General features: G+C 48.4%; 1 protein-coding gene across 1 annotated transcript; it reads left to right on the top strand.

Moving 5' to 3' along the window:
- Positions 1-26,720: 26,720 nt before the first annotated feature.
- LOC140410202 (uncharacterized) lies at positions 26,721-39,741 on the top strand. Its single transcript, XM_072498174.1, has 2 exons — positions 26,721-26,820; positions 36,638-39,741. Exon 2 carries the CDS (start codon positions 36,973-36,975, stop codon positions 38,209-38,211), a length of 1,239 nt encoding a protein of 412 aa, XP_072354275.1. The 5' UTR covers positions 26,721-26,820; positions 36,638-36,972; the 3' UTR covers positions 38,212-39,741.
- Positions 39,742-72,089: the final 32,348 nt, after the last annotated feature.

A 72,089-nucleotide genomic window follows, 5' to 3' on the forward strand; every position in this document is an offset into this window, starting at 1 on the left:
ATCACCGTATTCGTCGCTGTGAAGGTCGTCCTCCTATTATACAGTATGGTCACACTCCAACTCTTGTCCCCTGAGATGCTAGGTAGGTCTCTCCTATCCAGCTCTTTATTACCCTCAGTCAGTCTTTCTCCCTCATGTGTATCTCTTGGAGGAAGTCTGTGTTGGCCCTCAGGCTTTTCAGATGGGTGAAGACTCAGGATCTTTTCACTGGGCCATTGAGCTCCCTGACGTTCTCGGTGACTATCCAGCGGGAGGATTTCTGACCCCCACTCCTGCAGGGTTCGCAACACGGGCGTGCCCCTGCACGCCAGGGTTACTCTTTGTCTGGGGACCATTCAAGATGGCCGCCCTTGCCTTCTTTGTTCCAGCCACCATGTGTGACCCGTTGTAACCAGCATTCTACCCTCCCCCTCCCCTGCCCCAGACCCGTTCCCCGATCCCCCTCCCAGCCCCCCAGCCCTTGTTGTGTGTGTGTGTGTGTGTGGGGGGGGGGGGGAGAGCGGGGGGGTGGGGGAGGGGGGGGGAGAGAGCGGGGGGGAGCGGGGGGGGGGGGGTGGCATGGAATAAGGAAAACTCAGGCAAAAGTACAAGAATATTTTTATTGGCCTGGAATGCATAAGTGTGAAGTTCAATTTTGCTGTGCATGTCACGCATGTCAGCTGATGGGGAAACTTTAGGTGTTAATCAAACCAGCACATTTAAACCCCATCCCAGCATTTGAGGAAGCTTTTACTGTGGTCCTAATTGTTTGTGTGGGACCCCTGACGAAAACCGAAAGTGGGAATGAATATCTCTTGACCATAATGGATGTGCCAACTGGAATTCCAGAGGCAATTCCATTAAGAAGCATGACATCTAAGAGGGTTGCAGAGGAGCTAACCAAATTCTTTTCCAGTAGATACAGGGTGGGATTCTCCGTCCAGCCGCGCCAGATTTCTGGTTCAGCACGCCGTCGGGATTCTCCATTTCGTCGGCTGGTCAATGGGGTTTCCCATTGTGGGGCGGCCCCGCGCCATCGGGAAACCCCCGGGCTGCCGGCAAAGCGGAGTATCCTGACGGCGACGGAGATTTCAGCCCGTGGATTCCCGAAAGAAATTCAATCAAACCAGGGATACAATTTTACGCCAACATAATCCTAAATAAGGATTTTAGGAATGGCTGAAGAATAAACCAATTTAACTCAACGGCATTGTTGTGTTATGTTATTGCGAGTAACATAAGCTGCCACTTGATGTAGGCTTTGCTGAAAGATGCGCCAGACTCAGAGATAAGTTGAATGTATTTATTGAATGATTAACAATGCTCTTAAATGAGTTCGACACTCTATTAATCTACCTCCAGTAACTCAGTCTATTCTGCTAACTATACAAGCTTGCTCTCGACCATGTGCTAGGGTGTGATGTTGCTGATAATCAACCCTGTCCTGCTCTCTTAGTTTCTGCCGGTCGAAGAGGCCGAGCCTGTGTGCCTTGTCCTTTTTATATGGGTCGTGTAGTGCCCCCTGGTGGTAATGTCACCTCTGGGTGTCCTGATTACCCATTGGTTGTGTCCTGTTCTAATGCCCCATTGGTTGCATGTCTGCAAGTCATGACATCTCTGGTGCTCCCTCTAGTGGTTACTTAGTCGTGCTTGTCGTGCTCAATGACTGTTCCGTGTGGATAATTCGAGCCATTCTCATAGTTACTTGTGTCAGTGTCCTTTGTGGTATCTGATGCTTCATTGAGCGTTTCTTCTTGAGGATTGTGAGAATGACCGGATGCCGCATTGATCTTGGTGACATCACTCCTTTGTGGTTGATGTGATTCCTCTTTGATTCCTTGGTGTTCCTCTTCTGGAGTCATTTCTGGTGAATCATTCACTTGAATCATCATTGATTTCTTGATGCGCCTCGTCTGGAGTCAAAACCTTCAAGATTTCATTATTTTGTGGATAGGCTCGCGTGGCTGACGTTTTAATTGATGTGGTCTCACTGGACTCAAGGGCAGTTTCACTTTGATTGTCGAGTGCCTCTGTATATACGAGCTGAGATCTGTCAGTCTCGCTGTGATCTTGCACATCTTGTATGGGAATTGGGATTTCTTCGTCACTTGTCTCACATACAGTGGGTAGACCTTCAGTGTCTTCTTATTAGTTAAATGAGCTGGGTAGACGGTCATAGTCTGCTGCTGGTTGCGCAGATAAGGTTGATAGACCTTCATCATCTTGTTCATGCATGGACTTCGCTATGGAGTCTTGAGTTGCTTCCATTGTGGAGTCTGTCAACGAACTCTCTGTGGAGTCTTTTATCGCTCTGTGTGTGCAGTCGTGCAGTGGTCTCCCTGTGGAGTCTTTCATCACTCTCTGTGTGGAGTCAGGGACTCTTCGTGGAGCGTGGACCACTGATTTGGAGTCAGGCCGCAGTAGAATTCTGTACTCGTTCGGAAGTGTGCCCATCCCGCTGAAGACATCTGGGTACTGGGTCAGGATGTCGTCGATGCTAGCCTGAGGATCCGGATGAGACGGCATCATGGTGTAGACCCGTCGGATGAGGTTCAGTGGCTTGCAGGCGTGCGCACCTAGCAGGGACGCCCTGTTTGGCTGAACAATCTCGAAGTGTAGGCTTGTCTGTATGTGTCGGTTGGACACTGTCAGATGGCAGGACCCCAGTGCCTTAATTGCGTTGCCAGTGTATTCCTGGAGTTTGCAGGCAGCTGGAAGGAAGCTTGGAAGCCTTCTTGATTCTCATGAAGTCCGACTGCAAGATAGGTTGGCGGAGGCACCTATGTGCAGTTTGAACTAGATGGGTCATTGGTTGATATCCATCACTGCATTCCATTTGTCCTCGAAATGCATGGCAAGGATTGACGGGACTTGCAATGTGCTCGGTGTGGCGTATTCACACTTCGTGATGATGCCTACTCGGAATGCGTTATCCAGGTCGTCATCGTCTGGATCTGTAGCACTGCCTTGATCAGAGTCATGCGTTTGGTGTCGCACACTCCTGATGCCAACGGAGTCGTTCAGTACTCGCTGTGTGGCTTCGTTTTCTTCTTGTTCAATGAACAAATCATCTTCTTTGGTTTCGGATTTGTCATTGTGCTCTTCACTTTGGGTGGTGCAAACTGCTTGTTCCAAGCTGCTGCGAAGGTTATTTTCAACGTCTGGTAGAAGTTCAGGCATTGTTCTGTCTTTCAAGGTGAAAGAATTGTGTTTTGTGGCTTTAAAACTCTTCTTTTTAATTTTCGGACATTTCTCCTTTAAGTGGGCGTGGCCCGGGGCCTCTGATGTCATGATGCTCGTGACGTCACGTGTAGGACACAATTGCACATGCGTACGCCGAGGTTCCTTTACAGTGCGCTCTTTTCGCAACTGCGTATGCGCAGCTTCTCGCATATGCGCAAAACGCCGGTTTGCGTCTTTTGGGCAAATGCAGACTGGTCAGACTGCAGACGCGCAAGATGGCTGCCACTCAAAACTGCCATCTTCTTCTGTTTCAACCCTACCTGTGCCTCGTGTGAGTATTCGCGCCATTTTTACCGATTTTGTTCGTGTCCACCTCGCAGTGGCTGTCGAATTTGTCCAGGATGGTCTGGAATTTTGTTCTGTCCTGCCCTTCTGAGTATTGAAATGAGTTGAAAATCCCTATCGCATGGTGAGTAGAAGAGCTATCTTCCGAGCATCGGTCGCGCCATTCAGGTCAGATGCCTCCATTTATAGTTGGAATTTTTGTTTGAACAAATGCCAGCTAGCACTAAGGTGGTCCTGAGTTGATGAGGAGCCGGAATCTTGTTCATCCTGCCTGGGTTCGGTTGCTGGTTGTCTCTAACCTTGCTGAGTTGAACTAGGGAGATTGATCAGTCACTCCTGTACCATGTTGTGTTATGTTATTGCTAGTAACATAAGCTGCCACTTCATGTAGGCTCTGCTGAAAGATGCTCCAGACTCGGAGATAAGCTTAACGTATTTATTGAACGATTAACAATGCTCTTAAATGAGTTTGTGTTATAACCTGCCTACGTACGATTGGCTGGGGACTAATGACTATCCCACAATCCTATGGGAGTATGAACTTCCCCAATGAGGGGGGCGGAGAAACTCCTAGTATAAATAAGCTGGCCAGTTCAGGAACCAGCAGGAAGGAGAAGGTAGCAAGGGAAGTTACTGCTACTGTTATGTATATATTATTATAGTGAATAAACGTTATTACTTTGCATCCTTAAAACTCGTGCTGGATTCTTCGTGGCCCTTACAAAACTGGCGACGAAGGTAAAAGTGAATAGCTGTCTACACTGCTGAAGCCACCTCCCTGGATTTTTGTTGGATACAGGTTGGAAGTTGTTTTCTATTATACCATGCCTCTGTACGGACGTTTGGATGTTTTTGATGCTGCGCTGGAAAGCTGGAACCAGTACACACAACGGATGCGTTACTATTTCCGGGCAAACAATATCACTGAAAACGAGCGCCAGGTGGTCATATTGCTCACCGCCTGCGGCCCGCATACGTTTGGGGTGATTAGGAGCCTTACGTACCCAGCTGCGCCGGACACCAAAACGTTTGACGAACTTGTGAATATAGTGGGGCAACACTTTAACCCAACCCCGTCCACGATAGTCCAGCGTTACTGGTTTAATACCGCTGAGAGGACCCCTGGAGAATCCCTTGCCGATTTTTTATCCAGGCTACGCGGGATTGCGGAATACTGTGACTATGGTGAGACCTTGTCAGAAATGTTACGCGACCGTTTGGTTTGTGGTATTAACAATGCAGCAACCCAGAGAAAGTTGTTAGCGGAGCCAACATTGACTTTTCAACAGGCAATACAAATAGTCTTGTCCCGAGAGAGCGCAGAGCGAGGAGTACAGGAGTTACAGGGAATGGAAGTGCATGCCTTGGGGCGCAACCCTTTCCGCCCAAAAACGTCCCCCCGCACTCCTGCGGTACCTTGGGCGAGGCAACAACCGGACCGACGCCAGTGGCCATCGGACATTCCTCCCCGAAGGGAGCCTTCTCCAGAGCCAATGGATGAGGAGCCATGTCCATGTCAGACTTGTAGGCGCCGACCCCGTCGCGGACGGCGGTCCTGGGGACGCCAGAGGCGCCGTCGTTCCGACCGAAACTGGGACCAGCCCAGGGGCCGTAACTGGGACCAGCCCAGAGGCCGTACCTTCCATGTGGATGAACCTGCGGCGACCACTCCTGAGGACGTGGAGACGGAGGACAACTGCCTGCAGCTGCATTGTGTGGCAGCTCCCCGTGTGGCCCCCATTAAGGTGACAGTACGGGTCAATGGCCACCCGCTGGAGATGGAGTTGGATACTGGCGCAGCGGTCTCTGTGATCGCCCAGAGGACATTCGACCGCATCAAGCAGGGTATACAGACCCTTACATTAACTGACTCACAGGCCAGGTTGGCCACCTACACGGGGGAACCACTGGACATTGCAGGAACTACAATGACCCCTGTTGTCTATGGACGCCAGGAGGGGCGTTTCCCACTTATCGTAGTGCGTGGCCATGGGCCCAGCCTGTTGGGTCGGGACTGGTTGCGCCATTTGCGGTTGCAATGGCAGCACATCCTCCAAACAGTTTCTGGAGGGTTGACTGAGGTGCTAGGACGATACCCAGAGGTATTCCAGCCTGGTTTGGGGAAGTTGGGAAGTTATCCAAGTTGAACCAGGAGCCACGCCGCGCTATTTCCGGGCGCGCCCAGTGCCTTACGCTTTGCTCGAGAAGGTAGAAGGGGAGCTCACTCATTTGGAGAGTTTGGGTATTATCAGGCCCGTCCGTTTTGCTGACTGGGCAGCACCAATTGTACCAGTAATGAAGCCAGATGTCACAGTTCGCTTGTGTGGCAACTATAAACTTACAGTGAATACAGTTTCCCTACTCGACCGATACCCAATGCCTCGCATAGAGGATCTCTACGCGAAACTTGCAGGTGGACTCTCATTCACAAAATTAGATATGAGTCACGCCTACTTGCAGTTGGAGCTGGACCCTGCCTCCCGACCATATGTAACAATTAACACACACCGGGGCCTGTATGAATATACACGGTTGCCCTTTGGAGTATCCTCTGCCTGCGCAATTTTTCACCGTGTTATGGCGGGCATTTTGAGAGGTTTACCACGTGTGGCTGTCTACCTAGATGACGCGTTGATTACAGGGACGTCGGAGCAAGAGCATTTGGAAAATCTGGAGGCTGTCCTTAGACGCCTTTCGGAGGCTGGAGTCCGTTTACGTCACACAAAGTGCGTATTTCAGGCAAAAGAAGTAGTCTACCTAGGTTATCGGGTGGACCGTGAGGGTCTGCACCCCGTCGCAGAGAAGGTGCGTGCAATTCAACATGCCCCCACCCCGACTGACACTTCGCATCTTTGTTCTTTTCTCGGTCTCGTAAACTATTACGGGAAGTTCCTCCCCAATCTGGTAACTACGCTGGCCCCCTTGCACCTGCTGCTAAAGAAAAATCACACCTGGGTTTGGGGTCAGCCGCAAGAAACCGCTTTCCGGCGGGTAAAGCAACAATTGTCGTCGTCTGGGTTACTAACCCACTATGATCCGGGAAAGCCTTTGCTCGTCACATGTGATGCATCCCCGTATGGTATTGGGGCCGTCCTGTCCCACAAGATGGAGAACGGGGCCGAGCGACCGATAGCTTTCGCCTCCCGCACATTGACTGCAGCGGAGAAAAAGTACGCGCAGATCGAGAAGGAGGGCCTGGCAGTGGTTTTCGCAGTGAAACGCTTCCACCAGTATGTGTACGGCCGCCATTTCACTATCGTGACTGATCATAAGCCCCTGCTGGGACTCTTCAGAGAGGATAAGCCAATACCGCCCATTGCTTCTGCACGGATCCAGCGCTGGGCTTTGTTGCTTGCTGCATACGAGTATTCCCTGGAGCGCAAACCAGGTACGCAGAGAGCAAATGCCGACGCACTGAGCCGATTGCCTTTATCGACCGGCCCCATGTCGACCCCCACGACCGGTGAGGTGGTTGCAACCCTAAATTTTATGGACACCTTGCCTGTCACGGCATCACAGATCCGGGAGTGGACCCAGACGGAGCCAGTCTTGTCAAAGGTTCGGCACATAGTCCTGTATGGTGGGCAGCATAGACAGCTCCCAGGCGAGTTGCGGGCATTTTCCTCAAAGCTGTCAGAGTTCAGCGTGGAAGACGGCATCCTCTTGTGGGGGACGCGTGTGATTGTCCCGGAAAAAGGCCAGGACCTGATATTATCAGACTTGCACAATGGGCATCCGGGCGTGACCAAGATGAAAATGTTGGCCCGGAGTTATGTCTGGTGGCCAGGCCTCGACACCGACATTGAGAAGGTGGCCCAAAACTGCTCCATTTGCCAGGAGCATCAGAAGCTTCCGCCGGCCGCGCCCCTACATCACTGGGAATGGCCAGGGCGGCCTTGGGCACGCTTACATGCAGATTTCGCAGGCCCTTGTCAGGGATCCATGTTCCTTCTACTAATTGACGCCCAGTCCAAATGGCTGGAGGTGCATAAGATGCAGGGGACAACGTCCTGCGCAACAATTGAACAGATGCGTTTATCATTTAGTACGCATGGCCTCCCCGAGCGCTGGTCACGGATAATGGCACTCCATTCACGAGTGAGGAGTTTGCTAGGTTTACAAAGATGAACGGCATCCGCCATATCCGCACTGCCCCTTACCACCCGGCTTCAAATGGGTTGGCAGAGCGTGCAGTGCAAACATTCAAAAGAGGCCTAAAGAAGCAGTCTTCCGGATCAATGGACACGAGACTGGCTCGCTTTTTGTTTACGTACAGGACCACCCCCATACAGTGACTGGGGTAGCTCCCACAGAACTCCTAATGGGCCGGAGACTTCGCACCCGCCTTAGTATGGTCTTCCCGGACATTGGCGCAAAAGTACGCCGCACACAAGAACGGCAGGGACCGGGATTGTCTCTCATCGTCCGATTCGACAGTTTGCGCCCGGTGACCCAGTATTCGTGCGGAATTTTGCTGGTGGTGCCCAATGGGTTCCTGGTGTAATCTTTCACCAAACGGGCCCTATATCTTACCAAGTGCAAGCCCAGGGTCGTCTCCAGCGAAAACACGTAGACCACGTCCGGTCCAGAAGATCATCCCCTCAAAAGATTCCCCGTCCCCGGAGCTCATTTCAACAGCCGCGAAGACCAGAGACAAGGGAAGGTAGTCCTCAAAATCTTCCACTGGTGCCTCACTCGAAGCCTGCGCAGGTCGTTACGGGACCGAATGGAGATAGAGACGCTGACATGACGGAGGCAGCAGACTCTGACTCCGAGATGGAGACACAGGATGCATCAGAGGGGGAATCCTTGGGTCCACGGGCCGTGGATGTACAACCGCGCCGTTCATCACGGAAGCGCCGGTCTCCGTCTCGTTACACGCCGCCTGATCCAGCGCCGCGTGCAAATGGCGTCCGGCCTGCGGCCAAACGAGTTTGACGCCTTCCTTCGCCAGGGTCTTCGGTGGATTCCTTGGACTTTGGGGGGGAGGGATGTTATAACCTGCCTACTTACGATTGGCTGGGGACTAATGACTATCCCACAATCCTATGGGAGTATGAACTTCCCCAATGAGGGGGGCGGAGAAACTCCTAGTATAAATAAGCTGGCCAGTTCAGGAACCAGCAGGAAGGAGAAGGTAGCAAGGGAAGTTACTGCTACTGTTATGTATATATTATTATAGTGAATAAACGTTATTACTTTGTATCCTTAAAACTCGTGCTGGATTCTTCGTGGCCCTTACAAAAGATTGACACTCTACTAATCTGCCTTTAGTAACTCAGTCTACTCTCTAACTATACAAGCTTGCTCTCGACCATGTGCTAGGGTGTGATGTTACTGATAATCAACCCTGTCTTGCTCTCTTGGTTTCTGCCGGTCGAAGAGGCCGAGCCTGTGTGCCCGGTCCTTTTATATGGGTCGTGTAGTGCCCCCTCGTGGTAATGTCACCTCTGGGTACCCTGATTACCCATTGGTTGTGTCCTGTTCTAATGACCCATTGGCTGCATGCCTGCATGTTATAACATCTATGGTGCTCCTCTAGTGGTGACTTAGTTGTACATTAATCCCTTGTGTATATGCAGTGATGCATATCACTACAGGCATATCATCCAGAATCACAAGGGGCATTAGAAAGGAGGCATCAAACTCTTTGTTGAGGGCATTTATCAGGATTATCCAGAGGATTGGGATAAAGGAATTCCATTTGTACTATTTGCAATTACAAATGCACCTAACAAATCAACTAAATTCAGTCCATTCAAATTGATTTTTGGTCATGAGGTGAGAGGACCACTTAAATTAAATAGAATGTGGTGAGGCAGGGGCGGCACGGTGGCACAGTGATTAGCACTGCTGCCTCAGGGCGCTGAGGACCCAGGTTTCGAATCCCAGCCCTGGGTCACTGTCTGTGTGGAGTTTGCACATTCTCCTCATGTCTGTGTGGGTCTCACCCCCATAACTCAAAGCTGTGCAGGGTAGGTGGACTGGCCACGCTAAATTGCCCCTTAATTGGAAAAAGAATAATTGGGTACTCAAAATTTATTGGAAAAAAGAAACTGGTGAGACAGTGACTGGAGACCACATTGATGGACGCTGTGTCAAGCATTTGAGAGATTAGCTGGGACCGGTGAGTTGGTTAGGAAACATATAAAATTGTCACAATATCTGACGAAAGAAGAGGCGGATAAGAAATCAAAAATTTGTAGGTTTTTAGTGGGGAGAAAGTACTTGTATTGTTACCAATGGTAGGTGAACCATTAAAAGCAACATTTAGCGGCCCTTATGAAATAGGAAATTGAGTGAGGTGAATTATTTGATAAGAATGCCAGACAGAAGGAAAACTCAGTGTGCCATGTTAATATGCTCAAAATGTATTTTGATACAGGAGGAAATAAGGAGGAAGTATTAGTCATTGTAACTTAGGGTGAAGAGATCATAGAATCTACAGTGCAGAAGGAGGCCATTCGGCCCATCGAGCCGACACTAGCCCTTGGAAAAGCACCCTACCTCCACCCCATCCCTGTAACCCAGCAACCCCAGCCAACCTTTTTAGGACACTAAGGGCAATTTAGCATGGCCAATCCACCTAGCCTGCACATCTTTGGACTGTGGGAGGAAACCGGAGCACCCGGAGGAAACCCACGCAGACACGGGGAGAACGTGCAGACTCTGCACAGACAGTGATCCAAGCTGGAATCGAACCTGGGACTCTGGAGCTGTGGAGCAACTGTGCTAACCACTGTGCTACCATGCTGCCCGTTATGTCATCGAAGTTGATTCTGAATTTGACATTCCTCAAATTAGCAGGGGCTGGTATAGCACAGTGGGCTAAACAGCTGGCTTGTAATGACAGCAGCGTGGATTCAATTCCCGTACTGGCCTCCCCGAACAGGCGCCAGAATGTGGCGATAAGGGGCTTTTCATAGTAATTTCATTGAAACCTACTTGTGACAATAAGGGATTATTATTATTATTAAATTGAATAATGAGGAACTATTAAAAACATGGGATAAATTATTGAGTTATTTTACAGAAGAAAACCAAAATGTCCCCTAAAAACATATTACAGTCACATAGAGCTATATGTGTGAATAAATTGGGAAATATGAAAGTAATTTGCATGACGTAGATATAGGAAATGCTATTCCAATTAACAACATCCATAGAGGCTCAATCCACTAAGCCAGCATAGGTACAAAAGGAGATCAACAACATTATAAGGATAATATTCTTTATTAGTGTCACAAGTAGGCTTACATTAACACCACAATGAATTTACAATGAAAACCCTCTAGTCGCCACACTCCGGTGCCTGTTCGGGTACACAAAGGGAGAATTCAGAATGTCCAATTCACCTAACAAGCAAGTCTTTCAGAACTTGTGGGAGGAAACCGGAGCACCCAGAGGAAACCCACACAAACATAGTATATCATAGAATTTACAGTGCAGAAGGAGGCCATTCGGCCCATTGAGTCTGCACAGGCCCCTGGAAAGAGCACCTCCCTTCAGGTCATGCCTCCACCCTAACCCATTATCCAGTAATCCCACCTAACCTTTTGGACACAAAGGGGCCATTTAGCATGGCCAATCCACCTAACATGCACATTTTTGGACTGTGGGAGGAAAGCGGATCACCCGGCCGAAAGCCACGCAGAGGAAATGCAAACTCTCACACAGACAGCCACCCGAGGCCGGAATTGAACCCGGGACCCTGGAGCTGTGAGGCAGCAGTGCTAGCCATTGTGCCACCGTGCCGCCTCTTATATCATGGAAGTGAGTTGTAACGTTTGGAGCTCACTGATTGCCAGGGAACCAAAACCCAATGGAAAACAATGATCATGTGTGGACTATAAAATCAACGCAGCTATCAAAGCAGATTTTAACCCTATTCCTCATTGAAAAAGTGGGTCAAGGATATTTTATTCCCAAACTTGACTTAATTAAAGGTTATTGTCAAGTACCTTTATCAGACAGAGCGAAGGAAGATGCGAGCATTCGAAGGAATGTGCCAAATGGTCTGTATCAATTTAAGGTCAGGCCATTTGGAATGGAGAATGCGCCAGCAATATTCCAAAGATTAACAAACGACATAATCTCTGTACTAAATAATTCTGTACTGTACATTTTTTCTAGAAAACTGAATATTCGACCATTGATAAGGAGACATTGAGTTCGGTATTGGTATTACAACATTTTAACAATTATGTTAGTAACAATTTATCTGAGGCAATTGTATGTATGGACTATAGTCAATTAAAATCCCTGGACAAATTTGAAAATCAAAACGCAAGACTATTCAGAGGGAGTTTATTATTTTAACCATTTAATTTATGAATTCTACATCTGGCAGGAAGAAAAAAATGTCATTACTGATGCTTTATCGTAGAAACATAGAAAATAGGAGCAGATGCAGACCATTCAGCCCCTCGAATATGCTACCCCATTCATTATGATCATGACTGGTCATCCAACTCAATAGGCTAATCGCGCTTTCCCCCCATATCCTTTGATCCCGTTCGCCCCAAGTGCTATATTTAATTGTCTCTTGAAAGCATATACTGGTTTGGCCTCAACTACTTCCTGTGGTAAGGAATTTGGCAAGCTCACCACTCTCTGGTTGAAGAAACGTCTCTCATCTGCCCGAAATGGTCTACCAGGAATCCTCAGACTGTGACCTCTAGTTCTGGTCACCTTCAACATCAAGATCATCCTTCTTGCATCTACCTTGTCTAGTCCTATTAAAATGTTATAGACTTCTTTGAGGTCCCCTTCATTCTTCTGAACCCCAGAAAATACAATCCAAACTGACTCAATCTCTCCTCATACATCAGTCCTGCCATCCCTGGAATCAGTCTGGTAAACATTCACTGCATTCCGTCTAGAGCTCGAACATTCTTCCTCAGATAATGAGACCAAAACTGTACAAAATATTCCAGGTGTGGCCTAACCAAGGCCCTGTATATTTGCAGCGAGACAACATCCCTTCTCCTGTACTCGAAATCCTCTCGCGATGAAGGCCAAGTTACCGTTTGCCTTCTTTACCGCCTGCTGTACCTGCATGCCTACCTTCAGTGACTGGTGTACGAGGACACCCAATCTCATTGCACATTCCCCTCTCGTACTTTATGGCCATTCAGATAATAGTTTGCCTTCTCGTTTTTGCCACCAAAGTGGATAATCTCGTATTTATTCAAATTATACAGCATCTCCCATTCATCTGCCCATTCACTCAACTTGTCCAAATCACACTGAAGAATCTCTGCATCCTCCTCACAGCTCACCCTCCCACCCAATTTGGTGTTATCTGAAATTTTGGAAATATAACATTTTGTTCCCTCATCTAAATCATTAATATATATTGTGAATAGCTCGGGTCCTGGCACCGATCCCTTTCGTCACTAGTCACTGCCTGTCACTTTGAAAAAGACCCTTTAATTCCTACTCTTTATGTCCTGACTGCCAAACACTTTCCTATTCATCTCAGTACACTACCCTAATCCCATGCACTTTAGTTTCACACACTAATCCCTCATGTGGGACTTTGTCAAAAGCCTTCTGAAGGTCCAAATTAACCACATCTACCAGCACCCCCTTATCAACTCTACTTGTTACATCCTCGAAAAATTCCAGTCGATTTGTCAAGCGTGATTTCCCCTTCATAAATTCATGCTGAGTCTTTCCGATTTTGCCACTGTTTTCTAAGTGTCCAGCTGTAAAATGTTTGAAAATGGATTGTAGAATTTTCCCCACATCCGACGTCAGGTTTACGGATCTATAATTCCCTGTTTTCTCTCTACCTCCCATTTTAAATAGTGGAGTTACATTAGCTACCCTCCAATCTGCAGGAACTTGTCCCGAGACTATAGAATCCTGGAAGATGATCACCAATGTATCCACTATTCCTACAGCCACTTCCTTAAGTACTCTGGCATGTTGATTATCAGACCCTGGGGATTGATCAGTGTTCAATCCCATCACTTTCACCTGCACCATTTCTCTACTAATATTCATCTCCTTCAGTTTCCCCTCTCACTAAACCCTGCATTCCTCAACACAACTTTGATGTGTGAGAAGACTAAGATGGAGTATATTCATGTTTGCTAGTTTAATAATGCAAATAATATATTTTATAGAGCATAAGTGGTTGTAATCTTAATAAAAATTTGAAGTTGATAGGTATTTAGAAAATGAAGCCGTCTGTTTATTTGCTAGTTCGTTTTTAAAGGGGAGGTGTGACAAATGGAGGATTTTAGGAATATTGGATTCTAAACATTGGGACAATTTTAGTGTTAAAAGCCAATGGTTATGGTGGCATAATAGCACAGTGGTTAGCACTGTTGCTTCACAGCCAGGGTCCCAGGTTCAATTCCCCGCTTGGGTCACTGTCTATATGGAGTCTGCACCTTCTCCCTGTGTTGATGTGGGTTTCCTCCAGGTGCTCCGGTTTCCTCCCACAAGTCCTGAAAAATGTCCTGTTAGAGCTTCCTCACAACACACATTCCCACCGAGCTTGCTATCATTCACAAACCATTCCAGTATCTATTGAATTTTGGAAACAGTCACCAATGCATTCACTATTCCTGTAGCAACCTCTTTCAACCTTCTGGGATGTATAATATTTAGTTTTTTGCTTCCCATAGTATATTTATAACCAATGTTTGTGTGTTATAGTTTGAGTTGTAGAGGACCTCATTTTCTTGAATAAATTATTTATTTGTAAATCTACCATTTTTGTAGTCTCACTGTCCGCTCTGGTTGAGTCACAATTATTGCCAGAACATAATTCCGTGGTCGAGGACCTAAAAGGAATCCGAGCACTTTGAACACGCTCACTCAACAGAGGCTACTGGTCAGGAATAAACAGTGGTCCCTCTTTCTCTCTCTCTTGTGAAGTTGCACTAGTGGGGCACTTCCGGGTGACATTTCACCGTCAACAGGAGACAGACTCACACAGGTGTAGGTGGCAGCCAAGGTAACTGGTGTGGCATAAGGACAATCCCATTGGTTAGGAATAAACAGTGAGACTTGTTCCCTCTCTCTTGCGAAGCTGCCCCAGTGAGACACTTCTGGGTTGTGGTTTCAAAAGCTGCAGGAGAGAGACACCTGCAGTCATCTGTGACACCCAATACCAGCCTGTTGTGCAGTAAAGGAAATCTTTTACATTTTTACATACCTGTATAAGCTTTTATCGTCCATTTTTAATTTTTTTTCTGGATTGTCTACATAATCTATCTCCCTCTCGTGATCATTTTCTTGGCCTTCCTTTGCTTTTGCCATATTCTAAAAACCTACCAATCCTCAGGTTTCCATCTATTTCTGGCAACTTTATCAGCCTTTTCTTTGTATCTTATATCATCCTTAACTTCCTTTGTCAGCCACCGCCTTTGTGGAGGTCTTAGCACCCGGAAGGAATGTACAAGCGCTACACGCTATATTATAGCTCTTTGAAGATTAACCATTGTTTGTGCACCTTTTAATGCATGTTCCCAATTCCCCCTGTGTTAATTTGTCCCTCATATCTTCATTGAATCATAGAATCATAAAATCCCTACAGTGCAGAAGGAGGCCCATTGAGTTTGCAGTGACCCCCGAAAGAGCACCCTACCTAGGCCCAATCCTCTGCCCTATCCCCACAACCCCATCTAACCTTTGGACACTAAGGGGCAATTTAGCATGGCCAATCCACCTAACCAGCACATCTTTGGACTGTAGGAGGAAACTGGAGGAAACCCACGCAGACAAGGGAAGAATGTGCAAGTTTCACACAGTCACTTGAAGCCGGAATTGACCCACGTCCCTGGCACTGTGAGGCAGCAGTGCTAACCACTGTGGCACTGTGCAGTCCTAATTTCCTTTATTTATCACCTTATCTTCAGACGGAACTTACTCACTTTTAAACATAATGTACATTTCTATCATGTTGCGGTAACTCATCTTTAAAGGCTCTTTTATAACAAGATTATTAATTAGCCCTTTTTCATTACCTGATGCTAGATCATAATTCCAAACGGGCAATAAATGTAAAAACAAAACAAGCCTGGAGGCTCCGTGTCTCAATGCGAGGAGCATTTGTAATAAGGTTGATGAATTAACTGCGCTGACAATCATTAACGGATATGATGTCATTGGGATCACGGAGACCTGGCTCCGGGGTGGCCAAGGATGGGAACTCACATCCAGGGGTATTCAATATTCAGGAAAGATAGAAGGAAAAGAAAGGGAGGTGGGGTAGTGTTGCTGGTTCAAGAGGAGATTAACACAATAGAAAGGAAGGATATTAGCCTGGACAATGTGTAATCTGTATGGGTGGAGCTGTGGAACACCAAACGGCAAAACACATTAGTGGGAGTTGTGTACAGACCATCAAACAATAGTTGTGAGGTTGGGGATGGCATCAAACAGGAAATTATAGATGCCTGCAGTAAGGATACAGCAGTTATTATGGGTGACTTCAATCTGCATATTAATCGGGCTAATCAAACTAGCAATGTGATAGAGGAGGATTTCCTGGAATGTTTAAGGGATGGTTTACTCAACCAATATTTTGAGGAACCAACTAGAGAGCAGGCCATCCTAGACTGGGTATTGTGCTATGAGAGAGGATTAATTAACATTGTTGTGATGCAAGACCCTTTTGGGAAGAATAAGGAAAATAGAATACCAGAGCAACCTTGCAGAAAACATCAAAACTGACTGCAAATGCTTTCACAGGTATGTGAAGAGAAAAAAAACTGATGAAGGCAAATGGAGGTTCCCTTACAGTTAGAACCAGATGAATTCAACAAAGAGATGGCAGACCAGTTGAACACAATATTTTGGATCTGTCTTCACTGAGGAGGACAGACAGCCTGGCATGATGGAGGAACTGAAGGAAATCCTTATTAGTCTGGAAACAGTATTGAGGAAATTGATGGGATGAAACCCAATAAGTGATGCTCTGCATCCCACAGTACTTAAGGAAGTGGCCCGAGAAATAGTGGACACATTGGTGATCATAATTATCAGCATTCGAGAGACTCTGGAAGAGTTCCAATGGATTGGAGGGTAATTAATGTTACCCCACTTTTTAGAAAAGGAGGGCGAGAGAAAAAAAACCCAGAATTATAGACCAGTTAGCCTGACATTGGTGGTGGGGAAAATGCTGGAGTGAATTATTATGGATGAAATAACTGAGAATTTGGAAAGCGGGGACAGGATCGGTCCAAGTCAGCATGGATTCACGAAAGGGAAATCAGCTTGACAAATCTTCAGGAATTTTTTTGATGATGTGACCAGTAGTGTGGACAAAGGTGAACCAGTGGATGTTGTGTATCTGGACTTGCAAAAGGCTTTTGACAAGGTACCATACAAGAGATTAGTGAGCAAAATGAAAGTTACTGGTATTGGGGTAATGTATTGATGTGGATCGAGAACTGATTGTCAGACAGGTATCAGAGAGTGGGAATAAACAGGTCATTTTCAGAGTGGCTGGCAGTGACTAGTGGGGTACCGCAGGGTTCAGTGCTGGGACCCCAGCTCTTCACAATATACATTAATGATTTGGACGAAGGAATTGCATGCATCTCCAAATTTACAGATGACACTAAGCTAGGTGGCAAGTGTGTGTTATGAGGCGGATGCAAAGAGGCTACAGGGTGACTTGGACAGGCTGGTTGAGTGGGCAAACACCTGCCAAATGCAATATAATGTGGGTAATGTGAGGTTAGCTTTAGGGTTGGTGGCAAAAACAGGAAGGCAGATTATTAATTAATGGTGGCAGTTTAGGAAAAGGGAAAGTGCAACAAGACCTGGGTGTCATGGTGGAATAGTCGCTGATGAGGCAGCACGGTAGCACAAGTGATTAGCACTGTGGCTTCACAGCGCCAGGGTCCCAGGTTCGATTCCCCGCTGGGTCACTGTCTGTGCGGAGTTTGCACGTTCTCCCCGTGTCCGCGTGGGTTTCCTCCGGGTGCTCCGGTTTCCTCCCACAGTCCAAAGACGTGCAGGTTAGGTGGATTGGCCATGCTAAATTACCCGTAGTGTCCATAAGGGTTGGGAGGGGTTATTGGGTTGCGGGGATAAGGTGGAAGTGAGGGATTAATGTGGGTCGGTGCAGACTCGATGGGCCGAATGGCCTCCTTCTGCACTGTATGTTCTATGTAATCTATGATGAGGAAAGCTAATGGCATGCTGACCTTCATAGCGAGACAATTTGAGTGTAGGATTAGGGATGGCTTGCTGCAGTTATACAGGGCCCTGGTGAGGCTACACCTTGCATACTCGGAGCATTTTAGGTCTCCTAGTTTGAGGAAGGACATTCTTGCTATTGAGGGTGGTTCACCAGACTAATTCCCAGGATGGCAGGACTGACATATGAAGAAAGACTGGATCGACTGGGCTTGTACTCACTGGAGTTTAGAAGAATGAAAGGGGATCTCATAGAAACATATTAAATCCTGATGGGACTGGACAGGGTAGATGTGAGAAGAATGTCCCCCATGTTGGGGACGTCAGGAACTAGGGGGTCACAGCCTAAGAATAAGGGGTAAGCCATTCAGGACTGAGATGAGGAAGAACTTCTTCTCTCAGAGGTGTGAACTTGTAGAATTCTCGACCTCTGAAAGCTGTTAGAACCTGTTTGTTGGATATATTCAAGAGGGAGCTGGATGTGGCCCCTTGACCTAAAGGGATCAAGGGGTATGGAGAGAAAGCGGGAGTGGGATACTGAATTTTCATGATCAGCCATGATCATATTGAATGCTGGTGCAGTCTCGAAGGGCTGAATGGCCTACTCCTGCACACATTTTCTATGTTTCTATCTGGAGGAGCCTGACCTCTAGTTGGCCCCTCAACATGCTGTTCTGGAAATCCATCCCTAACACACTCCAGGTACTTGTCTTCCTCAGCATTGGTGCCCACTTGGTTTACCCAGTCTATGTGTAAGTAAAAGCCCCCCTGTGATCACAATATTGCCCATGCTACATGCTTCGGTCATCGCCTGATTAATACTATGCCGAGCATTATCATTACTATTTGTCTACCTATAAATAACTCCAACCAATGTACGCTGCCCTTTACTGTTTCTTAGCTCCATCCAAACAATTCTGCACACATTGTTCTTCTGATCTGAGATCCTCCCTGACTACTGAACCGATCCTATCTTATTATCAGTGCAATTCCTCTCCTTTCTTGTCTCTCCTTGCTAAACGTCGAATATCCTTGAATATTTAATTCCCAGTCTTGGTCACCATGGAGCCATGTTTCTGCGATGGCAATTGTACCACACCCATTTACCTCTGTTTGTACCTTTAGAACGTCTACCTTGTTGTGAATGCTGCACGCATTCAGGCAGAGTATCCTTAACTTTGTCTTTATGACACCATTCCACATCCCATGCACACTCGAGGCTTTGCTTTGTTTCTTCTGCCTTCTCGTCCCATTACTACTTGCTGTGACCTAAATTACTTCATTTCAATTTCGGTCATCCTTCAGCTTCCCATCCCCCCCCGACAAGCTAAATGTTGGTAGCGGGGGATTCAGCGATGATAATGCTGTTGACTGTCAAGAGACGATGGTTGTAGTCTCGCTTGTTCAAGATGGTCATTGCCAAGCACATGCGTAGCATTAATGGTACGTGTCACTTGTTAGCCGAAGCCAGGATATTGCCCAGGTTTTGTTGCATTTGGACATGGACTGTTTCAGTATCTTACGAGTGGTAATGATGCGGAACATTGTGCACTCCTCAGCGACCATCCCCACTTCTTTTTAAAAATTTAAAAAAAATATATTTTATTGAAATTTTTTTTCCCCTGAGCAACATTTTTCCCGCTTACAAAACAAACGAAACGATAACAATAACAAAACAGAAATTTTTAACTTTTTAACAATAATAATAATAATAATACAGAAGTAACAAAACCTCATACTCTATTGACCTATACTCAACTAAACCTCCTCCCCCCTCCCCCCCCCCTCCCCCCTGGGTTGCTGCTGCTGGTCATCTGTCTTCCCTCTAACGTTCCCCTGGGTAGTCGAGAAATGGCTGCCACCGCCTGGTGAACCCTTGAGCCGATCCTCTCAGGGCAAACTTTATCTGCTCCAGTTTAATAAACCCCGCCATATCATTGACCCAGGCCTCCAGTCCGGGGGGTTTCGCCTCCTTCCACATGAGTAGGATCCTGCGCCGGGCTACTAGGGACGCAAAGGCCACGACATCGGCCTCTTTCGCCTCCTGCACTCCCGGCTCTTCCGCAACTCCAAATAATGCTAACCCCCAGCCTGGTTTGACCCGGGCCTTCACCACCTGCGAAATCACTCCCTTCCAATACCCTTCCAGTGCTGGGCATGCCCAAAACATATGTGCGTGGTTTGCCGGGCTCCCGCCACACCTCCCACATTTGTCCTCCACTCCAAAGAACCTGCTCAATCTTGCCCCCGTTATGTGTGCTCTATGTAGCACCTTAAATTGAATCAGGCTAAGCCTGGCGCATGAGGAAGAGGAATTTACCCTGCTTAGGGCATCAGCCCACATACCCTCCTCTATCTCCTCCCCTAATTCTTCTTCCCACTTTCTTTTTAGTTCGCCCACCGACTCCTCCCCCTCTTCCCTCATCTCTCTATAAATCTCTGACACCTTGCCCTCTCCGACCCACACCCCTGAAAGCACCCTGTCCTGTATCCCCTGTGTCGGGAGCCGCGGAAATTCCCTCACCTGTTGTCTAGTAAATGTTCTCACCTGCATATATCTCAAGGAATTCTCCCGGGGTAACTTATACTTTTCCTCCAGTGCTCCCAAGCTCGCAAAAGTCCCATCTATGAATAAATCTCCCACCTTCCTAATTCCCAACTGGTACCAGCTCTGAAATCCTCCATCCATTCTTCCTGGGGCGAACCTATGGTTGTTCCTGATAGGGGACCCCACCAGGGCTCCCCGCACCCCTCTCTGTCGCCTCCACTGTCCCCATATGTTCAGTGTTGCCGCCACCACCGGGTTCGTGGTGTACTTTTTCGGAGAGAGCGGTAGCGGTGCCGTCACCAGCGACTCTAGACTCGTCCCTTTACAGGACCTTCTCTCCAGCCTTTTCCATGCCGCTCCCTCACCCTCCATCATCCATCTACGTATCATTGCCACATTGGCGGCCCAATAATAATCTCCCAAGTTCGGTAGTGCCAGTCCTCCTCTGTCCCTACTGCGCTGCAGGAACCCCCTCCTTACTCTCGGAACTTTCCCTGCCCACACAAAGCTCGTAATGCTCCTATCTATTTTATTAAAAAAGGTCCTGGTGATTAAAATAGGGAGACATTGAAATACAAATAAGAACCTCGAGAGGACCATCATCTTAATTGCTTGCACCCTGCCCGCCAGCGATAAAGGCTGCATGTCCCACCTCTTAAAGTCCTCCTCCATTTGTTCTACCAGCCGTGTCAGATTAAGTCTGTGCAAGGTTCCCCAGCTCCTAGCGATCTGAATCCCCAAGTATCGGAAGTTTCTTTCCACTTTCCTTAGCGGTAAGCCTTCTATCTCTCTACTCTGGTCCCCTGGATGTATCACATATAATTCACTCTTCCCCATGTTTAACCTATACCCCGAAAATTCCCCGAACCTCCTCAAAATTCGCATAACCTCTATCATCCCCTCCGCTGGGTCCGACACGTATAACAATAGGTCATCTGCGTACAACGAGACTCGGTGTTCTTCTCCCCCTCTAATCACCCCTCTCCATTTCCTGGAGTCTCTCAGCGCCATGGCCAGAGGTTCAATTGCCAGCGCAAACAACAATGGAGACAGCGGGCATCCCTGTCTTGTTCCCCTATATAATCGGAAATACTCCGATCTATGTTGACCTGTAACTACGCTTGCCGTTGGTGCCCCATAAAGTAGTCTAACCCAGCGAATAAACCTGTTCCCAAACCCAAACCTCCTTAACACTTCCCATAAATACTCCCACTCCACCCTATCAAATGCCTTCTCTGCGTCCATTGCCGCCACTATCTCTGCCTCCCCCTCCACTGAGGGCATCATTATCACCCCTAATAGCCGTCGCACGTTAACATTCAATTGTCTCCCTTTTACGAACCCTGTCTGGTCTTCGTGCACCACCCCTGGGACACAGTCCTCTATCCTCGATGCCAGCACCTTTGCTAGCAATTTGGCGTCCACGTTCAATAGTGAAATAGGTCTATAGGTTCCACACTGCATCGGATCTTTGTCCCTCTTCAAAATTAGCGATATCGTCGCCTCCGACATCGTCGGGGGTAGAGTCCCCCCTTCCCTGGCCTCATTGATCGTCCTCGCCAACAACGGGGCCAACAAGTCCACATATTTTCTGTAGAATTCCACCGGGAACCCGTCCGGCCCCGGGGCCTTCCCTGCTTGCATGCTTCCCAGTCCCTTAATAACCTCGTCCACCTCAATCGGCGCCCCCAGGCCTGCCACCGCCTGCTCCTCCACTTTCGGGAACCTCAATTGGTCCAGGAACTGCCGCATCCCCTCCTCTCCCTCTGGGGGCTGAGACCTATACAGTTCCTCATAAAAGGTCTTAAACACCTCATTTATCTTTCCTGCCCTTCGCACAGTGTCTCCCCTTTCATCCCTAATTCCTCCTATCTCCCTCGCTGCTGCCCTCTTTCGCAGTTGGTGCGCCAACAGGCGACTAGCCTTTTCCCCATATTCATACCTCCTCCCCTGTGCCTTCCTCCACAGTACCTCCGCTTTTCTGGTGGTCAGAAGGTCAAACTCGGTCTGGAGTCGTCTCCTCTCCCTGTACAGCTCCTCCTCCGGGGTTTCTGCAAATTCCCTGTCCACCCTTAAAATCTCCCCCAGTAATCTATCCCTTTCCTTGGCCTCTGTTTTCCTTTCGTGGGCCCAAATAGAAATCAGCTCTCCTCTGACCACCGCTTTTAGTGCTTCCCAGACCACTCCCACAGGGACCTCGCCGTCGTCATTGACCTCCAGGTATCTCTCGATACACCCCCTCACTCTTGCACACACTCCCTCATCCGCCATCAGTCCCACATCTAATCGCCAGAGTGTTCTCTGCTCCCTGTCCTCTCCTACTTCCAGGTCCATCCAATGTGGGGCATGGTCCGAAACCGCTATGGCTGAGTATTCAGCTTCTTCCACCCTAGAGATCAACGACCTTCCTAAAACAAAAAAATCTATCCGGGAGTACACTTTATGGACGTGGGAGAAGAAGGAATACTCTCTCGCCCTGGGTCTAAGAAATCGCCATGGATCCACTCCCCCCATTTGGTCCATAAACCCCTTAAATACCTTGGCCGCTGCCGGCCTTCTTCCAGTCCTTGAGCTGGATCTATCTAGCCCCGGGTCCAGCACCGTATTGAAGTCCCCTCCTAAAATCAAATTTCCTGCCTCCTGGTCCGGAATACGCCCCAGCATCCGTCTCATGAACCCCGCTTCGTCCCAATTTGGGGCATACACATTAACCAACATGACCTCCATTCCCTCCAGCCTACCACTCACCATTACATATCTACCTCCACTATCTGCTACGATGTTCTTTGCTTCAAATGCTACCCGTTTCCCCACCAAAATGGCCACCCCTCTGTTCTTTGCGTCCAGTCCTGAGTGGAACACCTGTCCCACCCATCCTTTCCTTAGCCTAACTTGGTCCGCCACCTTTAGGTGCGTCTCTTGGAGCATAACCACGTCTGCCCTTAGTTCTTTCAAATGCGCGAGCGCTCGGGCCCTTTTTATCGGTCCATTCAGGCCTCTCACGTTCCACGTGATCAGCCTCACTGGGGGGCTACCTGCCCCCCTCCCGTGTCGACTAGCCATTACCTTCTCTAGGCCAGTCCCATATCCCACCTCCGCGCTCCCGCTCGCTCCCCCAGCGTCGCATTCTGCCCCCGACCACCCACTCTTTAGCCATTTCCTTTTGGATTTCCGCAGCAGCAACCCAGTTGTCCCCCCCTCCGCCCCCCCCCCCCCCGCTAGATCCCTATCTAGCTTGATTGCTCCCCCCATATCACTTCCGTAAGTCAGCTGACTTCAACTGACCCCGGCTACTCCTGCTCGCTCCTCGACCCCCCCCGGTGTGAGGGAACTCCCATCTGCCTTGCGCCTGTTTTCCCGCCTTATTCTTTCTGGCGCGGGAACATCCCTTTACCTGACCCGCCTCTTATGGCGGAGCTCCCTTTCCCCTCCCCCTCTCCTTCCCCATTCTCCGACTATGTCCCGCCTCTCCCCCCTCACCGGCGCCCACATTTCCCCAGTGTCCCCCCCTTCCCTGTTTACTTCTCGATTAACTTTCACCATCACATTAACAAAACCAATAATAACAACAATAACAGTTCCCTGCAGCATCAGTCCCTCAGTTCCGGTCCAGTTTCTCTTCATTGATGAAGCTTCCTCCGCCGTCTCGAAATAATAGTGTCTCTCCTGATGCGTGACCTATAGTCTTGCCGGCTGCAGCATCCCAAACTTCACCTTCCTTTTGTGCAAAACCTCTTTGGCTCGGTTGAAGCTTACCCTCCTTCTCGCCACCTCCGCACTCCAATCCTGGTAGATCCTTACCACAGCATTCTCCCATCTGCTACTCCGCACCTTTTTAGCCCATCTCAGGACCTCTTCTCTGTCCTTAAGGCGGTAGAATCGCACGATTATCGCCCTCGGTGGCTCTCCCGCTTTTGGTCTTCTCACCGGGATCCGATTTGCCCACTCCACCTCCATGGGGCCCGCAGGGGCCTCAGCACCCATCAGTGAGCTCAGCATCTTACTTGCGTACGCTCCACAGTCCACTCCTTCCACACCCTCCGGGAGACCTAGTATCCTAAGGTTCTTCCTTCGCGCTCCATTTTCAAGGGCCTCAATCCTGTCAGCACACTTTTTATGAAGTGCCTCATGCGCCTGAGTCTTAACCGCCAGGCCCAGGACCTCGTCCTCAATACCTGACATCTTCTGCTCCACCATGCGAAGTTCAGTCTCCTGGGTCTTTAAAGTCTCCTTAAGCCCCTCAATTGCCTGTAACATCGGGGTCATTACCTCCTTCTTCAGCAGATCCACGCACCGTCTCAACACCTCGTGCTGCTCAGGCCCCCATGTCGCCTGCGATTTCTCCGCCGCCATTTTGTTCTCCACTCCCTCTGACCTTCTGGCTGCAGATTCTTCGGGCTGCAGCCGCCGGTTTTTCCCTCCGTCGTTCGGGGGGGACTCCCTTCCCACGCACCTCGCACCGGGTTTTTCGGCCGGCAAAGTCCCCGGTGGGGCTCTTAAAAGAGCCCGAAGTTCCGTCGGAGCTGGAGCCGCCGAAACATACGGCTAGCTCATCCCTGCCGCAACCGGAAGTCGACCATCCCCACTTCTGATATGCAGTTCGAAGTTCAGCTTGGGATGAAATCTGTCAGCAAGATTGTGAACAGTATGGCTCAGCCTCAGGGTGTTGCAAGCGAGAGCTATGAGTTGATGTTTCGGGAGTGGAGTCTGTAACAGGGTCTGAAGACAGTTGTTTTCCTCTTCACAATATTTAATTGGAAGAAAGTTCTGCTTATTCACGACTGTAAGTCAGGTTGATCTGTTTCAGTCTCAAACCACAGTCAGGGTAAGAGATAGAATCAATAACAAAAGATTTTATGATGCAGGGTTTTTTGGGCTGGAGTATTGATCCACCTCCACACTTTTATCTGTATGTGTCCAAGTATTAGTTCATCTGTGCCATATAGGATTGCATTACAGAAGAATCCATTCAGTCCAATCTCTACGTGTTGATGAAAATTCACATCATATACAGGATATTACATTGAATTACAAAGATAATAGAACTCAGTAACAGATCGTTTCGTTCATCTATTGTGCTTGTGTTTATATTTCACGAGACACATTCCATTCCATCTATCTCATCTCAGCCTTCCTGCTTATCTTTCTTATCCTCCTTCTCTCATCTATTCATTTTTACTTTTGAAAGACCCTAAGCTATTCTCCCAGCTATTCTGGGAACCATTCTAGCAGTTCTCAGAGTAAACAAATGTATCCTTATTTCCCTGTTGGATTTATTAGTTACAATTGTATGGCCCTAAGCCTTTGAATCTCCTATAAGTGGAAGCGTTCGCCCCATGTTCACTCTATCCTATTAATTATAGAATAAATCTCTTTGCTAAAATATTCTCCTCAATCCAATCTTTCACCCTAACAACAATTTCTGAATGATGTCAGCCTTGCAAATAATTTTCACCCTTTGACCCAATTTTCTTTGTCCTTTAGAAAATACATAGACCACGACGACAGAAATTGAAAAAGAAATTCTGAATTCTTCTTGACCTTCTTGTTGTTTGTACATTTCCTCCCAAAAGACATCATCACATATTATCATTTGCCACTTCACTGGTCAGGTAGACTGTCTTCTTGTATTTAAAAAAAATCATTTATGTTCTGCATTTTTAATTTTATGAAATTCACGACAACATAGTCATCATTAGACTTTTCTTGAATAAAAATTTGACAATGTGCCACAATGCGATTCAAATTCCCATCTGCGGAGCATTGCGCTGGCTCTCTGGATTTCCAGGGAAGTGACAACACCATACATCATGACGTTCCCATGGCATTGTCTGTTAGCTAGTTGTGGTATCAGCTGCAAATTTTGAAATTGAGTTACATATTGATAAGTTCAGATCATTAATGTAAGCGGTGAATAACAGTGGCGCGAATGTTGATCCTTGTGGATCATCAGACTGCGCCTTTTTCTATCTGATATTGGGGAGGGTAGTAAATTGGACAGATTGCACCCAGAGATTAAGGTTAATTCATAGAAGGAGGCCATTCTACCCATTGAGTTTGCACTGACCCTCTGAAAGAGCATTCTGTCTAGGACCACTCCACCGCCCTATTCTGGTAACCCTGTGCATCAGTAAAGGGTAATTCATCTGACCTGCACATCGTTGGACATTAAGGTGCAATTTAGCATGGGCACCCCATCTAACCTACACATGTTGGACTGTGGGAGGAATCTGGAACACCCGGAGGAAACCCAGACAGACATGGGGCGAACGTGCAAACTACACACAGTCACCCGAGGCCCTGTCCCAGCTGCAGTGAGGCAGCAGTTCTGACCTTTGTGCCATCCTGGGTTTTTTTTGATAATTTATGCGCTTGTGCTCATATTGAGGCCGATTGGGATGCCAATCGCCTTTTTCCTCACAAATGGTGGATTATTTACCCAGAAACCCACGAGGTGCTGAAAGCCCCCGATCATAACTGTAGGACTCCAGTGCGCAGGCGCTGACAGTGTCTGCTCTGAGCATGCTCAGTATTAGTGATGGCGATGGACTGTGGAAGAGCGGACCGCTCGGGAGGCCGGAGCGAATTTTGAGCACAGGGTAGGAATAGAAACCTCGGGTGGCCCGGGAACTTTACAAACTTCTGGGGAAGGCCTGAGGCCCCGAATGAGACCCCCCCCGGGCCCCGTGCCTACGCCGCGGGGGCAAATCTCGGGGAGTCACCTCAGTGGCCGCCATCTTGCGAGTGAGAATCAGGGAGGCGGGGCTTCCTTCTGATTGACAGATCTGTGTTTCCCAGCCAACCCGCCGCCATCTTGGGAGAGGAAAACTTGGTTTATTCAGAGAGGCGGGACCCACGGGCGGCCATCTTGGTGAGGGAAGAGTGAGTGGGCGGGGTTTCAAGTGTCCCACTCAATTTCTGGGAGTCTGGATGATGAGAACCAATTGCTCCTCTCAGCCTGCAGCTCCCTCTGAAAAAACTAGGATGCAAGATCAGCAGCTCCAGGGCATTTGTTCCAATTTATCCTCTTAATTTCCACAGTATATCTTTACTCCTCCGTATTTATTTAAATTCCTCATTCTTGTCAGATCTATTTGTTTATGTAAAAGTTCCACCCCCTGTTAAGGAGCCTACAAACAATTCCCCTAAAATGATTTCTGCCTCTTGTTTCTTTGCTCCACCCAAACTAATCCTTCTTGATTTTCTCATGCCGATAATTGAATTGTGTTGAGATGATCCACAGTGATAATCCTTTCTCTCTATTGTCTTTCCCCAATATTTTCTAACAGGGGCTATTCCCTCCTTTTTTTGTTCTTTTTGAAAAGTTAACCATCCTGTAATAATTAGTTACCAACATTGGTCACTTTGTAGCCATGTCTCCAAAATAGTTATTCAACCAAGGCTCTTCATTTATATCTGTGCTCTGTTTCATCTTGTTCGTTGTGAATACATCATTCATTTATATTTTTATTGAGGTATTTTAGGCATATAGAAAAAGTGACATTGTACAGTACCAAAAAAAGAAGTCAAGGCACAAATTAAACACCGTGCAAACCACGGCTCTGTTCACGCAAGGACCTGCTTCAATATCCCCCGACTCTACACTACCCTAACCGCCCCCCTGCTGACGCTTACTCCTCTGCGAAGAAGTCAATAAATGGGCTGCCACCTTCGGGCGAGCCTCTCAAGGCGGACTTGACTTTCACTAGGCCAAGAAAGCTCGCCATGTCCAATAGCCATACCTCAGCACTCAGGGGCTTTGAGTCCCTCCATGCTAACAGTATTCATCGCCGGGCATCCAGGGAAGCAAAGGCCAGAATGTCGGCCTCTCTCTCTTCCTGGACTCCCGGGTCCTCTGAAACCCCAAAGATTGCCACCTCAGGGGTCATTACCACCCCAGTTTTCAATACCCGGGTCATGACATCTGCGAGTCCCTGCCAATGCCCCCTGAGTTTAGGGCACGACCAGAACATGTGTACATGGTTAGCCGGCCCTCTGGCGCATCTAGCACACTTGTCCTGCAACCCAAAGAATTTGCTCATCCGGGCCACCGTCATGTGGGCCCGGTGCACGACCTTAAACTGGATCAGGCTGAGCCTGGTGCATGTTGCGGTCGTGTTTACTCTGCTCAGGGCTTCTGCCCAGACACCGTCCTCCATCACCACCCCCCCCCCCCCCACCCCCCCCACGAGCTCCTCTTCCCACTTAAGCTTCAGGTCCACGATCTGTGTATCCTCAACTCCCATTAGCTCCTCGTAGACATCTGAGACTCTACCCTCGCCCACCTCTCCCCTAGAAACTACCCTGTCCTGCCTCCCCTTCGGTGGGAGACGTGGGAAGGATGGCACCAGTCTGCGTACAAAATCCCGCACCTGTAAGTATCTAAAGTTGTTCCCCCTCGCCAGCCCAAACTTCTCCTCCAGCGCCCTCATGCTCGGAAAGCTCCCTTCCAGGAACAGATCCCCCATCCTCACAATCTCCGCCCTCCTCCACAGTCGATCCCCCCCCCCCCCCGTCCATGTTCCCCGGGCAAATCGGTGGTTGCCGCAGATTGCGGTCCACACCGATGCTCTTACCTCCCCTACATGCCTCCTCCACTGGCCCCAGATCCGAAGAGCCGCCACCACTATCGGGCTGGTGGAGTACCGTGCCAGCTGAAGTGGCAGAGGCACCATGACCAGGGCTGCTAAGCTAGTGCCCCTGCACGAAGCAACCTCAGTCCGCTCCTGAACCGACCCCGCACCCACCATCCATTTCCTTATCATCGCTATGTTGGCCGCCCAGTAATCGTTGCTGAAGTTCGGCAACGCCAGTCCCCCTTCTCTGTTCCTTTCAAGCATCACCCGCGGGGACTTCCCTGCCCATACAAATCCCAGAATAATTTTTTTCAGCCTCTTAAAGAAGGACCGTGGGATAAAGATGGGGAGACACTGAAAAACAAACAAGAACCGCGGGAGAATCGTCATCTTAACTGTCTGCACCCTCCCCGCCAATGATAGCGGGAGCGCATCCCACCTCCGGACCTCCTCCCTCACTCGTTCCACCAGTCGGGACAGGTTGAGCTTATGCAGCATGCCCCAGTCCCGTGTCACCTGAATCCCCAAATATCGGAATCTCTCCCCACTAGCCTGAACGGCAACCCCTTCAGCCTACTCTCCTGCCCCCTCGCTTGAATTACAAACAGCTTGCTCTTAGCCACGTTCAGTTTTATCCGGAGAACCGGCCAAATTCCCTCAGAGTTGCCAGAATAACGTCCATCCCCACCATTGGGTCCCCCCTGGACCAGCCCCTAGAAGCTCTCAGTGCAATTGCCAGCCGCTCCATGGCCAGCGCAAACAGCAGTGGGGAGAGAGGGCACCCCTGTCTTGTCCCACGGTGCAGTCTAAAGCAGTCCGATGTCGTCCTATTTGTCCTTACACTCTCCTCCGGGGCCTGATACAATAGCCTAACCTCGTCGATGAACCCCGCCCCAAACCCGAACCGTCCTACTACCTCCCACAGATAATCCCACTCAACCCGGTCAAAAGCCTTTTCAGCATCCATGGCGACGACTATCTCTACCTCCCTACTCTCCGGGGGCATCATAATCACGTTGAGCAGCCTTAGCAGACCAAGGCAGGCCAGCAGCACGGTTCAATTCCCGTAACAGCCTCCCCGAACAGGCGCCGGAATGTGGCAACTAGGGGCTTTTCACAGTAACTTCATTTGAAGCCTACTTGTGACAATAAGCGATTTTCATTTCATTTCATTTCTTAGGTTGGCCACCAGCTGCCTCCCCTTTGCAAACCCGGTTTGGTCCTCCACAATTACATCCGGTACACAGCCCTCAATTCTGGTCGCCAGAATCTTGGCCAGTAACTTGGCGTCTACGTTGATCAAAGAGATCGGCCTGTATGACCCACAAGCCTCCGGGTCCTTATCCCGTTTCAGAATGAGCGAGATGGTGGCCTGCGACATTGCCGGGGGTAAACTCCCTCTGTCTCTTGCCTCGTTAAAGACCCTGGCCAGCACCCGCCCCACTATCCCGGCAAATTTTTAATAAAACTCCACCGGATACCCGTCCGGTCCTGGGGCTTTACCCGACTGCATGACCTTCAGGCCCCCCAATACCTCTTTGATCCTGAATAGGGCCCCCAGTCCGTCCACCAACCCCTCCCCACTCTTGGGAAGGCCAGTCCTTCCAGGAATAGCCTCATCCCCCCCCCCGGTCCCCCGGGTGGTTCCAAAGTATACAGCTTCCTATAAAAGTCCCTAAAGACCTTGTTCAGCCCTGCTGGGTAACCCACTAGATGATCTTCCCCATCCACTACCCTCCCTATTTCCCTAGCCGCTTCTCTCTTCCTTAGTTGTTGCGCAAGCATTCTACTGGCCTTCTCCCCATGCTCATAAATCGCGCCTTTTACCATCTAAAGCTGCTCTGCAGCCTTGTCTGTAGTCATCACTCCAAAGTCGGCCTGCAGCCTCTGTCGTTTCCTGAGTAACTCTGGCCTCGGGGATTTCGCGTACTCCTGTCCATCTGTAGAATTTCCTTAATCAGCCGGTCCGTCTCTGCCCTATCTGTCCTGTCCCTGTACGCCCGGATTGAAATCAGCCCCCCTCTCACCACTGCCTTCAGTGCCTCCCAGAGCACCGCTGTCGAGACTTCCCCAGTATCGTTCACCTGCAGGTAATTCTGCATGCATTTCCTCAACCTCTCACACACCGCCTCGTCCGCGAGTAGCCCAACTTCCAGCCTCCATGGTGGGCGCTGAAAGCTGTCCTTACAATACTGCAGGTCTACCCAGTGTGGAGCATGGTCCGACATGGCAATTGCCGAATATTCTGCCCCCACCATTCCGGCCAGCAGGTCCCTACTCATAACAAAGTAGTCAATTCGGGAATACACCTTGTGGACGGGGAGAACTCCCTCGCCGTCGGTCGGCTAAATCTCCACGGATCTGCTCCCCCCATGTGCTCCATGAACCCTCTCAGTTCCTTTGCCATCGCTGGCAACCTGCCCGTTCTTGAGCATGACCGGTCCAGGCTCGGGTCCAGGACCGTATTAAAGTCTCCGACCATGATCAACTTACCCGAGTCCAAGTCGGGGATCTTCCCTAGCATCGTAATAAAATCCAAATCGTCCCAATTAGGGGCATACACACAGACCAGGACTACTCTCACCCCTTCGAGCTTACCCCTCACCATAATGAACCTGTCATCCCCATCCACGACTGTGCCCTCTGCCTCAAATTGTACCCTTTTATTAATCAGGATCGCAACCCCCCTTGTCTTAGAATCAAGCCGCGAATGAAAGACCTGACTGACCCAGCCCTTCCTTAACCTAATCTAGTCTGCCACTTTCAGGTACGTCTCCTGCAGCAAGACTATGTCCGCCTTCAGAACCCGCAGATGCGCAAACACACGCGCCCCCTAACATTCCAAGTGATCAGCCTGGTTGGGGGGTACTTCGCCCCCCCCTCTTTGCCGATCAGCCATCCGCTTTCCTTGGCCAGCCCCCCAGCCATGTGTCGCGCTTCATCTGGCCCGCCTCCTGACCGGCTCCACCCATGACCTCCTCACTGTTGCCATGCCCAGTTTCCATCCCCGTCAGTAGAACGACTCCCCCGCCCCCCCCCCCCCCCCCCATCCCCCCCATTAGCAACACCATCCTGTCACCTAACCCCTGCTCTAATCTAACTATATGCACCCTCCACCTCGGCTACCGTTGACTAGCCCCACTCAGCTAGCCTGGGGCTCCCAGCCTCGGCGCCAGCACGTCTCCCACCCATTGTTCCCAGTCACCCCTCCCCCGACCCATCCATACCACTTCCCCAGATCAGCCCTACTTAAGCAAACACGCTATACAAGTCATAAACAACCCCCACAATAGCACAATTCAAGTTAAACAGGAAAAAAAAGATAAGAAATAACAGGAACTCTCAGTCCTTCCCATACAGACACAGAAAAAGATTGCACAAAGTTCCCCTGAAGCATCCATTTTAACCCAACCCTTTTAACGGTTTTCTTTATTATTTTCACCCCAGCCAAACTCCAACTTATCAAAGAGCCCAAACAGGAAACATTCAGGTAAACCACGCATAAAGCACGCAAAAAACCCCCCACATCCCTACCTCCTTCCAACACCCTAAAAAGTTCGAAAAAAGAAACGACAAAACCGGACCCAAACATGCAGGCAATTCTCAAAACGGGAGAGACACCACATATACTTAAAAGTTCTAACCTGAATCCAAACGTCCTCAGCTCAGGGCCAGCCCTCGCTTCTTAGCGAAGTCCATCGCCTCTTCGGGTTCCTTGAAATAGTGGTGCCGACTCTCATACGTAACCCACAGTCGCGCCGGAAAAAGCAGTCTGAATTTCACCTTGTTTTTATACAGGATCTCCCTCACCTGCCTGTAGCCTCCTCCCCTCCTGGCCACCTCAGCGCTCAAATCTTGGTAAACCCGCCGGGTGGTATTGTCCCAAGTACAGCTTTGTGTGCTCTTTGGCCATTGCAGCACCTGTTCCTTGTCCATGTACCTGTGAAAGCGTACCACCATCGCTCGTGGGGGACCCCCTCATCGCGGCTGCCTCACCTGCACTCTGTGTGCCCTGTCCACCACCTGCGGGCGCGGGAACACCTCGTCCCCCAGCAACTTCTGAAACAGACCCTCCACATATGCGGCAGCGTCTAGCCCCTCTGCCCCCTCCGGGAGGCCCACGATTTTCACGTTCTGCCGGCGAGATCTGTTGTTCAGGTCCTCCAGCCTTTCCAGAAGCACTTTTTGCTGGTCCCTCAGCCTCCGAATCTCCACATCCGCCACCGTTTGAAAGTCAGCCTGCTCCCCCACTGACTTCTCCAACTGCTGGAGCTTCTCAGCTTGATCATCCAGCCTTTTTCCAATCCGGTCAGTCCACTTCTATAGCGGCTCCAAGTTGTCACGCTTCAGAGCCAAAAAGCCCCCCTGCACAGTCCCCTAGTCGCCACATTCCGGCGCCTGTTTGGGGAGGCTGGTACGGGAAATTGAACCGTGCTGCTGGCCTGCCTTGGTCTGCTTTAAAAGCCAGCGATTTAGCCTTGTGGCTAAACCAGCCCCAAATGGATAACTGAAGTGGCTGCTCCTCACCATCTTGTCACGTTTCAGCTGCAGGCTCATCATTTTTGGATATCAATGTGGAGGTGGACGGGGGTAAGTTGGAGGATCATCTCCTGAACCTGTTCCTGGGTATGGTTAAAACAGGAATTGGTACAAAGAACAAACAAAGAACAAAGAAATGTACAGCACAGGAACAGGCCCTTCGGCCCTCCAAGCCCGTACCGACCATGCTGCCCGACTAAACTACAATCTTCTACACTTCCTGGGTCCGTATCCCTCTATTCCCATCCATTCATGTATTTGTCAAGATGCCCCTTAAACGTCACTATCGTCCCTGCTTCCACCACCTCCTCCGGTGGCGAGTTCCAGGCACCCACTGCCCTCTGCGTAAAAAAACTTGCCTCGTACATCTACTCTAAACCTTGCCCCTCTCACCTTAAACCTATGCCCCCTAGTAATTGACCCCTCTACCCTGGGGAAAAGCCTCTGACTATCCACTCTGTCTATGCCCCTCATAATTTTGTAGACCTCTATCGGGTCTCCCCTCAACCTCCTTCGTTCCAGTGAGAACAAACCGAGTTTATTCAACCGCTCCTCATAGCTAATGCCCTCCATACCAGGCAACATTCTGGTAAATCTCTTCTGCATCCTCTCTAAAGCCTCCACATCCTTCTGGTAGTGTGGCGACCAGAATTGAACACTATACTCCAAGTGTGGCCTAACTAAGGTTCTATACAGCTGCAACATGACTTGCCAATTCTTATACTCAATGCCCCGGCCAATGAAGGCAAGCATGCCGTATGCCTTCTTGACTACCTTCTCCACCTGTGTTGCCCCTTTCAATGACCTGTGGACCTGTACTCCTAGATCTCTTTGACTTTCAATACTCTTGATGTTCTACCATTTACTGTATATTCCCTACCTGCATTAGACCTTCCAAAATGCATTACCTCACATTTGTCCGGATTAAACTCCATCTGCCATCTCTCCGCCCAAGTCTCCAAACAATCGAAATCCTGCTGTATCCTCTGACAGTCCTCATCGCTATCCGTAATTCCACCAACCTTTGTGTCGTCTGCAAACTTACTAATCAGACCAGTTACATTTTCCTCCAAATCATTTATATATACTACAAAGAGCAAAGGTCCCAGCACTGATCCCTGTGGAACACCACTGGTCACAGCCCTCCAATTAGAAAAGCATCCTTCCATTGCTACTCTCTGCCTTCTATGACCTAGCCAGTTCTGTATCCACCTTGCCAGCTCACCCCTGATCCCGTGTGACTTCACCTTTTGTACTAGTCTACCATGAGGGACCTTGTCAAAGGCCTTACTGAAGTCCATATAGACAACATCCACTGCCCTACCTGCATCAATCATCTTAGTGACCTCCTCGAAAAACTCTTATCAAGTGAATGAGACACGACCTCCCCTTCACAAAACCATGCTGCCTCTCACTAATATGTCCATTTGCTTCCAAATGAGAGTAGATCCTGTCTCGAAGAATTCTCTCCAGTAATTTCCCTACCACTGAAGTAAGGCTCACCGGCCAGTAGTTCCCTGGATTATCTTTGCTACCCTTCTTAAACAGAGGGACAACATTGGCTATTCTCCAGTCCTCCGGGACATCCCCTGAAGACAGCGAGGATCCAAAGATTTCTGTCAAGGCCTCAGCAATTTCCTCTCCAGTCTCCTTCAGTATTCTGGGATAGATCCCATCAGGCCCTGGGGACTTATCTACCTTAATATTTTTTAAGACACCCAACACCTCGCCTTTTTGGATCTCAATGTGACCCAGGCTATCTACACACCCTTCTCCAGACTCAACATCTACCAATTTCTTCTCTTTGGTGAATACTGATGCAAAGTATTCATTTAGTACCTCACCCATTTCCTCTGGCTCCACACATAGATTCCCTTGCCTATCCTTCAGTGGACCAACCCTTTCCCTGGCTACCCTCTTGCATTTTATGTACGTGTAAAAAGCCTTGGGATTTTCCTTAACCCTATTTGCCAATGACTTTTTGTGACCCCTTCTAGCCCTCCTGACTCCTTGCTTAAGTTCCTTCCTACTTTCCTTATATTCCACACAGGCTTCGTCTGTTCCCAGCCTTTTAGCCCTGACAAATGCCTCCTTTTTCTTTTTGACGAGGCCTACAATATCTCTCGTCATCCAAGGTTCCCGAAAATAGCGCAACTCCGCCTCCCCTTTTACATCCCCCTCTATCCCGCCTGAAACATCTAAATCCTGGAACGTTTAGCTGCCAATCCTGCCCTTCCCTCAACCAGGTCTCTAATGGCAACAACATCCTAGTTCCAAGTACTAATCCAAGCTCTAAGTTCATCTGCCTTACCCGTAATACTTCTTGCATTAAAACATATGCACTTCAGGCCACCAGACCCGCTGTGTTCAGCAACTTCTCCCTGTCTGCTCTGCCTCAGAGCCACACTGTCCCTATTCCCTCGTTCTCCCTCAATGCTCTCACCTTCTGACCTATTGCTCCCGTGCCCACCCCCCTGCCATACTAGTTTAAACCCTCCCGTGTGACACTAGCAAACCTCGTGGCCAGGATATTTATGCCTCTCCGGTTTAGATGCAACCCGTCCTTATATAGGTCACACCTGCCCCGGAAGAGCTCCCAGTGGTCCAGATAACGGAAACCCTCCCTCCTACACCAGCTGTTTAGCCACGTGTTTAGCTGCTCTATCTTCCTATTTCTAGCCTCACTGGCACGTGGCACAGGGAGTAATCCCGAGATTACAACCCTAGAGGTCCTGTCTTTTAACTTTCTGCCTAGCTCCCTGAACTCCTGCTGCAGGACCTCATACCCCTTCCTGCCTATGTCGTTAGTACCAATATGTACAACGACCTCTGCCTGTTTGCCCTCCCCCTTCAGGATGCCCTCTACCCGTTCGGAGACATCCTGGACCCTGGCACCAGGGAGGCAACATACCATCCTGGAGTCTCTTTCACGTCCACAGAAGATCCAGGATGGGTGGAAGCCATGGCAAGTGGCTGGGTGAACCACTCCCAATTGTTGCCTCTCTTTTATGGCTGTGTCCATGTTTTCTGGGGAGGGAGAATGCGGTGTTCACCAGTATGTTCCAAGGCCAGTGGGCACCTCAGGATAGAGTGTCACATGGAGACTGGGAACCACATTCAGATTTAAGTTTCCGTTGCTTCTGTTTGGAAATTGTCGCTGAGTTTTGCACCTTTTTTGTTTGATTGAACTACTTGTTGTGTGTGTGTGGGGGGGGGGTGGCAATATTCCACAGCAACTAGATTTGTCTGGTCTGAATTTCTGTCCTGTACTGACAGTGATAACTTCTGTCAACTTTTTCAGGTTTTTGGAAGAAGGGGAGTTCCAGATGGGGGAACTCAAACCAGAAGCACGTCAGGACCTGCCAGAGTCTTTCTGTTCATCATATTCTGAATATCGTCAGCTTTTGAATGTGGAAGGAGCATGTTTTGTCAGTTCTCGCTGAGAAAAGCTTTCCAACATCTGTGAGACTGGACAACCCCCAAGACACATACACCCGAAAGAGACTGTTCCTGTACAGTGACTGTGGAAAGAGCTTCAACCAGTTTCGCAGCCTGAAGAAACTATTTGTGTGCTGAGTGTGTGGACAAGGATTCAACCGATCGTGCAACTGGTAGAGACACAAGGACTCCTAAACCATGGAGAAGCTGTGGAAATGTTGGGACTGCGGGAAGGGATTTAGATCCCCATCTCAGCTGAAAATTCATCGACACACTCACACCGGGGAGAGACCATTCACCTGCTCTGTGTGCGGCAAAAGTTTTGCTCAGTCATTTAATCTAGTGTCACACCAGCTAGTTCACACCGAGGAGAGACCTTTCAAATGTTCTGACTGTGAGAAGAGCTTTAAGAACAATGTGGGGTTAGTTCAACACCAGCAAGTCCACACCGAGGAGAGACCTTTCAAATGTTCTGTCTGTGAGAAGAGCTTTAAGAGCAATGTGGGGTTAGTCCAACACCAGCATGTCCACACCGAGGAGAGACCTTTCAAATGCTCTCTCTGTAGGGAGAGTTTTAAGAGTTCTGGAGGTTTAAATCAACACCAACTCGTTCACTCTGAGGAAAGACCTTTTCAATGCACTCTGTGTGAGAAGTGTTTTAAAAGCAATGCGGGTTTAATTCAGCATCAACAAGTTCACTCGGAGGAGAGACCTTTTAAATGCTCTGCCTGTGGGAAGTGTTTGAAGACCTGTGAGGGTTTAATTCAACATCAACAAGTTCACAGTGAGGAGAGACCTTTTAAATGCTTTGTCTGTGGGAAGTGTTTGAAGAGCAACGAGGGTTTAATTCAACACCAGCAAGTTCACTCCGAGGAGAGACCTTTCAAATGCTCTGCCTGTGGAAAGTGTTTGAAGAGCAACGAGGGTTTAATTCAACATCATCAAGTTCACAATGAGGAGAGACCGTTCAGTTGCTCTCAGTGTGAGAAGAGCTTCAGGCAATTATCTCACCTCACTGAGCATTTGCGTGTTCACACTGGGGAGATGTCCCTTAGTTGCCCCGTGTGTGGGAAGGGATTCACTGCTGCTTCCCACCTTGCTGAACACCTTTGTGTTCACACGGGAGAGAGGCCCTTCACTTGCTCCATGTGTGGGAGAGGATTCACTTGTGCTGCCCACCTGGCAGAACACAAGCGTGTTCACACTGGGGAGAGGCCTTTCAATTGCCCCGTGTGTGGGAGGGGATTCACCTGTGCCTTCCACCTGACTGAACATCTGCGTGTTCACACTGGGGAGAGGCCCTTCATTTGCTCCATGTGTGCGAAGGTATTCACTTCTGCTTCCCACCTTACTGAGCACCTACGTGTTCACACTGGGGAGATCATTCACCTGCTCTCAGTGTGGCAAGAAGTTCAGACAGCATTCCACCCTCACTAAAGTCCCGCATGTTCACACTGGAGAAACCGTTCACCTGCTCCATGTGTGGGAAGGAAATGACTGCTTCGTCTTACATCAGTCAACACCAAAGTATTCATACTGGAGAGAGACAGTTCACCTGCTCTTGTGCGTGAGAAGGGATTTGCATGCTTATTCTATCCCAGAAGATACAAAATTGGTCACTCCGATGAGACCAGTAAATTTTCAAACTGTGGGAAGAGATTTACAAACCGAAATGAGCCGATGAAATACCAGTGTATTCACACTGGAGAGAGGCCATTCACCAGCTATGTGGGAGAGATTCAGCCATTGCATCTCGGTAGGCATCAACGTGCCCACACTGATAAGAGACAGTTTAAATGCTCTGGCTGTGGGCAGAGTCGGAAAAGCGAAGGAGTTCTGCTGGGACATAAACTGGGGACAGACTAGCAACCTCCTGGGGTTACCATTGACCAGAAACTGAACTGGACTAGCCATCTCTCAATGCTGTGGCTACAGGAGCAGGGCAGTGGCTAGAAATCCTGTGGCGAGTAACTTGCCTCCTCAGTCCCAAAGCCTGTCCACCTTCTCCAAGACACAAATCAGGGGTGCAATGAAATACTCTCCGCTTGCCTGCAGGAGTGCGGCTCCAACAATACTCCCAAGAAGCTCAACACCATCCAGCACAAAGTAGCCCACTTGATTGGCATCCCTTTTGTAAACATTCACTCCCGCGCCACTGATGCACAGTGGCAGCCATGTATACCATCCACAGAATGCACTGCCGGAACTCGCCGAGGCTTCTTTCACAGCATCGTCTAAACTCCTGACCGTCTAGAAGGACAAGGGTACCAGATACATCGGAACACCATCTTGACGTTCCCCTCCAAGCCACTCACCATCTTGACTTGGAAGTATATCACCGTTCCTTCGCTGTCACTTGTGTCAAAAACCTGGAACTCCCTCCCCATGGGTGCACCTGCAGCACATCGGTCTGCAGCAGTTCATGAAGGCACTAAATGTTTGCTGAGCCAGGGACGCTCAAGTCCCTTGAATGATTGATGAGAATAAATGGATAACATTGCGCTGTGAGGCATGATGGTAAAAGAGGCCAACAGAATTCTGTGTATGAAAAGTGCAGCTCAGCAGATTGACTTCCGTGGGAAACGGAGAGTAACATCTCGCAACAGGACATTTCACTGACAACATTTTGTTTTGAAACAGCGAGAACTAAGGCTTTCCCAATGTCCGATGAGGCCTAAGTGTTACCGAATTGTTTATACGAATGAACCATTAACTAAGAACTAAATCCTTACAAAAAGCTGCGATTTCGGCAGTGATAACCCTGGGATCAACATTCGCAAGACAGGACCCTGCGTTTGGAAACTCAGCGCACACCCTTCAGAGTGGACCTGGCCGATTTCTCTCTATCGGGTAGTATTATTAGTTCACGTTGTGAGTCTTGGAACTTATGTAACTGTTTTTAAATAGGTATATAACTGAAGTCTTAGTGAGTTAAATGAAGCTACATTAAATTAAGCTTGTTGTGAGTATCGATTTGTCTGTTTCGTCAGTTGCCATCAGCGGAGAGCAGCAAAAGAGTAAAAAAGACTGTTCAGTTGCTGAGCATGGTAAGGGATGCGTTTGTTTAATCGCGTTCGTTTCACATTAACTTGTTCACACACAAACCGGGGTTACATGTTCCGACTGATGTGTTGGTATATCGGTGCACTCACGGGGGCGGCTCTTCATCTGCGTGTGTGGGAAGGGATTTGCTCAGTTATTGAGACCCAGTAAACATTAACTTGTGACTTTTTAAATGTTTGAACGATGATAATAGCTTTATAAGTACAGGTAATCTGCAGAGACACCATTGCACTCACACGGGGAGTGACTGGTTACTTACTCCGTGTGCGGAAGGTGATTTAACCTCGTGCGCCCTGATGAAACATGAGTGAATTCACAAGTGACTGCACGGGTTTGACTGTGTTGTCTTTGCTGCTGTTAATCACATCCAGGACTGAACCATGCTCATTCTGACCGTTGATGAAGTCAATTTGTGTCTAAGAGGAGACTGAGTGATGTTCTGTTACTGACTGTTCCATTCTTGTTTTTCTCTCCTTTGTTAATGGAAGCTTTGTATTTAAATGGAGCCTTTCACAACCTTAAGATGTCCCAAAGTGCTTCACAGCCAATGAGGTTCTTTTCAAGTGTGGTCCCAGTTGTAACGTAGGAAATGCAGTTGTCACATTGTGCAGCAAATTCCCACCAATACAAATGTGACTGTGATCAGAGAATCTGTTCAGTGATGTTTGTTGAGGAATAAACATTCAGCAGGGAGAACATCCCTGCTATTTGCAATAACCTCATGGGAACCTTTACACCCAATTGAGGGGGCAGGTGGGGACATATTTGAAGAGCTCATTTGGAAGACGGGACCTGTGACAGTGCAGGGCTCCCTCAGTACTGGATTTTACACTCTCGTCTGGATGTGGATTTGAACCCACAACCTCCTTCCTCCAGAGATAGGAATGTGACCAGTGAGCCACAACTAACATATCATCATTATGATAGAATTTACAGTGCAGAAGGAGGCCACCCGGCCCATCGAGACTGCACCGGCTCTTGGAAAGAGCACCCTACCCAAGGTCAACACCTCCACCCTATCCCCATAACCCAGTAACCCCACCCAACACTAAGGGCAATTTTGGACACTAAGGGCAATTTATCATGGCCAGTCCACCTAACCTGCACATCTTTGGACTGTGGGAGGAAACCGGAGCACCCGGAGGAAACCCACGCACACACGGGGAGGATGTGCAGACTCCGCACAGACAGTGACCCAAGCCGGAAGCGAACCTGGGACCCTGGAGCTGTGAAGCAATTGTGCTATCCACAATGCTACCGTGCTGTTCTGAACTATTTCAGTTCTCATACCTGTGGTGAGTCCATGGATAAGTGTTAAGATTTTAGTGCGAGAGTCTCAGAGGTTTGAATTCGTCAGTAATTTGAGAGCATCTTATTAAAAAACTGCAGTTTTGATATCAGACATCAGGGAGAAAAGGCATGGGGCCCAGAACGGGGGTACACGGTTCGCTGGTCCCTGACCGGACAGATGGATGGAGGGACTGGTGCTGATTTCTCAGGGTGGAGGTGACTGTCTTCTTGGAATGGTTTACTGGTCCCAGATTGGACAAATGAACTTGATCTCCAAGGCTGGACATGGCAGCTTCATCTTTTCTCATAAGCCTTGGGCCCAACGTGTTCAGCTGAATCCAGCCTGGATCACTGTGGGTGTGAAATTATCTTCTCGCTCGAAAGCCCATTCCTATACCTTATTTCTGGGATTCTTGCTTCAATCACTTATCTAATTGTCCATTAGCAAGGTACAGATATTCAAGGTAGTCCTTTTTCCATTGGAAATCTACAAATTGATTTCCTGGTTTATCGCTGGCTGGGACCACCCTGTTTAACCTTCCCTCAGATGGATGGTTTACGTCTGGGGGCATGAGATCTCCCACCCCTTGAAGACTTGTCCTGTTTCAGAGTCTGTGTTATCGACATGTCCTTGGCTGAGATGTTTGTCAACCCAGAGAGAGCTATTTTAATTCCTATCATCAATAAATTTAGAAACATTTTGCAAGATTATTGGTCTTTATTTTTAAAGATCTCTCAACCTTAAGGAGGCAATCTCTTGATTGACTTCTGACAGACTGATTTCTGGCTAACCCAGCTTTGAGCTTGTTTTCCTTTTTTTCCAATTAAGGGGCAATTTAGCGTGGCCAATCCACCTACTCTGCACATCTTTGGGTTGTGGGGGCGAAACCCACGCAGACACTGGGAGATTGTGCAAACTCCACACGGACAGTGACCCAGAGCCGGGATCGAACCTGGGACCTCGGCACCTTGAGGCAGCAGTGCTAACCACTGCGCCACCTTGAGCTTGTTTTCCTAACACCTCGATGACTTTCTGTTGGTAATGTACTGAAGCTACCACAATTATTCGAATGAGCAAAACACACCTTTGAACTGCCCCCAGGAATAAATGTATAACCTTTTCCAGAAAAATATGGGAACTGTCGACTGAGATTCATCCTCCCCACCGAGGATCATCTCACACAATTCTAAATTATCACCAAGATGTAAATACATACAGTTCAAACAAAAATTCTGGATTTTAAAGATTCTTCAGCTCTCTGTTTACCTGCATCACCTTTTATATCTATTTTCTAAGTGCAGATTCTATATCTCTCTTTAATTATACTCCCTTCGATAGATATCAGTGTGTTTCATTCTATCCTGATCATCTTCAAGTCTGTTTCTAATTGGAGGATCTTCAAGTCTGTTTCTATGTGGAGGATTGATGATTTGATATGGTGTCTCAGTCTACTGACCACATTAATCACGTCATTTGTTCTGTTGTCAAGTAGCAAAACGTGGTGACCCATTCTCCAGTGCAGCTTCATCCTGCATTTCAGCATGCTAGTTACCTCCGTAAGAAATCACATCCTCATCCTCACGATGGTGTCCCAATACCAAGGCAGACGTACCATCTGATACAACTCGCTCTTGGAGTTTCTGGTAATCTTATCAAGAGATCGGGGGAAGGGTGGTGTGTCTGTCTGAAGAGGTTTGCTTCACTCCCCTTTGATGATTTCAATGCTGTGGGTAATGGCCAGACAATATCAAATGCAGCTTTATTGACCGATACCCAGGGTGAGTTATTCCAATTTCTGTCTGCTGGTGTAATTATATTATGCAAAGTGAGGCATCCCATTCATTACCATCAGGGTGAGTTATTCCAATTTCTGTCTGCTGGTATAATTATGTTATTCGAACTGAGGCATCCACCCATTTCCATTCCATCTCATCTGCACATTGGGCACGTCATCGTTGAGTTGTATTTTCAGCTGCGAGATAAAAGGACTTGCAATCAGTTTGGATATAACTCCCATATTTCCATTCCTCGAGCACTTTATCTGGAAAGATAACTAATGGGAAAAGTCAAATCTTTACAAATCATCACAGTGCTGTCTGTGGAAAGGGGTAATTTATCTGCTTGTTTGCAAAAGAGCCGTGTAAACATTCATAAATGTGCTCAAATTCACATAGATTTTCTTTTCCGATCAAAGACAAATCGAACACTGTTTTAAACGTTTTTCCTTCAGGCACCTTTCCAAATGACTCTAATAAAAAACACTAACTTTTCCAGTTAAACTTTCTCAGTAAAAAAGGGTTAAAAAGGGAGGAGCTTCCTCCAGGCTGTGATCTCTGGATCAGAACTCCAAGGCTGAAACTTGTCTTCAGAGAATCAAACGTTTCAGTGTAATTGTGCAAGTGCATTGTAACTCCTAATTCAAGGTTTACTTTCACCCAGTAATTATGCTTTTCTCAGGAGAAGCTGGCAGCGTTTTAGATTAAATACCAAGTGTATAATTCCATTGTCGCTGGTGTATGGAGACGATCGTGTCCGCTATCGATCAGCCAGCACAGACACCCCAATGTCTTTCTGGATACACTTGGTCTGCAAGTATATGAACTCTTTTAGAATGGCCGAAGGTCTTCCCTGTGATACTCAGGAGTGAGATTTCCTGTAATTGTTGCAATCTTCTCCGTCACCTTGGTGTTTATATATGTTGATGATCATTGTGTCACACATGTCCAATGGAATGGATCCTACTTCCAACATTGAACATACAGTGCAGAAGGAGGCCATTCAGCCCATTGAGTCTGCACCCACCCACATAAGCCCTCACTCCCACCCTATCCTCGTAACCCAATAACCTATCCTAACCTTTTTGGTCATTAAGGGCAATTTATCATGGCCAATCCACCTAGCCTGCGCGTCTTTGGACCGTGGGAGGAAACCGGAGCACCCGGAGGAAACCCACACAGACACGGGGAGAACGTGCAGACTCCGCACAGACAGTGACCCAGCGGGGAATCGAACCTGGGACCCTGGCGCTGTGAAGCTACAGTGCTAACCACGTGTGCTACCGTGCTGCCCTGAACAGAGGAGGAGGGTCCTGAAGGTGCGGCAGTGTCTCAATCTTTCCGTGCTTGAACAGTTCAGCTGGAATTTCATCGGATTGGGAATCTTTCTGCCTCCGAAGCAATCAGCGGCCTTTTCAAGCTCAAGTGAGTTGCTTGTGCAACTCAAACATGATAGAGAACATTAAACAGAAACTGGGAGATATCTGTCTCGTGGGTATACAGCTCACAGTACTGTTTAGCCCAGTGGGACATCTGTTTACTTCTATCGGTGAATATTTCAACTGGGTGAATCCTTCAACATCCGCTGATTTCATGGGGGCAATGTTGGTGATAATTGGACCAAACACCCTCTTGATTACACACATTTGAGCTATCGCAAGCAGTTTGGATATCTAGACGTAGGTCGATTCAGTGGTTAAATACACAATATATCCCTGTCTTTTGTACGACTGTCTTGGCTACTTTCAAGTTATGCCATGTTCTAGTTGTTGGGGTTATGTTGTACATCAGGTAGACTGTTTTTTGCTTCAGCGGCAGATGTCATCTCTGCTGAATGGGTCTTGAACCAGTTTTTGTTGTGCGTTCCAGCTTTAATAATATATAATATAATCTTTATTGTCACAAGTAGGCTTACATTAACACTGCAATGAAGTTACTGTGAAAAACCTCGAGTCGCCACACTCCGGTGACTAGGTTGCCAAATGTTGCTGCTGATGCGTCAGAAATGATTGAACTCAGCGACTTCCAAACTTCATCAATATCAAGATTGATTGTTGAAGTTTTTATTGATGAAGCTTTTATTGACGCACCTGTAAAATATTTTTTCCTATTTTGTTTCATGATCCTTGATAATTGAATTCCATAATAACAGCGTCACTGTGAAGAATGTGTAAGTCAGTAAGAATCGCCAGCAAGGATTAATCTGCACTTTCTCATTATGGAGCTGTTAATTATTGGAACCTTTCAGAAACTGAATTGTAGATTTTGCACCAAAGATCAGTTTAGGATTGAAGTAAAATTTCGTAATTTTATTGTTATAGAGTTGTTAACATTAACAAAAACAAACCTAATATTGTCAGACTATCAGTTCTGGATATGTTTAGCAGCAGAATACAACCACTGCAGTCACTCTTGAACTTGCTGGTGTTCAGCGGTGTGGATGACTGAATGAATCCCTTCCCACATACCGAGCAGGTGAATAGCCTCCCCCCCCCCCCCCCCCCCCCCCCCCCCAGTGTGAACTCGCTGGTGTGTACTCAGGCTGGAAGAACACCTGAAGCCCTTTCCACAGTTACGTGTGCTGAAACCTCCTCCCACAGAATGTGCAGCTGAAGGACGTCTCCTGGGTCTGAACCCGCTCGTGTAGCAGGAGTTGGCTGACCGACTGAATCCCTTCCCACACACTGAGCAGGTGAACAGTCCCCAGAGTGAACTTGCTGATGTGCATTGAGCTTCGAATCACAGCCTCAACCTCTTCCCACAGGGAGTGCAGGTGAAGGGTTTCTCAGCGTGAATTCGCTGGTGTATCATGAGGCAGGATGGCTTAATAAATCCTCTCCCACACAGAGCGGCTTCTCCCCAGTGTGGCTGCGTCGAAGGACATCAACTAAATATTTTACCACAATCTTCACAATTCAACGGCCTCTCCCTGTGTGAGATTTAAAAAGAGCAGAGCTGTGAGTTAGAATGGACATTTAAACAGAATGGGAGCTGCGCGTCTGAGCGGAGATTTAAAAAGAGCAGGAGCTGAGGGTCAAGAGTGGAGATTTAAAAAGAGCGGGAGCTGAGAGCGGAGATTTAAAAAGAACGGGAGCTGAGAGTCAGAGTGAAGATTTAAAAAGAGCACGAGCTGAGTCAGAGCAGAGATTTAAAAAGAGCGGGAGCTGAGAGTCAGAGCGGAGATTTAAAAAGAGCGGGAGCTGAGAGTCAGAGCGGACATTTCAAAGAGCGGGTGCTGCCAGTCAGAGCGGACATTTAAAAAGAGCGTGAGCTGCGAGTCAGAGCGGACATTTAAAAAGAGAGGCAGCTGCCAGTCAGAGCGGAGATTTAACAAGAGCGGGAGCTGAGAGTCAGAGCGGAGATTTAAAAAGAGCGGGAGCTGCGAGTCAGAGCGGAGATTTAAAAAGAGCGGGAGCTGAGAGTCAGAGCGGAGATTTAAAAAGAGCGGGAGCTGCGAGTCGGCGGAGATTTTTATTTTTTCATAAATTTAGAGTATCCAATTCATTCTTTCCAATTAAGGGGCAATTTAGCGTGTTCAATCCACCTATCTTGCACATCTTTGGGTTGTGGTGGCGAAACCCATGCAAACATGGGGATAATGAGCAAATGGACAGTGACCCAGAGCCGGGATCGAACCTTGGACCTCGGCGGGAAAAAAGAGCGGGAGCTGAGAGTCCGAGCTAAGATTTAAAAAGAGCGGGAACTGAGAGTCAGAACGGAGATTTAGATAGAGCGGGAGCTGAGAGTCAGAGCGGAGATTTAAAAAGAGCAGGAGCTGCGAGTCAGCTAAGATTTAAAAAGAGCGGGAGCTGAGAGTCATGAAATGAAATGAAAGAGCGGACATTTAAAAAGAGCGGGAGCTGAGAGTCAGAGCGGAGATTTAAAATGAGCGGGAGCTGAGAGTCAGAGCGGAGATTTAAAATGAGCGGGAGCTGAGAGCAGAGATTTAAATAGAGCGGCAGCTGCGCGTCAGAGCGGAGAATTAAATAGAGCGGGAGCTGAGAGTCAGCTAAGATTTTAAAAAGCGGGAGCTGAGAGTCATGAAATGAAATGAAAGAGCGGACATTTAAATAGAGCGGGAGCTGAGAGTCGGAGCGGAGATTTAAAATGAGCGGGAGCTGAGAGTCAGAGCGGAGATTTAAAAAGAGCGGCAGCTGCGAGTCAGCGGAGATTTAAAAAGAGCGGGAGCTGCGAGTCAGCGGAGATTTAAAAAGAGCGGGTGCTGCGAGTCAGCGGAGATTTTTATTTTTTCATAAAGTTAGAGTACCCAATTCATTCTTTCCAATTAAGGGGCAATTTAGCGTGTTCAATCCACCTATCTTGCCCATATTTGGGTTGTAGGGGCGAAACACACATAAACACGGGGAGAATGTGCAAACGGACAGTGACCCAGAGCTGGGATCGAACCTGGGACCTCGGCGCCATGAAGCATCAGTGCTACCATTGCACCACCGTGCTGCCCTATCAACGGAGATTTAAAAAGAGCAGGAGCTGTGAGTTGGAGCGGAGATTTAAAAAGAGCAGGAGCTGTGAGTCAGAGCGGAGATTTAAAAAGAGCGGGGGCTGTGAGTCAGAGCGGAGATTTAAAAAGAGCGGGAGCTGAGAGTCAGAGAGGAGATTTAAAAAGACCGGCAGCTGAGAGTCAGAGCGGAGATTTAAAAAGAGAGGGAGCTGAGAGTCAGAGCGGAGATTTAAAAAGAGCAGGAGCTGCGAGTCAGAGCGGAGATTTAAAAAGCGGGAGCTGAGAGTCAGAGCGGAAATTTAAAAAGAGCGGGTGCTGCGAGTCAGAGCGGAGATTTAAAAAGCGGGAGCTGTGAGTCGGAGCAGCGATTTTGAAAAGAGCGGGAGCTGCAAGTCAGCGGAGATATAAAAAGAGCGGGAGCTGCGAGTCAGAGTGGAGATTTAAAAAGAGCGGGAGCTGAGAGTCAGAGTGAAGATTTAAAAAGACCGGGAGCTGAGAGTCAGCGGAGATTTAAAAAGCGGGAGCTGAGAGTCAGAGTGAAGATTTAAAAAGAGCGGGAGCTGAGAGCCAGAGCGGAGATTTAAAAAGACAGGGAGCTGAGAGTCAGAGCGGAGATTTAAAAAGAGGGGGAGCTGCGAGTCTGAACGGACATTTAAAAAGAGCGGCAGCTGCCAGTCAGAGCGGAGATTTAAAAAGAGCGGGAACTGCGAGTCTGAGCGGAGATTTAAAAAGAGTGGGAGCTACGAGTCTGAGTGGAGATTTAAAAAGAGCGGGAGCTGTGAGTTGGAGCAGCGATGTTGAAAAGAGCGGGAGCTGCGAGTCAGCGGAGATATAAAAAGAGCGGGAGCTGAGAGTCAGAGTGGAGATTTAAAAAGAGCGGGAGCTGAGAGTCAGCGTAGATTTAAAAAGAGCGGGAGCTGCGAGTCGGAGTGGAGATTTAAAAAGAGCGGGAGCTGAGAGTCAGAGCGGACATTTAAAAAGAGCGGGAGCTGCCAGTCAGAGTGGAGATTTAAAAAGAGTGGGAGCTGAGAGAGTGAAGATTTAAAAATACCGGGAGCTGAGAGTCAGCGGAGATTTAAAAAGAGCGGGAGCTGTGAGTCGGAGCAGCGATTGAAAAAGAGCGGGAGCTGAGAGTGGAGATTTAAAAAGAGCGGGAGCTGAGAGTCAGAGCGGAGATTTAAAAAGAGCAGGAGCTGCGAGTCAGAGCGGAGATTTAAAAAGCAGGAGCTGAGAGTCAGATCGGAGATATAAAAAGAGCGGGAGCTGCGAGTCTGAGCGGAGATTTAGAAAGAGCGGGAGCTGTGAGTCGGAGCAGCGATTTTGAAAAGAGCGGGAGCTGCGAGTCAGCGGAGATGTAAAAAGAGCGGGAGCTGCGAGTCAGCGGAGATATAAAAAGACCGTGAGCTGAGAGTCAGCGGAGATATAAAAAGAGCGGGAGCTGAGAGTCAGAGCGGACATTTAAAAAGAGCGGGAGCTGAGAGTCAGTGGAGATTTTTATTTTTTCATAAATTTAGAGTACCCAATTCATTCTTTCCAATTAAGGGGCAATTTAGCGTGTTCAATCCACCTATCTTGCACATCTTTGGGTTGTGGTGGCAAAACACACGCAAACACGGGGAGAAACAAACGGACAGTGACCCAGAGCTGGGATCGAACCTGGGACCTCGGCGCCGTGAGGCATCAGTGCTACCATTGCACCACCGTGCTGACCATTGCACCACCGTGCTGCCCTATCAGCGGAGATTTAAAAAGAGCGGGAGCTGTGAGTGAGAGCGGACATTTCAAAAGAGCGCGAGCTGCCAGTCAGAGTGGAGATTTAAAAAGAGTGTGAGCTGAGAGTCAGAGTGAAGATTTAAAAAGACCGGGAGCTGAGAGTCAGCGGAGATTTAAAAAGAGCGGGAGCTGTGAGTTGGAGCAGCGATTGGAAAAAGAGCGGGAGCTGAGAGTCAGAGTGGAGATTTAAAAAGAGCGGGAACTGCGAGTCAGAGCGGACATTTAAAAAGAGCGGCAGCTGCTAGTCAGAGCGGAGATTTAAAAAGAGCTGGAGCTGCGAGTCAGAGCGGACATTTAAAAAGAGCGGGAGCTGAGAGTCAGAGCGGACATTTAAAAAGAGCGGGAGCTAAGAGTCAGAGCGGACATTTAAAAAGAGCGGGAGCTGCCAGCCAGAGCGGAGATTTAAAAAGAGCGGGAGCTGCGAGTCGGGGCGGACATTTAAAAAGAGCGGGAGCTGCGAGTCAGCGGAGATTTTTATTTTTTCATAAAATTAGAGTACCCAATTCATTCTTTCCAATTAAGGGGCAATTTAGCGTGTTCAATCCACCTATCTTGCACATCTTTGGGTTGTGGTGGCGAAACACACGCAAACACGGGGAGAAGCAAACGGACAGTGACCCAGAGCTGGGAACGAACCTGGGACCTCGGCGCCGTGAGGCATCAGTGCTACCATTGCACCACCGTGCTGACCATTGCACCACCATGCTGCCCTATCAGCGTAGATTTAAAAAGAGCGGGAGCTGTGAGTCGGAGCAGCGATTGAAAGAGATGGAGCTGAGAGTCAGAGCGGAGATTTAAAAAGACCGGGAGCTGAGAGTCAGAGCGGAGATTTAAAAAGAGCGGGAGCTGCGAGTCTGAACGGACATTTAAAAAGAGCGGCAGCTGAGAGTCCGAGCGGAGATTTAAAAAGAGCAGGAGTTGCGGCCGGAGTGGAGATTTTAAAAGCGGGAGCTGAGAGTCAGAGCGGAGATTTAAAAAGAGCGGGAGCTGCGAGTCAGAGCGGAGATTTAAAAAGAGCGGGAGCTGTGAGTTGGAGCAGCGATGTTGAAAAGAGCGGGAGCTGCGAGTCAGCGGAGATTTAAAAAGAGCGGGAGCTGAGAGTCAGCGGAGATTTAAAAAGAGCGGGAGCTGCGAGTCAGAGTGGAGATTTAAAAAGAGCGGGAGCTGAGAGTCAGAGTGGAGATTTAAAAAGAGCGGGAGCTGTGAGTCGGAGCGGCGATTGAAAAAGAGCGGGAGCTGAGAGTCGGAGCGGAGATTTAAAAAGACCGGGAGCTGAGAGTCAGAGTGGAGATTTAAAAGGAGCGGCAGCTGCGAGTCATTGCGGACATTTAAAAAGAGCGGCAGCTGCCAGTCAGAGCGGTGATTGAAAAAGAGCGGCAGCTGCGAGTCAGAGCGGACATTTAAAAAGATCGGGAGCTGAGAGTCAGAGCGGAGATTTAGAAAGAGCGGGAGCTGCGAGTCTGAACGGACATTTAAAAAGGGCGGGAGCTGAGAGTCAGAGCGGACATTTAAAAAGAGCGGCAGCTGCCAGTCAGCGGAGATTTAAACAGAGCGGGAGCTGCCAGTCAGAGCGGAGATTTAAAAAGAGCGGGAGCTGCGAGTCAGAGCGGAGATTTAAAAAGAGCGGGAGCTGCCAGTCAGAGCGGCGATTTAAAAAGAGCGGGAGCTGCGAGTCAGAGCGGAGATTTAAAAGAGCGGGAGCTGCGAGTCAGCGGAGATTTTTATTTTTTCATAAAATTAGAGTACCCAATTCATTCTTTCCAATTAAGGGGCAATTTAGCGTGTTCAATCCACCTATCTTGCACATCTTTGGGTTGTGGTGGTGAAACACACGCAAACACGGGGAGAAGCAAATGGACAGTGACCCAGAGCTGGGATGGAACCTGGGACTTCGGCGCCGTGAGGCATCAGTGCTACCATTGCACCACCGTGCTGACCATTGCACCACCGTGCTGCCCTATCAGTGGAGATTTAAAAAGAGCGGGAGCTGTGAGTCAGAGCGGAGATTTAAAAAGAGTGGGAGCGGAGAGTTGGAGCAGCGATTGAAAAAGAGATGGAGCTGAGAGTCAGAGCGGAGATTTAAAAAGACCGGGAGCTGAGAGTCAGAGCGGAGATTTAAAAAGAGCGGGAGCTGCGAGTCTGAACGGACATTTAAAAAGAACGGCAGCTGAGAGTCCGAGCGGAGATTTAAAAAGAGCAGGAGTTGCGAGTCAGAGCGGAGATTTTAAAAGCGGGAGCTGAGAGTCAGAGCGGAGATTTTAAAAGCGGGAGCTGAGAGTCAGAGCGGAGATTAAAAAGAGCGGGAGCTGTGAGTCAGAGCGGAGATTTAAAAAGCGGGAGCTGCGAGTCTGAGCGGAGATTTAAAAAGAGTGGGAGCTACGAGTCTGAGTGGAGATTTAAAAAGCGCGGGAGCTGAGAGTCAGAGTGGAGATTTAAAAAGAGCGGGAGCTGAGAGTCAGAGTGAAGATTTAAAAAGACCGGGAGCTGAGAGTCCGAGCGGAGATTTAAAAAGACCGGGAGCTGGGAGTCAGCGGAGATTTAAAAAGACCGGGAGCTGGGAGTCAGCGGAGATTTAAAAAGACCGGGAGCTGTGAGTTGGAGCAGCGATTTTAAAAAGAGCGGGAGCTGAGAGTCCGAGAGGAGGTTTAAAAAGAGCGGGAGCTGAAGAGTCAGAGTGGAGATTTAAAAAGAGCGGGAGCTGAGAGTGGAGATTTAAAAAGACCGGGAGCTGTAAGTCAGAGCCGGAGCTGAGAGGGACCCTCTGAGTAGCGGCTGAGTTTGAAAAAGCAATCCAGCAGTGATGTCATAGGAAACTGGTAAATTCATTGGGTGGTAAGTAACTGCTAATTTGCATGACCTATTCTCGGTTGCTTTCAGATTAAAGATAAAAAGATAAATATTTTCCAGATTTGAAAAAACTTAATTGAATAAAATAGAAATGCAGGGCCGGTTGGTGTGTTGTTCCTGCAGGATGTGGGAGCTTGTTGACCCCATTGTGGTTCCTAGTGACCACATCTGTAGTAAGTGTTGGTTGCTTGAACTCCGGATGAGCTGCAGTCTGAGCTTCAGATGCTGCGACACATCAGGGAGGGGGAGAGGTACCTGAACACTGTGTTTCAGGAGGCAGTCACATCCCTTAGACTAACTAACTTGAATTCAGCCAGTGGTCAGGGGCAGGAGGGTGTGGCTGTCAGTGAGGCAGGTGGAGCGTTCCAAGAGGTCGGGTTGCAGGAACCTCCGCCTTTATCCTTGTCCGACAGGTTTGAGAGTCCTGTTCCTGTGTGGATAGGAACGGGGACTGCAGGGAGCATGAGCAAACTGACCACAGCACTGTGGTACAGGGAGCCATTCAAGTGGGCGTAGAGAAAGGAAATGTCAATTGGGAATAATAGTGTGACCGGGATTGAGTATCCCATAGATTGCATTGCCTGCATGTTGCTCAGGGTCGGGATATGCAGAGGAACGTGGAGTGGGAGGGTAAAGATCCAGTTGTCGTGGTCCACGTAGGTACCAACCCCCACATAGGTAGAACAGCAATCGAGGTCTGCTGAAGGAATAGAAACAGCTTGGGACTAAATTAAAACGCAGAACCAAAAAGGTAATAGGCTCTGGATTAATACCTCAGCCACGAGGGTGGCACAGGGTCGATAAGATTAAAGAGATAGTTGCGTGTGGGACAAATGGGTTTGAATTCATGGGACATTGGCACCAGTACTGGGGAAGAGGGGACCTGTTCTGATGGGACAGTCTTCACCTGAATCAAGCTGGGACCAGAGTCCCGGTGAATTGCATAACTAGGGCTTTAGATAGGGCTTTAAACTACATAGTTTGGTGGGGGGGGGGGGGGGGGGGGCGGGGGGGGAAGAGTTGGTGGGGGGGGGGGGGGGGGGAGGGTTCAGTTGCATGGAAAAATAGAAAACCAATGTTAAAGGAGAAAGTGAAAGTGCAGGTTAAAGATAAAGGGCGGGATGCTCAGACCCCCCCGCCGCGTCAGAGAATCGCTGGGGGCAGCGTGAATTCCGCTCCGACGCCGGCTTTCAGGCAGGGGCGGGGATTGCACCAGTTGGGGGCTGTTGGCAGCGGCCCAACCCCCCGGCGATTCTCCGGGCCCCGATGGGCCGCGCCGCCACATGTTTTTGTCCAGTCCAGCCGGCGTGGATCAGACAAGGTCCATACCGGCGGGACCTGGCTTTGAGGGCGGTTAGCGGGGGTCCTTGGGGGATGGGGGGGGGGGGGGGGCGAGGGGGGGATCCGGCCCAGAGGGGGCCCCCATGGTGGCCTGGCCCGCGATCGGGGCCCGCCGATCTGCGGGCGGGCCTTTGCCATGGGGGCACTCTTTCCCTCCGTGCCGGCCTGTGTAAGGCTCCGTGATGGCCGGTGCGGAGAAGAAATCCACTGAGCATGCGTCAGAACACGCTGCCGCTCCTGTGCATGTGCCAACTCGCGCCGGCCAGCAGAGGCCCTTCGGCGCCGGTTGGCGCGGCGCCGGCCTAGGATTCCGCACATTCCAGGTGGCCCGACACCGGAGTGGTTCACGCCAGTCTTTGGCATGGTACGGCCCACCCCGCCGATTGTGGGAGAATCCCACCCAAGGACTTTAAACAAGTTAAAGGGGCTGAGGGCTCAGGAGAGGTTAGTAAAGTTTACAGAGCAAGTAATAGATCAGAGAGTATGGAAAGTGGCAGGAATCCAGCTTCAGGTCCAGGAAAAAATGGGACAATTATGAGAAGGGGCGTAGTCAATGCAGGACTGAGGGTGTTGTACCTAAATGCGGGCAATATACTAAACAAGGTAAATGAGCATGTTGTGCACATTGAAATTGGCGGGTACGATGTTTTGGGCATCACAGAGACATTGTTACAAGGGAATCACGGCTGAGATCCAAATATCCAAGGATATGTCTCTTATCGAAAGGACAAGCACATGGACAGAGGGGCGGAGTTGCATTGTTAATAAGAAATGAACTGAAATTGATCGCGAGAAGCGATATAGGGTCGGAAGGCGTAGAATCTGTGGGGTAGAGTTGAGGAATAGCAAAGGAAAAATGGCTGATGGGAGTTATGTACAGGCCCCTAGCAATAGTCAGGATGTGGGGCAGAAAATAAATCAAGAGATAGAAAAGAAAAGACATATGAGAAAGGCAATATTACAATAATCATGGGGGACTTCAATATGCAGGTGGACTGGGAAAATCAGTTCGCGGATCCGAAAAGAAGTAATTTGTGGAATGACTACGAGATGGTTTTTATGGAGCAGCTTGTGGTAGTCCTTTTAGGGAACAAGCAATGCTGGATTTGGTGATGTGTAATGAGGCAGATGTGATTAGGGAATTTAAGGTGAAAGAATCCTTAGGGAGCAGTGACCACAATATGATAGAATTTACAATGCAGTTTGAGAGGGAGAAGCTGGAATCCGATGTAACGGTATTACAATTAAATAAGGGTAACTACAAAGACATGAGGTAGGAACTGGCCAGAGTTGATTGGAAGGGGAGTCTAGCAGGGAAGACAGTGGAACAGCAATGGCTGGAGTTATTGAGGGTTATCATAGATTATCATAGAATTTACAGTGCAGAAGGAGGCCATTCGGCCCATCGAGTCTGCACCGGCTCTTGGAAAGAGCACCCTACCCAAGGTCAACACCTCCACCCTATCCCCATAACCCAGTAACCCCACCCAATACTAAGGGCAATTTTGGACACTAAGGGCAATTTATCATGGCCAATCCACCTAACCCACACATCTTTGGACTGTGGGAGGAAACCGGAGCACCCGGAGGCAACCCACGCAGACACGGGGAGGATGTGCAGACTCCGCACAGCCAGTGACCCAAGCTGGAATCGAACCTGGGACCCTGGAGCTGTGAGCAATTGTGCTATCCACAATGCTACCATGCTGCCCAGGGAGGCTGCCTAGGGAGGCACAAAAGAAATTCATCCCAAGGAGGAGGAAACATGATAAGCGGTGGACAAGGCGCCAATGGCTGACGAGGGAAATCAAGGACAGCATAAAAGTAAAGAAAAAGCATACATTGTGGCGAGGATTAGTGGGAAGTTAGAGCATTGGGATGCCTTTAAAAGCGAGCAGTGGACAACTTAAAAATAAATAAGGGGGTAGAAGATGGAATGAGTGTAAGCTAGCTAGTAATTTCAAAGAAGATTGCAAGATTTTTTTGAAATGTAAATGGTATGAGAGAGACAAAAATGGACACTGCACCACTGGAAAATGAGGCTGGAGAAGTAGTAAAAGGGAACAAAGAAATGGCGGAGGAACTGAATCGGTACTTTGCATCAGTCTTCACAGTGGAAGACACCAGTGGCGTATCAGAACTTCAAGAGGGTCAGGGGGTAGAGGTGAGTGAAGTGGGCATCCCTAAGGAGAAGGTGCTGGGGAAACTGAAAGGTTTGAAGGAGGATAAATCACATAGACTGGATGGACTACACCCCAGGGGTCTGAAGGAGATTGCGGAAACATTGGTGGCGATCTTTCATGAATCACTGGGGGCAGGGAGGGTCCTAGAAGATTGGAAAATGTAACACCTCTGTTTAAGAAGGGAGGAGGCAGAGACGGGGAAATTATAAGCCGGGAAGCCTGACTTTGGTAGTTGGTAAGATTTTAGAGTCTATCATGAAGGATGAGATTGTGGAGCACTTAGAAGTAGATGGTAAGATAGGACTGAGTCCGCATGGATCCATCAAAGGGAGATTATGCCTGACAAATCTGTTAGAATTTCTTAAGGAGGTAACTAGGAAGTAAGACAGAAGAACCAGTGGACGTGATATATTTGTATTTCCAGAAGGCATTTAACAAGGTGCAGTACAGGAGGCTGCTAAATAAGATAAGAGCCCATGGTGTTGGGGGGCAAGGTACTGACCTAGATAGAGGATTGGCTGACTGGCAGAAGGCAGAGAGTGCGGATAAAGGGGTCCTTTGCAGATCGTGTCCCGTGGCGTTTCGCAGTGGTCAGTGTTGGTACCACAGATATTCATGATGTACTTTATTGATCTGGAAGAAGGTCCCGAGGGCATTGTTGCTAAGTTTACAGATGGTACAACGATGTGTAGAGGGACAGGTTGTGTTGAGGAAGCAGAGAGGCTGCAGAAGGACCTGCACAGGCTAGGAGAGTGGGCAAAGAAAGTGGCAGATGGAATACAATGTCGAAAAGTGTGAGGTTATGCACTTTGGTAGAAAGAATAGAGTCATAGACAATTTTCTAAATTGGAAAAAGCTGAGGAAATCAGAAGCTGAAGGGGACTCAGGAGTCCTAGTTAAGGATTCTCCGAAGGTTAACATACAGTTAGGAAGGCAAATACAATGATATCATTCATGTTTTGAGGGCTCGAATGCAAGAGCAGGGATGTAGTGTTGAGGCTGTTTAAGGTTCTAGTCAGACCCCATTTGGAGTATGGTGAGCAGTTTTGGGCCCCGTATCTAAGGAAGGATGTGCTGGTCTTGGAGAGGGTCCAGAGGAGGTTCACAAGAATGATCCCGAGAATGAAGTACTTGTCATATGAGGCGTGGTTGAGGACTCTGGGTCTGTACTCAATGGAGTTTAGAAGGATGAGGGGGAATCGCATTGCGACTTACACAATACTGCGAGGCCTGGATAGAGTGGACCTGGAGAGGATTTTTCCACTTGTAGGAAAAACTAGAACCCGAGGGCACAGCCTCAGACTGAGGGGATGATCATTTAATACAGAGATGAGGAGGAATTTCTTCAGCCAGAGGGTGGTGAATCTGTTGAACTCTTTGCTGCAGAAGGCTGTGGAGGCCAATTCACTGAGTGTCTTTAAGACAGAGATAGATAGGTTCTTGATTAATAAAGGGATCAGGGGTAATGGGGAGAAAGCAGGAGAATGGGGATGAGAAAAATACCAACCATGATTGAATGGTGGAGCAGACTTGATGGGCCGAGTGACCAATTCTGCTGCTTTTTCTTATGGTCTTATGCTGTGACTGTATCGATTGTCTTTGAACATAGATGGATAAACAAATGCTTTACAACAATCCTCACATTTCCGCAACAAAGATTCATCCAGATTCGAAACGTTAGCTTCCTTCTCTCTCCACAGATGCTGTCAGACCTGTTGGGATTGCCCAGTATTTTCTGCTTTTGTCTCATTTCCATGGTGTGGCAGTGGCCGAGTCACAGTAAAACAGGAAGTGGAGTGGTGTCATGTGAGAGTACCTTTAAGAAATGGGTGTGTATAAATGGGTGTGTATATAAATATCTGTAGCGAGAATACCTGTAAGAAATGGGTGTTTACTACTGCAGTGATGTCAGAGTGGGTGGAGCTGGGCTGTCTGTCAGCTTTTTACTTTCATTTTGGGCTGCTGCAGGGTGTGTTTTAGTTTCGTTTTCAGAGCTGGATAGCTGCAGTCACAGCCAGAAGGTGTATTAGAACAAAGAACAAAGAAATGTACAGCACAGGAACAGGCCCTCCAAGCCCGTGCCGACCATACTGCCCGACTAAACTACAATCTTCTACACTTCCTGAGTCCGTATCCCTCTATTCCCATCCTATTCATGTATTTGTCAAGATGCCCCTTAAATGTCACTATCGTCCCTGCTTCCACCACCTCCTCCGGTAGCGAGTTCCAGGCACCCACTACCCTCTGCGTAAAAAACTTGCCTCGTACATCTACTCTAAACCTTGCCCCTCTCACCTTAAACCTATGCCCCCTAGTAATTGACCCCTCTACCCTGGGGAAAAGCCTCTGACTATAAACTCTGTCTATGCCCCTCATAATTTTGTAGACCTCTATCAGGTCTCCCCTCAACCTCCTTTGTCCCAGTGAGAACAAACCGAGTTTATTCAACCGCTCCTCATAGCTAATGCCCTCCATACCAGGCTACATTCTGGTAAATCTCTTCTGCACCCTCTCTAAAGCCTCCACATCCTTCTGGTAGTGTGGCGACCAGAATTGAACACTATACTCCAAGTGTGACCTAACTAAGTTTCTATACAGCTGCAACATGACTTGCCAATTCTTATACTCAATGCCCCGGCCAATGAAGGCAAGCATGCCGTATGCCTTCTTGACTACCTTCTCCACCTGTGTTGCCCCTTTCAATGACCTGTGGACCTGTACTCCTAGATCTCTTTGACTTTCAATACTCTTGAGGGTTCTACCATTCACTGTATATTCCCTACCTGCATTAGACCTTCCAAAATGCATTACCTCACATTTGTCCGGATTAAACTCCATCTGCCATCTCTCTGCCCAAGTCTCCAGACAATCTAAATCCTGCTGTATCCTCTGACAGTCCTCATCGCTATCCGCAATTCCACCAACCTTTGTGTCGTCTGCAAACTTACTAATCAGACCAGTTACATTTTCCTCCAAATCATTTATACATACTACAAAGAGCAAAGGTCCCAGCACTGATCCCTGTGGAACACCACTGGTCACAGCCCTCCAATTAGAAAAGCATCCTTCCATTGCTACTCTCTGCCTTCTTTGACCTAGCCAGTTCTGTATCCACCTTGCCAGCTCACCCCTGATCCCGTGTGACTTCACCTTTTGTACTAGTCTACCATGAGGGACCTTGTCAAAGGCCTTACTGAAGTCCATATAGACAACATCCACTGCCCTACCTGCATCAATCATCTTAGTGATCTCCTCGAAAAGCTCGAGCAAGTTAGTGAGACACGACCTCCCCTTCACAAAACCATGCTGCCTCTCACTAATACGTCCATTTGCTTCCAAATGGGAGTAGATCCTGTCTCGAAGAATTCTCTCCAGTAATTTCCCTACCACTGAAGTAAGGCTCACCGGCCTGTAGTTCCTTGGATTATCCTTGCTACCCTTCTTAAACAGAGGAACAACATTGGCTATTCTCCAGTCCTCCGGGACATCCCCTGAAGACAGTGAGGATCCAAAGATTTCTGTCAAGGCCTCAGCAATTTCCTCTCCAGCCTCCTTCAGTATTCTGGAATAGATCCCATCAGGCCCTGGGGACTTATCTACCTTAATATTTTTTAAGACACCCAACATCTCGTCTTTTTGGATCTCAATGTGACCCAGGCTATCTACACACCCTTCTCCAGACTCAACATCTACCAATTTCTTCTCTTTGGTGAATACTGATGCAAAGTATTCATTTAGTACCTCGCCCATTTCCTCTGGCTCCACACATAGATTCCCTTGCCTATCCTTCAGTGGGCCAACCCTTTCCCTGGCTACCCTCTTGCTTTTTATGTACGTGTAAAATGCCTTGGGATTTTCCTTAACCCTATTTGCCAATGACATTTCATGACCCCTTCTAGCCCTCCTGACTCCTTGCTTAAGTTCCTTCCTACTTTCCTTATATTCCACGCAGGCTTCGTCTGTTCCCAGCCTTTTAGCCCTGACAAATGCCTCCTTTTTCTTTTTGACGAGGCCTACAATATCTCTCGTTATCCAAGGTTCCCGAAAATTGCCGTATTTATCCTTCTTCCTCACAGGAACATGCCGGTCCTGAATTCCTTTCAACTGACATTTGAAAGCCTCCCACATGTCAGATGTTGATTTGCCCTCAAACATCCGCCCCCAATCTATGTTCTTCAGTTCCCGCCTAATATTGTTATGATTAGCCTTCCCCCAATTTAGCACATTCATCCTCGGACCACTCTTATCCTTGTCCACCAGTACTTTAAAACTTACTGAATTGTGGTCACTGTTACCGAAATGCTCCCCTACTGAAACATCTACCACCTGGCCGGGCTCATTCCCCAATACCAGGTCCAGTACCGCCCCTTCCCTAGTTTGACTGTCTACATATTAATCTCTCTCTGTAATCTAAAGATTGTAAATCGATCCTGGTGATTTAAAACTAATAACAGTAATGACTTTAACCTGATGTGCTTCTGTTAAAAGGTGTTTTAAGTCTTATGGATGTTAAAAGGAAATCTTAAAGGATTACTTAGTGTTGTCTTCTTTGGGGGTTGTATTTGAATTAATTTAAAAAAAAAGATATATTTTATTCAAGATTTTTTGGCCAAACATAACAGCACATAGTGTTTCCTTTATACATCAATAAAACAATATAAATAACAATGGCCAGTTTTAAACAAATAAATAAATAATATTTGAACAAAATCAAAAACAAAACTAAATGGCAACTGCCTTGTCCACGATAAAGACTCTCCAAAAATACAATCCAACAATCCAATATACAATTACATATACCAAATAGCTATGCATATACAATAACATCCCTGAGAGTCCTTCTGATTTCCCCCCCCCCTCCCCCCCCCCCCCCCCGGGGTTGCTGCTGCTGTCTTCTTCTTTTCCATTCCCTCTATCTTTCTGTGAGGTATTCGACGAACGGTTGCCACCGCCTGGTGAACCCTTGAGCCGACCCCCTTAGAACGAACTTAATCCGTTCCAACTTTATAAACCCTGCCATGTCATTTATCCAGGTCTCCACACCCGGGGGCTTGGCTTCCTTCCACATTAACAATATCCTGCGCCGGGCTACTAGGGACGCAAAGGCCAAAACATCAGCCTCTTTCGCCTCCTGCACTCCCGGCTCTTCTGCAACCCCAAATATAGCGAGCCCCCAGCTTGGTTCGACCTGGACCCCCACCACCTTCGAAAGCACCTTTGCCACCCCCACCCAAAACCCCTGTAGTGCCGGGCATGACCAGAACATGTGGGTATGATTCGCTGGTCTTCTCGAGCATCTCGCACACCTATCCTCTACTCCAAAAAATTTACTGAGCCGTGCTCCAGTCATATGCGCCCTGTGTAACACCTTAAATTGTATCAGGCTTAGCCTGGCACACGAGGACGATGAGTTTACCCTACTTAGGGCATCAGCCCACAGCCCCTCCTCGATCTCCTCCCCCAGCTCTTCTTCCCATTTTCCTTTCAGCTCATCTACCATGATCTCCCCCTCGTCCCTCATTTCCCTATATATGTCTGACACCTTACCGTCCTCCACCCATGTCTCTGAGATCACTCTATCCTGCACCTCCTGCATCGGGAGCTGCGGGAATTCCCTCACCTATTGCCTCGCAAAAGCCCTCAGTTGCATATACCGAAATGCATTCCCTTGGGGCAACCCATATTTTTCCGTCAGCGCTCCCAGACTCGCAAACGTCCCATCCACGAACAGATCTCTCAATTGTGTTACCCCTACTCTTTGCCATGCTCCAAATCCCCCATCTATTCTCCTCGGAACAAACCTATGGTTATTTCTTATCGGGGACCGCACCGAGGCTCCCGTCCTTCCCCTATGCCGTCTCCACTGCCCCCAAATTTTCAGTGTAGCCACCACCACCGGGCTTGTGGTGTATTTCTTCGGTGAGAACGGCAACGGCGCCGTCACCATAGCTTGTAGGCTAGTCCCCCTGCAGGACGCCCTCTCCAATCTCTTCCACGCCGCTCCCTCCTCTTCTCCCATCCACTTACACAGCATTGAGATATTGGCGGCCCAGTAGTACTCACTTAGGCTCGGTAGTGCCAGCCCCCCTATCCCTACTATGCTGCAAAAATCCCCTCCTCACTCTCGGGGTCTTCCCGGCCCACACAAAACTCATAATACTCTTCTCAATTCTTTTAAAATAAGCCTTCGTGACCACCACTGGGAGGCACTGAAACACAAAAAGGAATCTCGGGAGGACCACCATTTTAACCGCCTGCACCCTCCCTGCCAATGACAGGGACACTATGTCCCATCTCTTAAAGTCCTCCTCCATCTGCTCCACCAACCGCGTTAAATTTAGCCTCTGCAATGTACCCCAATTCTTGGCTATATGGATCCCCAAGTACCGAAAGTCCCTTGTTACCTTCCTTAACGGTAAGTCCTCTATTTCTCTGCTCTGCTCCCCTGGATGCACCACAAACAACTCACTTTTCCCCATGTTCAATTTATACCCTGAAAAAACTCCAAACTCCCCAAGTATCCGCATTATCTCTGGCATCCCCTCCGCCGGGTCCGCCACATACAACAACAAATCGTCCGCATACAGAGATACCCGGTGTTCTTCTCCTCCCCTGAGTACTCCCCTCCACTTCCTGGAACCCCTCAATGCTATTGCCAGGGGCTCAATCGCCAGTGCAAACAATAATGGGGACAGAGGGCATCCCTGCCTTGTCCCTCTATGGAGCCGAAAATATTCAGACCCCCGTCTATTCGTGACTACGCTCGCCATCGGGGCCCTATACAGCAACTGTACCCACCTGATATACCCATCTCCAAAGCCGAATCTCCTCAGCACCTCCCACAAATAATCCCACTCCACTATATCAAATGCTTTCTCGGCATCCATCGCCACCACTATCTCCGCGTCCCCCTCTGGTGGGGGCATCATCATTACCCCTAGCAGCCTCCGTATATTCGTATTCAGCTGTCTCCCCTTCACAAACCCAGTTTGGTCCTCATGGACCACCCCCGGGACACAATCCTCTATCCTCATTGCCATTACTTTGGCCAGAATCTTAGCGTCCACGTTCAGGAGGGAAATAGGCCTATAGGACCCGCATTGCAGCGGGTCTTTTTCCTTCTTTAGGAGGAGCGATATCGTTGCCTCTGACATAGTCGGGGGCAGCTGCCCCCTTTCCCTCGCCTCATTAAAGGTTCTCATCAGTAGCGGGGCCAGCAAGTCCACATATTTCCTATAAAATTCAACTGGGAATCCGTCTGGTCCCGGGGCCTTCCCCGCCTGCATGCTCCTAATTCCTTTCACTACTTCCTCCGTTTCAATCTGTGCTCCCAGTCCCACCCTCTCCTGCTCCTCCACCTTAGGAAATTCCAGCTGGTCCAGAAAACACATATTCTCTCCTTCCCATCCGGGGGCTGAGCTTCATATAATCTTTCATAGAATGCCTTGAACACTCCATTCACCCTCTCCGCTCCCCGCTCCATCTCTCCCTCCTCATCTCTCACTCCACCTATCTCCCTCGCTGCTCCCCTTTTCCTCAGTTGGTGGGCCAGAAACCTGCTCGCCTTCTCCCCGTACTGTACACCCTGTGCCTTCCTCCACTGTGCCTCTGCATTACCCGTAGTCAGCAAATCAAATTCTACATGTAGCCTTTGCCTTTCCCTGTATAGTCCCTCCTCCGGTGCCTCCGCATATTGCCTGTCCACCCTCAGAAGTTCTTTCAGCAACCGCTCCCGTTCCCTACTCTCCTGCTTTCTTTTATGTGCCCTGATTGATATCAGCTCCCCTCTAACCACTGCCTTCAGCGCCTCCCAGACCACTCCCATCTGGACCTCCCCATTATCATTGAGTTCCAAGTACCTTTCAATACACCCCCTCACCCTTAAGCACACCCCCTCGTCCGCCAATAGTCCCATGTCCATTCTCCAGGGTGGACGCTGTTCTTTTTCCTCCCCTATCTCCAAGTCCACCCAATGTGGAGCGTGATCCGAAATAGCTATAGCCGTATACTCCGTCACCTTCGGGATCAGCGCCCTTCCCAAAACAAAAAAGTCTATCCGTGAATAAACTTTGTGGACATCGGAGAAAAACAAAAACTCCTTACTCCTAGGTCTACTAAATCTCCAGGGGACTACTCCTCCCATCTGCTCCATAAAGTCCTTAAGCACCCTAGCTGCAGCCGGCCTTCTTCCGGTCCTGGACCTCGATCTGTCCAGCCCTGGTTCCAGCACCGTGTTAAAATCTCCACCCATTACCAGCTTCCTCGCCTCTAGGTCCGGGATACGTCCTAGCATATGCCTCATAAAGTTGGCATCATCCCAGTTCGGGGCATATACGTTCACTAAGACCACCGCCTCCCCCTGTAATTTGCCACACACCATCACGTATCTGCCCCCACTATCCGCCACTATGGTCTTTGCCTCAAACATTACCCACTAGTATAGCCACCCCCCTGTTTTTCGCATCTAGCCCCGAATGAAACACCTGCCCCACCCATCCTTTGCGTAGTCTGACCTGGTCTACCAGTTTCAAATGCGTCTCCTGTAGCATAACCACATCTGCCTTAAGTTTCTTTAGGTGTGCGAGTACCCGTGCCCTCTTTATCGGCCCGTTCAGCCCTCTCACATTCCACGTGATCAGCCGGGTTGGGGGGCTCTTTTACCCCCCCCCCCCCTTGTCGACTAGCCATCCCCTTTTTTTAACCAGCTCCTCACCCGTTTCCCACGTAGCTGTGTCCCCCCCAGGTGGCGCCCCCCCGCCCCGCCCATCCCACCCCATACCAGCTCCCCCTTCTCCCCAGCAGCAGCAACCCAGTTAGCCCCCCCCCCACCCCCCCCGCTAGATCCCCCACTAGCGTAATTGCACCCCCCATGTTGCTCCCAGAAGTCAGCAAACTCTGGCCGACCTTGGCTTCCCCCGTGACCTCGGCTCGCACTGTGCGACGCCCCCTCCTTCCTGCTTCCCTGTTCCCGCCATAATTATCATAGCGTGGGAACAAAGCCCGCGCTTCCCTTTTGGCCCCACCCCCAATGGCCGACGCCCCCAGCTCCTCCACCTCCCTCCCTCCCTCCCCCACAACAAGGGGAAGAGAGAAAAGTTACCGGGTCGCAGGATTAACAACTTAAAATCATCTCTCCTCTCCCCCCTTTTTCCCCCCTCTTCGCCCCCCATATTCGCCCCACCACTTTGTCTCAAACGTTCTTTTTTTATATAACCCACTTATTCCAATTTCTCTTCGACAATAAATGTCTATGCCTCATCCGCCGTTTCAAAGTAGTGGTGTTTCCCTTGATGTGTGACCCACAGTCTTGCCGGCTGCAGCATTCCAAATTTGACCTTCCTTTTATGAAGCACCTCCTTGGCCCGATTAAAGCTCGCCCTCCTTCTCGCCACCTCCGCACTCCAATCCTGATATACGCGGATCACCGCATTCTCCCACCTACTGCTCCGAGTTTTCTTTGCCCATCTGAGGACCATCTCTCTGTCCTTATATCGGAAAAATCTCACCACTATGGCTCGGGGAATTTCTCCAGCCCTCGGTCTTCGCGCCATAACTCGATAGGCTCCCTCCACCTCCAACGGACCCGTCGAGGCCTCCGATCCCATTAACGAGTGCAGCATCGTGCTCACATATGCCCCGACGTCCGCCCCCTCTGCACCCTCGGGAAGACCAAGAATCCTTAAATTCTTCCTCCTCGCATTATTCTCCAGCACCTCCAGCCTTTCCACACACCTTTTATGGTGTGCCTCGTGCATCTCCATCTTCACCACCAGGCCCTGTATATCGTCCTCGTTCTCGGCAGCCTTTGCCTTCACGACCCGAAGCTCCTGCTCCTGGGTCTTTTGCTCATCCTTTAGCCCTTCAATCGCCTGTAATATCGGGGCCAACAGTTCCTTCTTCATCTCCTTTTTAAGTTCTTCCACGCAGCGTTTCAAAAACTCGTGTTGTTCAGGGCCCCATATTAAACTGCCACCTTCCGACGCCATCTTGGTTTGTGCTTGCCTTCCTTACCGCTGCTCCAATGGATCCACCGCAATCCGGCCACTTTCCTCTCCTTTTTCCATCCGTGTCCAGGGGGGATTCCCTTCTGGTTTACCGCACAGTGCTTTTAGCCGTTAAAATTGCCGATGGGGCTCCTATTAAGAGCCCAAAAGTCCGTTCCACCGGGAGCTGCCGAAACGTGCGACTCAGCTGGTCATTGCCGCACCCGGAAATGTATGTATTTGAATTAATGGTTGCTAAGATGTTCATGTATGTTTTATAAAGGTTAACTTGAGTTCATAGAATAAACATTGTTTTGCTTTAAAAAACACTTTTCCATTTCTGCTCTGCCGCACCTGTAGAGTGAGCCGTGTGCTCCCCATACCACAATCTATTAAATGTTGTGGGTCAGGTGAACTACATGATACACTTTGGCCCATAACAGTAGATCACTTGGACTTGCTGTGCTATTCATGATGATGGCTGATCCTCTATCTCTATGCCATACTCCGGACCTCTCCCAATACCCCTCGACGCTTTGGAGCCTCGAAATGTATATATTACCATGCGAGAGGAGTTCGGCTGGAAGTCCATGCATTTTGGGAATCTTTCTGCTTGCCAAGCAATCAGTGGCCTTTTGAACACCAGGTTGTGAGGGTTCCTCGTGTAACAGAACCGTGACAGGAAGCTATGAGGGAGCACCAAACGGAAACTGGATGATGTCCGTCTCATGGGTGTACAGCTCACTGTAATGGTCACCCCACTGAGATCTGTTTACTTCTGCTGGTGATTACTTTAACTGCGTGATTACTTCAACATTTGCCAATTTCAGTGGGCAACATAGAACATAGATTAGAACATAGAACTGTACAGCACAGTACAGGCCCTTCGGCCCACGATGTTGTGATGAACTAGTCTGAAACTAAGATCAAATCAACCTACTCCCAATCATTCTAGTGCACTCCACATGCCTATCCAATAACCGCTTGAACGTTCCTAAAGTATCCGACTCCACTACCATAGCTGAGAGTGTGTTCCACGCCCCAACCACTCTCGGAGTAAAGAACCTACCTCTGACATCCCTCCTATATCTTCCACCATGAACCTTATAGTTATGCCCCCTTGTAACAGCTACATCCACCCGAGGAAAAAGTCGCTGAACGTCCACTCTATCTATCCCTCTCATCATCTTATACACCTCAATTAAGTCACCTCTCATCCTCCTTCGCTCCCTCAACCTTTCCTCATAAGACCTACTCTCCAAACCAGGCAGCGTCCTGGTAAATCTTCTTTGCACCCTTTCCAATGCTTCCACATCCTTCCTATAATGGGGTGACCAGAACTGCACACAATACTCCAAATGTGGTCTAACCAAGGTCTTGTACAGTTGCAGCATAACCTCACGGCTCTTAAACTCAATCCACCTGTTAATAAATGCTAACACACTGTAGGCTTTCTTCACGGCTCTATCCACTTGGGTGGCAACTTTCAGAGATCTATGGACATGAACTCCGAGATCTCTCTGCTCCTCCACATTTTTGACGGTTGTACCAAACATCCTCTTGATCCCATCACACAGCACATACGTTTCAGGTGTCACAGGCAGTTTGGATATCTGGACATAGACTGATCCATGTTTATTTACTCAGACTTTTGTCCCACTGTCTTGTCTACTTTCAAGTTCTGCCGTGTTCCCGCTGTTGGGCTGATGATGCGCATTAGGTTGACTTTGCTTGTTGTTTCAATGGCAGATGTCACCTCTGCTGAGTGGGTCTCAAATCAGTTTTTGTTGCGGGTTCCACATTTACCAAACGTTGCTGCTGATGTGTCAGAAACGATTGAACTCAGCGACTTCCAAACTTCAGCAATATCAACATTGATTGATGAAGCTTTTATTTATACGCCTGTAAAATATATATTTTTTTACCGTTTTGCTTTGTGTTCCGTTATAATTTAATTGCTTCTAACGGTGTCACTGTGAAGGATGCGTAAGTCAGTAGAATTTTCAGCGAGGATTAATCAGCACTTTCTCACTGGAGATATTAATCAGTGGAACCATTCAGAAACTGAATTATAGATTTTGCACCAAAGCAGGATCGAAGTTAGGATTGAAGTACAAGTTCAGAATTTTATTGCTAACACGGAACCTAATATTGTCAGACTACCAGCGCTGGATGCGGTTAACAGCAGAATACAACCCCTGCAGTCACTTGTGAACTTGCTAGTGTTTCAGCAAATGCTATGACTGAGTGAAGTCCTTTCCCACACACAGAGAGGGGAATAGCCTCTCCCTGGTGTGAGTACGTCGGTGTGCACCGAGGGTGGAATGATGCCTGATGTCTTTCCACAGGGAGTGCAGCTTAACAGCTTCTCCACAGTGTGAATTCGCTTGTGCGAGACAAGGCTGGCTGACTGAGTGAACCTCTTCCCACACACCAAGCAGGTGAATGCTCTCTCCCCGGTGTGAACCCGCTGGTGTGTTCAGGCTGGAAGGCATCCTGAAGCCCTTTCCACAGTAAGTGCAGCTGAACGGTTTCTCCCCAGTGTGAATTCGCTGGTGTGTATAACCAGGTTGTCTGACCACATGAACCTATTCCCACAGGAAGGCCTTCTCAAGTGTGAATTCACGGATCTATATGAGGCAGGTGACTGAATAAATACTCTCCCGCACACAGAATACATGAACAGCATCTCCCCAGTATGGCAGCATCGATCGACTTCCAGCAGGGATGGATAATTGAATCCTATCCCACACTCTTCTCATTTCCACGGTTTCTCTGTGTGCCGGTGTTCTTGTGTCTCTCAAGGTTGGGTGATCAATCGATGCCTCAACAACACATAAAACCTGTGTATGGTTTCTCTCCGCGATGAAGGGGTGATTTTGTTTTTTCAGGTTATGGAACTGGTTAAATCTCTTTCCACAGTCAGCCACTGGAACACTCTCACTCGGGTGTGTGTGTGAGATTGAAATGAAATGAAAATCGCTTATTGTCACAAGTAGATTTCAAATGAAGTTACTGTGAAAAGCCCCTAGTCGCCACATTCCGGCGCCTGTTCGGGGAGGCTGGTACGGGAATTGAACCATGCTGCTGGCCTACCTGGGTCTGCTTTAAAAGCCAGCGATTTAGCCCAGTGTGCTAAACCAGGGGGATTTTAATAATAATATGATAATCTTTATTGTCACAAGTAGGCTTACATTAACACTGCAATGAAGTTACTATGAAAAGCCTCCAATCGCCACACTCTGGCGCCTGTTCGGGTACACAGAGGGAGAATTCAGAATGTCCAAATTACCCAACAACATGTCTTTCGGGACTTGTGGGAGCAAACCGGAGCTCCCGGAGGAAACCCACGCAGACGCTGGGAGAACGTGCAGACTCCGCACAGAAAGTGACCCAAGCCGGGAATCGAACCTGAGACCCTGATGCTGTGAAGCAACTGTGCTACCCACTGTGCTTCCGTGCCGCCCATCAGTCACACTGATGTTTGAAATGTTTTGCCACAGACAGGACAAACAAATATTTCTTCTCCCTCGCTCAGACTCTGATGAGATTTGGACCTGAATAATCAGGTGAGTTCACCATGATGTCTGATTTCAGTTTCACATCTCGTACCCTATAGAAGGAGTTCACAAATTCTTCACTTTAAGTACAGGACAGAAATTCAGAATAAATAGATTTCATTGAACATTCCCCCCCCCCCTCTCTTGTTCCCTCAAAGTTTTATATCTTTGTCCGACACTTTCCTGGTTCCTTGAAATCGAGCTGAAATCCAAACTCCATCTCGCATTTCATACAAAGGTATGAATTCGGAGCTGGAACAGGCCAATCAAACTCTGGCATTCAATAAGATAATGGTTGATTTGACTATAACCGCAACCCCACATTTCCACCTATCTCTGATAACATTTCACCCCACCCCCTCCCCACAACCTCCATCTTGTCAAGAACCTATCTGTCTCTGCCTTATAAATCTATTTGAAGACTCTGTTTCCACTGGCTTAATTGGGCAACCTTTTATTCTTGAACCTAACACTATATTTTCCCACAATGGGAAACATCCTCTCCACATCCAACCTGTCAAGACCTCTTGAGGTCTTTTATGATTCAATGAGGTTTTGTCTTATTCTTCTGAACTCCAGCTGATACAAGCCCAGCCCGTCCAAACTTTTTCTCATAGGACAACCCATCCATTCCAAAAGTATGTCTACTAAACTTCTGAACTGCTTTCAATGTATTTACGTTCATCCATATATAAGGAGACCAATACTGTTCACAGTTATCCGAACGTGGTCTTACCAATGCCCTGTATAACTGAAACGTAACGTCCCACTTTTGTATTCAACTCCTCACAAGCAATGATAACATTTTAGTCGCTTTCCTAATAACTTGCTGTACCTGCAAACTAACCTTTAACGATTCATGCATTCGGACGCCCAGATCCCTCTGCATCTTAGAGCTCTGCAACCTCTCACCATTTTAAGAATAGGCTTTTTTTTTTAACCTTCCTGCCAAAATGGCCAATTTCACATTTTTCCACATTATACTCCAGTTGTCCGAACTTTGCCGCCTCACTTGACCGATCTATATCTTTTAGTCGCCTCCTTATGTCCTCCTAACAACCTTCCGACCTAACTCTGTGCGATCAGAAGATGTAGCAACCATACCTTTTATCCCTTCAACAAAATCATTCATCTAAATTGCAAACAGTTGAGATTCCAGCCCTGATACCTGTGATGTACCACTCACTATATCTTGCCAACCACACTGATCAATTTATACCTAATCTCTGTTCACTCTCCAAAATCCTATCCCCATAACAATCTTTTTTTAAAAACATTTATTCGTTCATGTGGGCATCACTGGCTGGGTCACCATTTATTGCCCATCCCGGAGGGCATTTTAAGAGGCAACAGCATTGCTGTGGATCTGGAGTCAGAAAGACCATAAGACATAGAAGTAGAATTAGGCCACTCGGCCCATCGAGTCTGCTCCGCCATTCAATCATGGCTGATATTTTTCTCATCCCCATTCTCCTGCCATCTCCCCATAACCTCTGATTCCCCCTATTAATCAAGAACCTATCTACCTCTGTCTTAAAGACACAGTGATTTGATATCAGGTAAAGATGGAAGATTTCAAAGAATAAAGAACAAAGAAAAGTACAGCACAGGAACAGGCCCTTCGGCCCTCTAAGCCTGCGCTGAGCATGCTGCCTGTCTAACCTAAAACCTTCTGCACTTTTGGGGTCCGTATCCCTCTATTTCCATCCTAATTATTTATTTATCAAGGCACCCTTTAAACCTTACAATCGTTCCTGCTTCCAACACCTCCTCCGGCAGCAAGTTCCACACACCCACTACCCTCTGTGTAAAAAAGCTTTCCTTGCACATCTGCACTAAACCTTGCCCCTCGCACCTTAAACCTATGCCCCCCAGTAATTGACTCTTCCACCCTGGGAAAAATCATCTAAATATCCACTCTGTCCATGCCCCTCATAATTTTGTAGACTTCAATCTGGTCGGCCCTCAACCTCCATCGTTCCAGTGAGACTAAAACCAAGTTTATCCAACCTCTCCTCATAGCTAATGTCCTTCATACCAGGCAACATCCTGGTAAAACCCTTCTGTACCCTCTCCAAAGCCTCCACATTCTTCTGGTAGTGTGGCAACAAGAATTGAACACTATATTCCAAGTGTGGCCCAACTAAGGGTCTACACAGCTGCAACGTGACTTGCCAATTTTTATACTCAATGCCCAGGCAGATGAAGGCAAGCATGCCGTATGCCTTCTTGACTACCTTCGCCACCTGTGTTGCCACGTTCAGTGACCTGTGGACCTGTACACCCAGACCCTGTGCCTCTCAATACTCTTAAGGGTTCTACCACCTACTGTATATTTCCCACCGGTATTAGACCTTCCAAAATACATTACCTCACATTTGTCTCGATTAAACTCCATATAATATCTCACCGCCCAAGTCTCCAACCGATCTAAATCCTGCTGTGTCGTCTGACAGTCCTCATCGCTATCCGCAATTCCACCAATCTTTGTGGCGTCCACAAACTTACTGATCAGACCAGCTACATTTTCCTCCAAATCATTTATATATATATATATATATATATATATTACAAACAGCAAATGTCCCAGCACTGATCCCTGTGAACACCACTGGTCACAACCTTCCATTCATAGACCCACCCTTCCATTTCTACCATCTGTCTTCTATGACCGAGCCAGTTCTGTGTTCATCTTGCCAGCTCAACTCTGATACCGTGCAACTTCACCTTCTGTACCAGTCTGTCATGAGGAACTTTGTCAAAGCCTTTACTGAAGTCCATGTAGACAACATCCACTGCCCTACCTTCATCAATCATCTTCGTTACTTCCTTGAAAAACTCGATCAAGTTAGTGAGACATGACCTCCCCTTCTCAAAATCATGCTGCCTCTCACTAATACGTCCATTTGCTTCCAAATGGGAGTAAACCCTGTCTCAAAGAATCCTCTCCAAAAATTTCCCAACCACGGACATAAGGCTCACTGGTCTGTAATTTCCTGGATTAACTTTGCTACCCCTCTTAAACAAAGGAACAACA

This window comes from Scyliorhinus torazame, chromosome 4, assembly GCF_047496885.1.
Source record: "Scyliorhinus torazame isolate Kashiwa2021f chromosome 4, sScyTor2.1, whole genome shotgun sequence".
NCBI classification, from domain to species: Eukaryota; Metazoa; Chordata; class Chondrichthyes; order Carcharhiniformes; family Scyliorhinidae; genus Scyliorhinus; species Scyliorhinus torazame.

Excerpts from the sequence above, each read along its gene's own strand:
- LOC140410202 (XM_072498174.1), top strand. The coding sequence starts at position 36,973 with ATGGAGAAGCTGTGGAAATGTTGGGACTGCGGGAAGGGATTTAGATCC.